At 50.5% G+C, this 60,948-nt stretch overlaps 4 protein-coding genes across 9 annotated transcripts; 3 read left to right on the top strand and 1 right to left on the bottom strand.

Annotated features, from left to right (window-relative positions):
* The first annotated feature begins 495 nt into the window (after nucleotides 1-495).
* On the top strand, nucleotides 496-19,257 carry SGK2 (serum/glucocorticoid regulated kinase 2). 4 transcript variants are annotated; one of them, XM_048322138.1, is made up of 15 exons: nucleotides 496-738; nucleotides 4,340-4,491; nucleotides 9,774-9,843; nucleotides 11,048-11,105; nucleotides 11,575-11,624; nucleotides 12,193-12,250; nucleotides 12,837-12,920; nucleotides 13,224-13,355; nucleotides 14,181-14,293; nucleotides 14,791-14,827; nucleotides 15,378-15,464; nucleotides 16,744-16,839; nucleotides 17,111-17,266; nucleotides 17,603-17,692; nucleotides 17,900-19,257. In XM_048322138.1, the coding sequence occupies exons 2-15, from the start codon at nucleotides 4,440-4,442 to the stop codon at nucleotides 18,053-18,055; spliced, it is 1,239 nt and encodes a 412-aa protein (XP_048178095.1). In that variant the 5' UTR covers nucleotides 496-738; nucleotides 4,340-4,439; the 3' UTR covers nucleotides 18,056-19,257. The 4 variants fall into 4 exon arrangements, with proteins under 4 accessions (XP_048178095.1, XP_048178096.1, XP_048178097.1 ...); XM_048322139.1 differs by lacking the exon at nucleotides 496-738 and having other exon boundaries at nucleotides 4,422-4,507; XM_048322140.1 differs by lacking the exons at nucleotides 496-738; nucleotides 4,340-4,491 and adding an exon at nucleotides 5,935-6,156.
* Nucleotides 19,258-19,833: 576 nt separating this feature from the next.
* IFT52 (intraflagellar transport 52) lies at nucleotides 19,834-28,805 on the top strand. Its single transcript, XM_048322152.1, has 13 exons — nucleotides 19,834-20,060; nucleotides 20,954-21,041; nucleotides 21,302-21,431; nucleotides 22,307-22,382; nucleotides 22,470-22,541; nucleotides 22,879-23,005; nucleotides 23,576-23,662; nucleotides 23,952-24,020; nucleotides 24,743-24,897; nucleotides 25,925-26,012; nucleotides 27,160-27,268; nucleotides 27,766-27,911; nucleotides 28,496-28,805. The coding sequence occupies exons 1-13, from the start codon at nucleotides 19,942-19,944 to the stop codon at nucleotides 28,541-28,543; spliced, it is 1,314 nt and encodes a 437-aa protein (XP_048178109.1). The 5' UTR covers nucleotides 19,834-19,941; the 3' UTR covers nucleotides 28,544-28,805.
* Nucleotides 28,806-30,871: 2,066 nt separating this feature from the next.
* Nucleotides 30,872-53,556, top strand: MYBL2 (MYB proto-oncogene like 2). 3 transcript variants are annotated; one of them, XM_048322192.1, is made up of 14 exons: nucleotides 30,872-30,981; nucleotides 35,546-35,639; nucleotides 36,749-36,820; nucleotides 37,173-37,265; nucleotides 38,877-39,097; nucleotides 39,256-39,412; nucleotides 40,159-40,428; nucleotides 41,645-42,031; nucleotides 43,370-43,509; nucleotides 43,810-43,909; nucleotides 44,492-44,605; nucleotides 45,117-45,233; nucleotides 45,398-45,544; nucleotides 47,539-48,261. In XM_048322192.1, the coding sequence occupies exons 3-14, from the start codon at nucleotides 36,764-36,766 to the stop codon at nucleotides 47,665-47,667; spliced, it is 1,932 nt and encodes a 643-aa protein (XP_048178149.1). In that variant the 5' UTR covers nucleotides 30,872-30,981; nucleotides 35,546-35,639; nucleotides 36,749-36,763; the 3' UTR covers nucleotides 47,668-48,261. The 3 variants fall into 3 exon arrangements, with proteins under 3 accessions (XP_048178149.1, XP_048178148.1, XP_048178147.1); XM_048322191.1 differs by lacking the exons at nucleotides 30,872-30,981; nucleotides 47,539-48,261 and adding exons at nucleotides 34,916-34,991; nucleotides 53,417-53,556; XM_048322190.1 differs by lacking the exon at nucleotides 30,872-30,981 and adding an exon at nucleotides 34,916-34,991.
* LOC125334955 lies at nucleotides 31,184-32,185 on the bottom strand. The gene has a single exon (XM_048322194.1). It carries the CDS (start codon nucleotides 32,179-32,181, stop codon nucleotides 31,450-31,452), a length of 732 nt encoding a protein of 243 aa, XP_048178151.1. The 5' UTR covers nucleotides 32,182-32,185; the 3' UTR covers nucleotides 31,184-31,449.
* Nucleotides 53,557-60,948: the final 7,392 nt, after the last annotated feature.

Raw genomic sequence — 60,948 nt, 5'->3', positions numbered from 1 at the left:
AGGAATGCAGCAAATTGGGGAGGGCATGGAGGCAGTAGATTTTGGCTCTAAGAGTGCTCCTCTGGGCTCAGTTCTGATGTGCCCATGGGGCTTGATCTTCTTGGCTGCTCAGGTGGGTGTTCCTGCATGTTAGTGACCCAGGATGGGGAGTGTGGAGCGAAGGGGGGGCACACAGGAGGCAGAAGGGAGGTTGTAGGACTGTCACACCTGTACAGATCAAGCATGTAAAAGTCCCTGGATTTCTTGCCCCTCAGTGCTGCCAGAGGACAAGGCTCCCCCTCACCCAGCTCCTTCCTGTCTGGCAAGGTCTGTGGGTTGCTGGAGGATTGGCAAGAGGTCATGTCCACAGCCGGGAGGTCTTGCTGGCGTTTGGGAGGTGACCCATGCTTCACTACCTCTGCTGGGACCTGGCATGTGACCCGGCACAGCCTCCGGCAAACAGAGCACTTTGTTCTGACCCTTTGCACTTCCCTGCCAGCGAGCTGCCCTCTAATCCCCCCAAGGAGGGATTTTCCTCTCCCACCCCGGCTCCCTGTGCCTTGGTCCCCTCGGAGAGCGGTCCAGGTTAATAATTTACTGCCTGCCACAAGCCACTCCTTCAGACTTTTTCTTCGACCTTCAGACTGCATTGCCAAAATAAAAACAACGGGAGGGAGCAGTACAAGCTGCTTCCCACAGCGAGAGTGTGGCAGTGCCCGCCAGCCCTGCTGCCGGATCCTGGGAGCCCTGTCTCTGCAGGTAATGCCCATTTGCTTTCTCTGGGATGATTGTGACTTTCCCTTCTTTTAATGAGTTCCTGAACCCCTTTGGGAGGAGCAGAGGGTTTTGTGAAGGACTCATCCCTTGCTGCCAAGAGCCCGGCTGGCCAGTGGAAGAGCTGCTCCTCAGGGCCAGCAGCTGGAAGTGGAGGGGGGTTGAGTTCCAGCACTGGGGTTGTTTCCCAGCTGTGGAGAAGTCCAGAGGGGAGATGACCAGCCTCCTTGCTCCCCCTGCAAATGCTGCAGTAGTTAGGAAGACTTATGGCACTAGCTCTGCTTCCCTCAGGAAAGTTCCATCAAAGGAACTTCCATCACCCTGCTTGTCCCTGCAGCCCCACATCAGCTCACTGGGTGAGCTCCTGTGGGGAGCACCCACAGGTGTTCCTGATCTGGGTGATTCCAGGAGCTGGCAGATCAGCAGAGACCGACTGTGTGTGTCCGCATGTTCCTGGGCCACCTGCACATGGAAAGGAGCCTTGGGCTCCACTGGGATTTGCAGCCAGCACCATAAGGGTGAAGTTTACACCGGAAATTTCAGGTTGTGAATTGGCTGTGGTCTCCTGGGCTGTGAGAGTCTCGGGGCCCGGCCTGGTGAAGCTCAGGGGTGCTGTGCCCAGCAGCCTTCTAAGAGGGCATTCCCAACCCCCTCGCTGGCAGGACAGGGACGGCTGTTCCTGCTCAGTTCCAGAGCAGGGGAACAGAGCTGGGCTTGGCAGATTTCAGGACAGCTCTGCTGCTCTTGTGCAGGGGCTCACAGGTCCTGGCAATGCCTTGAGCCCAGCTTGGACTGGGCTGCTCACTGGATCCAGTATGTATAACTCTGCTGGAGACACTCTCTGGCTGTGCCAGCACCAGTTGCTTCCCAGGATTTGCACGTGGATAAAAAGGGGTGAAAACATATATCCCATGCAGAGGAGCTGGAGTTGGCAGCTCTCAGGGGTGGAGCAGGCAGAGGGGAGGCATTCCCAGGGACACTGCACCCATAAGCTATCCTCACAAACCCAGTGCTGCGCCAGCAGTGAGGGCCTGGGTCCGGGCAGTGCAGCTCTCAGAGCCACTCCTGGACTGCTAAACCCTGCTCAATCCAGTCCTCTCTGCCCTTGTCCCCACCAGGCTGAGCACATTTGGGGTTTGAGTTGTGAGTGGTGGCCCTGTGTCACACTGAGCTGTGCTACAGGGGAAAAGAGGCATTCACCCCAAAAACCAGGTTTTGGTGTTTGTGTTTTTTGGGTTTGTGGTTGTTTTTTGTTTGTTTTTTTTTTAAAGACCTAAAACACGGGCTGCAATGTGTCCTGAAGTGCAGCTGGGAAGGAGAGGAGGGGACAGCAAGCAGGAGAGCTGAGCCTTCCCCAAGGACAAGGCTGGCCAGGAAGGGCCACTTACAGTCAGGCTGCTTCCAACCACGTGTTATTTATTCACTGAGACTGTGCCTACACTTGAAAAGCACTTGGGAGCAAAAAAAAGTCCAGCTAATTAATTTAATGGCAATAATAACCTCAGGAATTTATTCCTCAGAAGATGTAAAGGCTTTACAAGAGATCAGTAATCATTCTGCCATATTCATATTTACAAAAACAGAGGCATGAAAAGTGGCAAGAGTTGCTCAAACCCACCTTAGCTGTCCTTTGGAATAAAAACCTGATCCCCAGTGGTCTCCTCTTGTCTCCTTTCTCCATGGGGAAATATCCCAGCACCTATGTGAGATTCCTTGGCAAAATCAAAGGCAAAGCCTCAGGCAGAGCCCTGGTTTTTTGAAGCTGAAAGAAAAATGTAGAGAGGGAAAAAAAGGGAAATATTTTAAAGAACTGCAATGGTCACCAGTAATCTATTTAGTCTTTTATGGATCCTCCTAAAATGAACAAATAGCCTCTGGGCTTTTAAAGAACGTCCTATCCTATCCCACCCTGTCCTATTCTATCTTAGCTCTTACCCAGCAGAGATAACTGAGTAGCCAAATATTTTAGGTCAGCTTTCACTGCAGATCCACGGACTCTTGCTCTGTGCTTTCTAGAGAAGTATTTGATTTAGCCTTATCTGGACCTTCCCTGCAATTCCAGCTGCTCAGGACTGTGTGGCTCCACTTCAGTGATACTTTTATGATTATGGTTATGGATATTGCTAGATAGGGAGATTAGGATTATCTTTCCCTGTAAAATAACATATAAAATATTGTGTGTGTGAGAGAGAGGGTGCTTCTCTGTGTGTAGAGACAATGGGCTGGACCTGTTGTTCCCACTGGATGTGTCCTGTCCCAGAGAAGCTGCAAATGTGGCTTCCCTGGGATGGCTCTGCCTGGAGGGATCCAACTCAGCCACAGAAGGACCACGCAGCCCTTGACCCCTTATAGGGCTTGGGGAAGTGAAGGTAGCTTCCCTTCCTTGGTGGAAAAGAAAATGTTTCCAAGTACAGGCAGTGTGTGGAGGCTCTGAGCTGTGTCAGTGCAGCTGCAAAAATTCCCTTTCTGTGGCCAGGGCCTGCTCCCCCTATGGCCTGACAAGGTCCAGGCAGGAGGTGTGCACAGAAGGGGTTAAATTTCCCCAGAGCTGCTCCTCACCTTTGAACTCAGGTCCAGCCAGAGGTTTTCCTGGCACAGATGTGTTCTCTGGAGGGCAGGGAAACAGCAGCCAGACACAGAAGAGCAGCAACGCTGGAAAAACCCAGCCCTGAGATCAGCAGCTGCACCGGAATTGTTTAATTTTGCATAGGAGTTCGTGGGTGCTGGGCAGGGGAACGGGCCAAGGTCAGTGCTGGTGTAAGGGGGCACGGTCACCCTGCTGGCACCTGCAGGGACACGTGCCTGTGTGATGTGTGTGCCCTGCAAGGGCTCCCACACTCAGAAGTGCCTTCAGCACAGCATTAACCTGTCCAGCCATGGGCACGGCCGATGGTCAGTGAGGGACAAGAGCTGCTGCAGGAGGTGACCAGCTGTGGGCACACAGGACAGGGCCAGGGGAAAGTCTCACCTCTTACACGTGGGGAGGGCAGGAGGCTAACCCTGCTCACACCTACCTGTCCCACTCCTGTCATCATGGTGACAACTGCTCACCATGGTCACCTCTCCAGGGAGAGTCACAGGGCTCCACAGGCAAAGCCCTTTGCAGCTGCCCCAGGCATCTGGTGGTGTCTGATGCTGAATCTCCAGTGAGGATGGGCATTTTCTGGTGGGCTATGTGTCCGTGTGCTTCCAGGGAATGTTTTCTCCTGTGCCAGGGAGCCACCAGTGTCAGGGCAGTCACCCCGGGTACGGGTTTTAGCTCCTCAAAAGCATCTAAACCCCAAATCCTTTCCCAAGAGCAGAAATACATGAATTCAACAGCTTTGGGGTAAATTTCTTCTGCGGTACAGAAGCCAAACCACTCAGCTCTCTTCCATTCCCCGTCTGCCAGTCCCAAAGCACTTTGTCACCGGGGTGATGGCAGAGCCCCCGAGTGACCTCCACCAGACTGAATGCTGAGTGGGTGCTGCCCAAACGAGGGTCAGGAGCTGTCCCTGTGTCCCAGAGCCGTGCCTGGCTGGCAGGCAGCCAGTGCTGCACCCAGGGACTTGTTTCTGCTCTTACTCTGTGCCCTTCACCTTTGCAGACAGAGGAACATCTGCGTGCTCTGCTTCCCGAGGACATCCGGAGCCAGCAGCTGGATTCCTGCCCCAGCTGTGAGGAGAGGAGATTATTTCAGCTGTTTAATGTTCGTGGCCTGGATGGAGCCCTCCTCCACTGCCCTGGGCAAGACAAAGGGTAATGCTGCTGGATGGTAAGGTGTCACTAAGCCCTGGGGGTGGTGAGGGCATGGAGAAGACTTCCCCATGGAGGTCTCCCACTAGTGTTGGGCTGCAGAGCCTTCCCGGTGGGCTCCAGCTGGGCTCAGCCTGCCCAGCAAGGGCTGCAGGGAGCCTGGTTCCCATGGGACACACACAGGGGACTCGTGTGTGAGGGGAGGTGGCACCTTTGCATCGCACACCTGGTCCTGAGTGACACCCAGCCCCGGAGTGTCAGTGACCCTCACAGAGCAGGTAGGATGGATAAAACCGACCCAACATCATTTTACCATCACTATCTGTCATCAGATTAGGTGTTTTATGCATTTTAGCAGTTAAAATTTGCCTTACAGGATCCTTCTGCTTTCTCATCTTTAGATAGGAAGTGGGTTTTAATTAAAGATGCCTCTTCCTATGGAAATTAAAATCAAGTTGATAGCACCGAGATTTTCATTAAAGAAACAAAAGCAGAAGGCACTGACTAGAAAATGTAAGTTAACTGATGAAATTATTCTGAAATTTGACAATTTCAATGCAAGTGGAGGCAAAGCTGGAGAAAAGAAAAATATGTTAAGGGATATTCTTAAAAGATGTCAATGCTGATAGCCTGAGAATATTGGCTGAGCAAAAAATCAGGTTTTGACCTGAGAGAAGGCAACATTTCAAGCAAAATGCTGCTTCCCTTTCCTTGCTACACATGGCACCAAGCACATCAGATGTCCCAAGTGATCTCCCGCAGTAGCTGCAGTCTGGAGTGAGGGCCACCCATCCCATGGTGGCTGTTCTGCTTCCCACAAGGAATGCTGCCCACAGCATGGCTTTTACCTCCTTGCACCCACCACTGAAATTGCTCTGCAAGCTGGTTTCCTGCTGCTGCAGCTGCACACAGGGAGATTTTGTAGGAAATTACAATGGAAGCAAAAAGTGACTGCTTTATTTTTAACGAAGAGAGAGAAGACACCAGCCCTTCTCCCAGGTCCCTTTTGCTCAGAGCTTAGTCCCTGGTCTCTCAAATCACCAGGCTCCCTGTGTGTTTATGTTTGCAGCTAACAGTGCTGCAAAGCACCAGCCTGGCTGCCCTGGCTGCAGCCCTCCAGGATTCCTGAGGACAGTGGAAAAAGCAGCTCCTTCAGGGTTTGACCTAAACCAAATGCCAGTTTTGACCTTCCTCCAAACCACTGGATGGCAGACAAATTTCCAGCTGACTTGTAAAAAATTATTCAGAACACCTGAGCTGCCTGCCAGGCTGTAATCTGCTCCTAGCCACAACCTACACCCTTTCCTCCCCACCCAAAACTACCCCTCCCACCTAAATTCTCACTCCTAGGGTATAGCTAGCAGGTGTCTATTCATCTTTTGCAGCTGGGCAGCTTTTCCTGCTCTCTTTAAAGTGTTGCAGTGAGGCACTAGCAGTGGCACGATCACTTTGAGGGGTTGAGGGTGGTTGTGTTTAGGGGCTAAATGAACTGCTGCAGGAAACAAAGCTCTTCCCCTCTGGGTTTTAGGAAGGGGCTTTGGGCTCCTGGCCTAACAGGGTGGGCTGGTGCAAGGATGGGAAATGGGGGGAATGAGAGGTCTCTGCACTCACTGGTTGTGGGCTGCTTCCCGTGCTTCAGGACTCAGCCTCTGGCAGATGTGCTCCCAGGTATGTTTAGTGACTTGTTTTCATGGAATTATTTTTCTGCCAAGCGCTTCAAACTTTAGCCACCTGCTGTTTTCTTTAAGTTCTGCATACAGCTTTTCTCTAAAATTTCAAGGATTGGTTGTCTGTGGGCTCCAGCTTGCCCCGAGCCATGGCTGCTTGGCTGGGCTCCTGCTTTGGTTTGCAGTGTCCCAGGATCTGCAGGAGAAAATTGGACAAGCCAGGAGCTCTCCAGAGGGTGGCTAAGAAAGCTTCCTCAAATACAGAAGTGCTTTAAAGTCTTTCCTAACCTCTTCCTGGACTTACTGTAGTGCCTCAATGGGAATGAAAGTGCAGTTCAGTACTGGCTTGCAGCTATCTCTTAGATCTGTAGCTGGGGAAAACTTGAGCCTTTTTTTCCTCTCCCCAGTAAAAGCACGTGTTTGCGGGAATCCTCCTTCCCACCTCTCTCCCTGCTCTTCTCTGAGCTGAAACTGGGGCAGCTCCCCCTTAGGCTGAGAGCAGCCCCTGTGCTGGGTGAAAGCTGTGGGCTGCCTTCGGTGCCCCTCTCTCAATCCTGCCCTTCCAAACTCTGTGCTTCCTCCAAAGCATCACCTGCTGTCCCGGTGACAGCCCTGCCATGCCTCTCCATGCTGGCAGCCAGCCCTTCTGTTTAACCACAGCGGGAGAGGACGAGGGACTCGCTTGGAGGGGTTTGCAATGTAGGTTAGGTAGGGGAGGCTGCCGAGAGCGGTGACATCAGGGAGGAGGGTGGGAGGCAGCCCGCAGATGACGAGGCTGTGAGGTTGTATCTCCGTGCAGGGTACGCGTTGCATTAGTAATGTGTTTGTAGCAAATAACGCTGGGCTAGCATGGGAATGTGGGTCAGCACTGCCAGAACTGTGCAAGGAAGAGGGAGCTGCTCGTGCTGTGCTGGGAAGCAAACGTATGTTACTGAGGGATGTGTGGTGGGGGGAGATTTAGCTGCAGTAACTGCTCCAACTTGTAAGTAGCGGCTTTCTGTTGTGTGAGCGGGGACTTCGTTCCTGGGGGATGCCTCTGGCTGGGAGTTGGGGTGAAATTGTCTTTGAGGAGTGGGGAGCAGGGTGCAGGGGTTATTCCTGGTGTGTAATAGTCACATTATACTGGGAAACTCCTAGACTTGCTTGCCGATGCTCTCTGTGGCCCTGGCCGTGCCTGGAGCACCTGTGCTGCACCAGCAGGCACAAGGAGGGATGCAGCTGGGCATGTATAACCAAGGATTCCAGCGTATTTCTGTGACCTATTTCTGGTTCTGTTGTTCAGTGTGTGCGCTCAGGAAATCTTTGTGCTTCAGGGGGAGTAGGGTTTGTTAGTGATAAAGAAAAGCCTGCTCGACTGCTTGTGAGATTTAAACCACAAACTAACCTGTTTTTGAAGGTGGACTTGGGCTGGGGAAGGTGGCTCTGAAGCTGAATAGAAAGTGATATGGGATGCGGATATACACATCCTAAAAATGGGTATGGTACTTCAGTGCCAGAGACTTTAACCTCAGAGCAAGTCCCTTTAATGAAAAAGCTTTTCTGGAAAAGGCTGTCCTTGGTCAGCAGGGACTTGTTGAGTGGCTTCACTTCCAGCAAAGAGGCAGTGGAGCAGAACAGGGTTGGTGGAGGGAGGCATTAACGGGCTGCCAGGCTGGAAGGGGCCCTTGCCTAGCTGCAGGTTGCTAAAACAGGCTTGTCCAAGCCCCTTGGAGCAAGCCAGGAACTTGTCCTGCATCCTGTGCTGCTAGTAAATACCTCCAAAGCAGATGGATGTGTTTCCATGGCTTGCCCATGTGCTCTCCAAGATGTCCAAGCTGTGATATCTCCATCTGTGCCTGAGTCGTTATGTTCCCCCCAAGTCTGGGGTTGGAGCAGTGGCAGCACGCTGACCCTGGGGCCAAACCCAGGCTTGTGGGGGTTCAGATTTGGAGGAAATGGGCTGTATCACCTGATGGAGCTGCAGGCAGGGAGAAGGAGTGAGGTGTTCGGTTGGGCTGCTCTGGCAAGAGGCTCCTGAGCAGGGGTGGGAACCTTCACTCCTCTACGTACTGCTGCCATGTGCAGCTTGGGGCTTGTCCACACACACCTGTGTGCCCTGGCCATCTGCTGTGCCAACCTCCTTCCTGGCCCTGAGCCTTCAGTGAGTGTTGTCTGGTCAGAGACAGCAGCACTGATGTCCCCCTGCTGTGGCCATGATACCTGCCCAGCCTGCGGGACAGACGCAGCCCCGAGGCAGGTGTTGGATGCCCTTCAGCAGACCTCAGGGAGCCAGGGAAAGCCAGACTTTCCGGGAAAGGACTATGCCCAGTGGGAAGAGATGGGGTTTGATCTGTCTGGGTGCTGTCTGTGTGCTGTCCCCGCTGGTGGGTGCCAGCTGGGACAGGATCTTGGACCTGCTGCAGGGCAAAGTACGGACAAGGTCAGGGGCTCAGACCAGACTGAGGTTGTAAGTTTTCCCTCTGCATGGTTTGTGGATTTTGCTTTAAATTCCTGCTTTCCCTTTCTTATCCATTCAGAAACTCTAAACCCACAGCTTAATTTTTTGGCTGCTCATCAGAGCTGCCCCCAGATCTGCTGGTGGGGCCAGTTCAGTGGCTCTCAGGACTTCACAGGTCCCTCTGCCTGGCAGATCCAAATATCCATGCGGGAAGGGCTCTGTTATGGACTCGTTTGCCTCAAAACTCATTGTCCTACAAATTCTTTGCCCAGAGAGATGGCCTCTGGCAGTTGGTGCTGTCCATTCCCTGGTCTGTAGAAGAGCTATTCCAGGATATTTATGGACACAACTTGCTTGTGTCCACAAAGCCCCTTCTTTTTAAATTGAGGTAAACACATGTTTCTGTGAATGCTTTGATTCTTCCTTTCCCTTCAGTGGCAGAACTGAGTAAAACTGAGTCTTGAAATAATCTTGCTATCTACTGTCCTAAGCAAAACAAGGATCTCCTCTGTACAGGCTGCACTCCTTGGGCTTCCCTCTGGCTCAGCCTGTGCAGCAGCAGGGAGCAGGCTCAGGGCTGCCCCTCTGTGAAGGGAGAGGTGATGATGATGATGAGTGATGGCAACCGCCTGCACGGCTGAGCAGCAGGGATGCTCCACGGTGGGAATCCCAGCTTCTGGCACTGGCTATGTGTCCTTGGGCAAGTCACTCCTGTGCTGTGTGTGTGCTGGCTTACCTCCTGCAGGGCCTGAAAGGTTTCATTCATGTCCCTAATTACTCGCAGAGTCCTGGATGAAAGGGACAGTGGATGTGCCAAGTGTGTGATGTATCCCAGTACAACCTCATCCTTGTGAGCACTCTCCTTGTTCCCCCTGGGGACACAGGGGTGGCTCAGGAAGGCTTGTCATTGGTGCTTTAGCCTGAGTCCCCTTGGCCACCAGAGAAGGTGTCTGTTTTGTGGCACTCATCGCTGTCCTGTGAGCTATTGAGGGCTCCTGGTGAAGCTGGGAGGGAAGATGTCCTGGTTCCTATAATTTCCCGGTTATTTTGGTATGTGAGTGGAAGGGGGAGGAGGGTGGCTGTGGAGAGAAGAGCAAGGTCAGAGAAGAACAAATGTGCCTCTGTGCACTTGTGATCACGCTGCCAGCTAATCGGCTTCGGTGCTCCAACTTTCCTCACAGAACTCATCAAGCACGGCCGGGAGAGGATAGAACAAACCATCAAGGCCTCCGGCTCCAGGCTCTGCTTGTAGTGAGTATGAAACCCTCCCAGTGGGATGGGAGCCCTTTAACAGCTCAGCCCGATAACCCCTGCGCTGGCTGGGTGGCGGATGGTGCTGGCTGGCACCGGGCAGATGTGGGCAGTCCCTGGGGACAGCTGCCAGTATCCGCTGCTGCCCGGCAGCTCCTGCCATGCTCAGCCTGGCTGCACAGGAGGGGCTTCTTTGGAATGGCTGGGGGTCTGTGCCTGGTGCTGTGTGGGGGCAGCGAGTGGGAGCACCCACAGGTGAGATGTGGGGAGGCTGGTGGGGTCTTTGGACCCCCTTTTTGGGAGGGGTAGGGCAGAGAGTGGCTGTGGGGATGGGAGCCTTCAGAGCCTTCATGTGAGGGGGAGTCAAAGCTCTCTGGGGTAGGGGAGAAGGGAGCAGAGCTGTTTGTTTTGTGTTATCTCCTTAATTCTGGCCTTTGCAAGGAGCATGGGGGAACCCTTAAAACCAAAGGGAGGAATCCCTGAAGTAGGGTCCACCTATCCCCAGTGATGCTCAGGCAGGATGGATCTGAACCAACAAGTGTTCAAGTCCAGCTCTTCCAGCCCCAGCAAAAGCTGCACCAGGCAGACAAGAGCCCTGGTCTTTAATGCTTCTGCTCACCGAGCCTGTCCTGGCTGCCATGGCAGCTCTCCTGCAATGTCAACAGCCCTGAGCTGCCCTGGTCTGACCTGGCCTGGGGAGTGGCCTCTGGCTGCTGCCAGCCCCATGGACCATGGTGGTTGGACCCGGCTGGACTCTCCTGGCTGCCCTGTGGGGATACTCACTGGGCTGCGGTATCCCTGGGCAGTGGGGTGGGGGCTGCAGCTGCCTTGAGAGGGGTCTGGCCAGGAGAGCTGTGACTTCACCTGGCCTGGTGCTGTGTTGCTGCTGGGGCTGTGCTGGTCCTCATGTGCTGGTGCCCTGAGCACTTTGTGCTATTGCAAGTCAAGGGCAGACATTTCATGTGCTTGTGCACCCAGGAACCCTTTTCCCCTAACCTCCTGTCAGCACACACTGCTCCCTGCCTCCTCCAGAGTGTGGGCATCCCCATCCTTTGGGGATAGCAGTGCTGGGGAGCTCAGCTCAGCCCTCCTGTGATGGATGGGGTGCACTGGGGTCTGCACTGCTCCCTGGAAAGTTAATGGTGTGAAGCTGTTTCTCCCTTGGATTTTGTTTTCAACACTGACTACTTCTTCTTTTCCCAAGTGCTGAGAGAGTTGCTTTTTTAATGGATCGTTCCCGGAGCCCAGACAAAAGCACCCAGGTAAGATCATGGCTCTGAACAAGCAGATCCTCACCTTTGGGACAGAGGGGGGCTGGTGCTTTTAGATGAAAAACAAGGAGAGAGCCTGTGTTAGCCTGCTGGCAGTCTTACTGCTGCCTTGTCCTCTGGGTGATGCTGGGCGAAGAAAAACAGCAGAGAGGCCCTTTTGGACAAGGCACAATGTTCCCAGAGTCTGGGGAGGGGAAGATTCCTAGGGAGCAGGAAGAGGAGGAAGAGCATGTATGTGTATGTATCCTCTTGTCTTTGGGAAGAGGGAGGCTGCAGCTCTGTGGTGCTGGGTGTGCATAAGGCCATCCAAAGAGACCTGAAAGGTTTGCCGAAGTATCAGCTGGGTCTCTTGCTGATGGGTGTTTATCAATGGCTCTGTGTGAGGGACACTGTGTTGAGGAAGGGAAAACCCAACGTGCAGCATAGTCCTTTTGACTAAAATTCTTGTTATCTTCTCTAGCCTTCAACACCAACTGACAACATCAACCTTGGACCTTCTGCTAACCCCAAGTAAGCCTCTGCAAAGCCAGGTAGGGTGTGGAGCATGAAGAAATCTGCCTGGGGGATGCAGCAGGTCCCTGTGTCTGCAGAAGTCTCAATAATTACATTTCTTGGCCTCTAACACCATGTGTGTCACCAACACACCAGCTTTCAAGACTAAGCTGTAGCTGGCACTTATAATCATTTTCTCCTGGCCATATCTGTAGCCTCTTGTCCCTTTTCTTTTGAGAGGTGATAAGCGAAGGTCTTCCTCATCCCTGCTGGCTTCCTGACTACCTTTCTCTAGAAACAGGGATAAACTGTGTCCCCTGTAAGGCATCACTTTATCCTTACAGGTGCTTTCACTGCTGCTGCCTTCAGCCTGGGAACTGCTCTTGGTGCTCTGCAGGGCGCACTGACACCCACAGTGCGAATCCTGAGCTGGCTGGGAGCGAGGGTCACCCACCAGTGCCCTTTAATCCCTTTCACAAACTCACAAACACTCGTTTTTCCAAGCAGGAACTCTGCTTTGATGGTGGTGTCACTGTTGCATGTTTCTCTCCCAGAAACATTAACTTGTTTCATTCTTGCCCAACAGTGCCAAGCCAACAGACTTTGACTTCCTGAAGGTTATTGGCAAAGGAAGCTTTGGAAAAGTAAGTGGGCTTGTGCAGGTGGGCTGTAGATCTTTAGAGGCAGCTTGGAAGGAACATGTGTTGCTGAAGGAGTTTCTGGCTGTGTCCTTTGCTTGCACCTCTCTGGCTGTCTGGCCTGAGTGGGACTGAGATTAAATAAGACCTGAGACAGTTATTAATAGTCCATTCTTGCTTTAAGGTCCCGCAACCTCTCTAAGGACTGAAGAGTGAGGTGCTTTATGCTCAGGGGGTGATGGTAAGGAGCAGTGCTTGATTCAGAATAAGTTTCAGACTTGTTCAGCAAAAGATCTCCAGAGAAATCTGTACCTTGGAGACAGCCAGGATTCACTTTAAAGGGGACTGTCCCCAAATGTTCCAAAAGTATTTTCTATTGGGTGTCTAGGGGATATATGTGGAGATATTGTGTGTTTTTCTTCTGGCAATGAAAAAGTGCTGGGAATTGAGAGGGCTGGAGCTTGGTCTTTAAAACCCTGTATCTGGCCCTCTGAAGCCGTTCTGTGTATGATCACTCACAAGAGTGTTGAGCTAATGAGGAACCACTGACCAAGGTGAGACTGAAAGCTGTGACCAGGACCTTCTGTTGCAGGTTCTCCTGGCCAAACGCAAGTGTGACGGGACTTTTTATGCAGTGAAAGTGTTGCACAAGAAAACCATCCTCAAGAAAAAGGAGGTGTGTCTGCTCTCCTGGGCTACTTCTGCAAACAGTGCTCGGTGTATGGGCTCTCTGGGTAATGCAGTTGGGGTACCTGGTGTTCATGTAGGCAGTTCACGTGTTAAACACGGATTTCTCTGTGCCATGAGAACAAAAGAACACAGATTAATTGGGTCAGATAGGAGGGAGTTGTTCTCCTTTTGGAGAATGACCCTCGTGGGCTCCCAGCTTCCATCTGTTTTGAAAACAGCAGTGAGCCCCTAGGGCAGGCTGGGCTGGACCCTTGCCTGAGACCTTAATGCCTCATCTGCTTTTTGGTAGCAAAACCACATCATGGCAGAACGTAACGTGCTTCTGAAAAATGTCAAGCACCCCTTCCTCGTGGGACTCCACTACTCCTTCCAGACCTCGGAGAAGCTTTACTTTGTGCTTGACTATGTAAATGGAGGAGAGGTGAGTGCACTTACAGGCTTTGTTTTAATCGTTTTTGGTCCTTCACAAACATGCTGCTTCATTTAAAACTGTTTCTTGTCAGAAGATAATGATGTTGAGGGATGATGTTGTTTTGACTGCTGGCAAAGAGCAGCCAGGAATACCTGGCAGGATGCCTCACCTGTAAATCCAGTCAAGATCTTGCTGGCTATGACCTGGGTCAGATGATTCCCAAAGTAAAGATGCTGAGAAAAGCAGTGTTGGGGCATTTGAAAATGCTGGGGAGAATATGGTAAGTATTGGTGTTGGTGAGCTTTAGGGAAACTCACTTTTGGCCTAGCTCTGGATCCATGTCTAAAGCTCGTGTGTGATGCCACTGCAACTTTGTAGACTTTTTCTGTCCTGTAGAGGCTTACCTTTTTCAGCTGTCTTTCTGTGCTATCTGAAACTGGCTGGGAGACATTGTGAAAGCGGATATCCTGCCCAAGCTGAGTTCATGTTGGGGACCTTCACATGTTCAGCTCTCTGCATGTACCACTTCTCATGGCCATACTACCACTGAAATCATCTTGTGGGTTGTAGTAAGCTAGGAGCTTAATCAGGTCAGCGGATGATGGAGGATTTGAGAACTAACTATTAATTTTTGTGAATGAAGAGGAGGACAAATGAAGCAATTTCTAGAAAGGTGTTTGGATTGCTTAAATTTACTTGGCTTGGGCTTATTTCATGCTGTTCATGTGCTACCTGCTGCAAAATGCTTGTCACTTATATAGCTGGCTTTCACCCTTGCTCCAAATTAGCCTTCATTTATTTAGAGACATGATGCACCCTCTCACCTTCCCATAGCTCTTCTTCCACTTACAAAGGGAGCGCTGTTTCCGTGAGCCCCGGGCCCGATTCTACGCTGCAGAAGTCGCCAGTGCCATTGGGTACCTGCATTCCCTAAACATCATCTACAGGTAAGGCAGGGGCACCAAGCCTGCCCAACCAGGGGTGCAGTGCTGCGAGGGAATGGGATTCACTGGGGAAGTGAAAGGCAGGACTGGCATAGCTGAAGAATCTCCTACCCCAGACAAGACTGTGCTGCTGGCACTTTACCCTGCAAGAGGGTCTGCACAGGACCCAACAGGCAATAAGCCATTCTTTCCCCTTCCCAGTATCTGTCTGAGAGTATTAAGTTTAAAGATATAAAAGAAAACTGGCTCAATAAGTAAGAAATATCTCTCAGTAACAATTTATGCATGGAAATCCTGGCTAACGCTTGATCCTGATAGGCTGTGAAAGCAGCCTACCTATGTTTGCATGTATGTATACTGATGGGAATCTGCAATTTGGGAAGGTCTTGGCGGTCTGGATTGGGAGGTTTTGTTAGCTCCTGTTCTTAGCTGATGCTGTTTCAGATCCATGTTTTCTAAATATCTGGCCAAATCTGCTCAAACAGCACTTTGTCTTGCAGGGACTTAAAGCCTGAGAACATTCTCCTGGATTGCCAGGTATAGTCACAGCTTGGGCTGTCTTCCTGCTGCCTTTAAAAATGTCAAGACCACAAACAGAGGGCTGTGGCTCTGCAAGCTGGGCTATAGCTGATGGATGGCATGGGTTTTGTCTGTCTGCCCCACTGCACTTCTGTGGGAAGGATGACTGGGCCTGCCCTCTGAAGGACTGCATGGATTTGGGGCCCCTGGCTCATTCCCAGAAGCTGTGCGTAGGGATCAGGGGTGTGAAGAGCAGGTCACTGCTGCAACTCTGGTGGTGACTGTTACATAAATTGGCTCTGGGATAAAGCAGCAGAAAATCACCACAGTGCTGCATCTCTTCATGGCTATCTAGCTGTAGACAAATTTAAAAAAAAGAAATCTAGACTTTATTTCCTCTATAGGCTCCAGTGCCTGTGCTGTAGGATGAACACAAGGGGAGGGAGGGGGGGCAGATGAGCAGTGGGAAACTAAAACCCACATGAAATGTAATGCATAGGTGAATACTTGGAAATCCTGTCTCCTCTCCAGAAAGAGTGGGACAAGCTAAAATATCTCATTTCTTTAGGGACACATAGTATTGACAGACTTTGGACTCTGCAAAGAAGGAATGGAGCAAGAGGAGACAACTTCTACCTTTTGTGGCACTCCTGAGGTACTGCATATGCTGGGGCTTTGCTGTGACCTGAGGGCTGGAAGCCTTCAGACACTTGTTGCTCTGGGTCTCGGGTTTATGTGACACCTCAAAAAATTATGGGCTCTCTGAGGCTGTCAGCCTGAAGCTGGAGTTCAGATAAGGCCTTCCCTATTCAGCAGAGACAGCTCTACCTGTAACAACACAGCAATTTCTGAGTATTAATCAGTTATTGGGGCAAGGGTTCCTGCACTTGGAAATGGCCAGGCTTGTGAAAATAGCTGTGGAGGTGGAGACAACAGTGTCCCTGGGAGCCTGTGAGCAGGATGTTTACCAGTTCTGAGACCCCAGAGGTGCAGGACAAGGAGCCTGCTGGTACTGGCGTGCACAGGACCTTGCTGTGCTCTCCTGTGTGTCCTTGGTGCATGCAGGAGCTACAGAATGCCCTGCATGGAGGAGAGCACCAGGCTCCCTCTGGAATGTGATCACTGCTCAGAGGGGAGGAAATGCCTTTTCTCCAATGCGCTCCAGCTGGCGTTTGTAAAAACCTGTTTCCAGTCTGGCTTCTTGGAGGCTTTTTAACCTGCTCCTGACGGAGCCTGCTGGGGATTTTGGTAGCACTTCAGCTGTTCCCCAGACAGCTTGACAAAGGCTCTGTAAACATGACACCTTTCAGTGTTCAAACTCAGCAGAAGGGGGCAGGAATTTCCCCCCTTTTCCAGGGGTATGCCTCTTATGCCATAGCATAGCATGAACCAAGGAGGAATGTTTGAGCTTTGTTTTCTAGTTTTGCTCTGTGTGTTGGTGTTTTCCTGTTCTAGACAGAGCCTGATAGCACACAGAGATAATTCTGTGGCAGACTGTTCTGCAGAATGCTCAAATTCTTGCCTGTTGCTCCTTGGTGGTGGCTCTTGGTAGTTTTGCTGCTTTGGGCAGGCTTACCGGGGCTGGAAACAGCAGCTTTCACAAAACTGCAGGAGCTTTTTAGAGGTGTGATGTGTCAGGGTGGCACAGGTTGGTTGGTTGAACTGTGGTGGGTGGCAAGCCCTTGTACAAATCCTCTCTAGGAAGAGAACCTTCTGTTCTCTGGAAGGACACTTTGAGGGCTTTGGTAGGTGTCTTTCAACGCCTTTGCACCAAAGCAAATGGAGAGTTTATTAGATAATAATAGGAAATACATCTGCGTTATTCCTAATGTTTGCTCAACACATTAGGAATAATGTGCAGCCAGGTTTGGGGCTTATAAGGGTAAAGCCCTTCCTTTATAATTTGACTCAAATATTTCCTTCTGGCTTCCCAGTACCTGGCTCCTGAGGTGCTAAAGAAGCAGCCCTATGACAGGACAGTAGACTGGTGGTGCCTAGGAGCTGTCCTCTATGAAATGCTCTTTGGACTGGTAAGTTTGGAAATAGGTTGGTTTACTTTACATGGTGGAAACTTTATTTTCAAAAGCTGTGGTGTGAGGTTGGTCAGGTGTTCAGAAGGTACTTGATAGACAACTAAATCCTGAATCAACAACCTGGTTCAATCTTGCCTCTGCCCTTCTGAGCAGAGGTGTGGCAGGTCTGCCTCATCTACTCATGGCAGGACTCATTTTGACCTGCAATTTGTGGCTCCTTCTGGTAGCTCATGTTTTACCTGGCTGCTTCTCCTCTCTTTCAAATTAGCCTCCTTTTTACAGCCGGGATGTGTCTCAGATGTATGACAACATTCTGCACAAGCCACTACAGATCCAAGGAACCAAGACTGTGGCAGCTTGTGACATCCTCCAGGGACTTCTCCACAAGGACCAGAAGAGGAGGCTGGGTGCCAAAACAGACTTTGTAGGTGGCCTCCACTATGATCGGGAGGGAGGATGGGAAAATTTCTGTTCTGAGCATTTCTTTCATAACGGCACTGCCTTGGAAAAAGCTTCCCACACAGTCTGTCCCTTCAGCCTCCTACAAGGGACACATGGGGTTGACTTGGATTTCCCCAACGGGAAAGGGGTGGTGGCCAGCTAAGGACACCAATGGGTCATTTCCCTTCAAGGGATTCCTGGACCATGACCCTCTTGTATCAAGGATTCAAGATTCAAGTCTTGCTTCAAGCTGTGAGACCAGGTGCTGGAAAAGGAGGGTTGGTGGAAAACTAACTTCTCCTTCCTGCTTTCTGTACAGCTTGAGATAAAGAACCACGTATTCTTCAGCCCAATAAACTGGGATGATTTATATCACAAGAGGATTACTCCTCCATTCAACCCCAATGTGGTAAGTGGGTAATTCTGTCTGCTGTACCAAAGGGATCCTTTCCAGATCTCTCATGCTGGCACCGAGGGTTCTGAGGTGTGGGTTGGGACCTGCAGATGCAGTGGTGATCTCTCTTTTGGAAGAGCAGCTGTGTTGGACTGCCTGAACACAAGTGGCTGGTTTGGGTCTGCCCACTCCATGATTGTGTGTCTCTGCTCCTTGGCTTAGGCTGGTCCAGCTGATCTGCGACACTTTGATCCCGAGTTCACCCAAGAAGCCATCTCTGCCTCCATCACCCACACGCCTGACCTAGCAGCCAGCAGCTCCAGTGCCTCAGATGCATTTTTAGGATTTTCTTATGCACCAGCTGAAGAGGACATTTAAGTTTTACAAAGGTTTTGTGAAGCCATATTTTAAATGATTGGGTTTTATGTTTATTTTGTTTTCCTTTTCCTTTTGAGAGGATTGGTACCATCCTTTGCTCATGGTTTAAGGAAATTGGCACTAACACACTAACTGGCTGGGATGGGTCAGAGCTCTTAATTTTTGCTGTTTGGTGGATTTTCTCCCTAAAGGAATGTTTCCCTGCCAGGGAAAGTGGGACACTGATTATGATTTTCCCCGAGTGTCTTGTGCTACTTGGCAGAATTGTATTCACTCTGTGATTGTATTTATGGTTGAGGAATGTGCCATCATTCACATCAACAGCTATGGCCCTGTAACTGGACACATTTTTTTTTTATTTTTTGTGGAGCTATGCTCAGCTATGTCCAATATCTTTCCCCAAGCCTTCCACAGAGAAGGATACTCTTCACATCACCAAGAACAGTGGCTTCCTTCTTTTAAGTAAACTCTCTCTCTCAAGCTACTCATCCTGGACTGAGCTGGGCTGAGGGAAAAACTGTTCATCAGTTATTGCTCCAAAGGCAGCTGCAGATCTGTAAGTCCTGAACTGCACTGTGACCCTTCATGCCAGTCTGTCCCTCCTCAGAGGGAATGGATTATCTCTCAGGTCCAGGACTGGGATGCTACTGCTGCAACAACGAGGCTGTGATGGAGGAGCCACTCTGTAGGAGGAAAATCCCAGATCAAAGGTGTGGGGAAAGAGGCTGAGCTGCTTGGAAAAATAAAAGTTAACTTTATAGCTGAACTCTGGTTGGGGTTGGGGGGTGCTTTCACAGCATGTGCTTGACTTGTCCCAGGCACACCAACACTTCTGTGATGAGCACGGGGCAGTGCACAGCGAGGGGTAGCTGCGCTCCAGGCTCCAGCACTCACCTGAAAATGCCCATCACTGCTGTGGAACCGTTATTTATTCTGCCTTAATTTAAATGATGGTGTATTCATTGAATGTCACTTCCCACTTTTTTTTTTTTGTTAAGCTGTTCTGTGCTGTTGCTGTAGGGAGAAGAGGGGGCTTGGTGCAACACAGGGATAAACAAAGGCCTTTCTAAAAGTTGTGTGATGCTCGTGCTGTGGGGAACCTTGTGCTGGAGCAATTGTTTGGGTTTTTTATCAGGCTTTATCTTGTATATGCTGGAGTCATTGGGAATCCGACATGGTTTATATTAAAGTGCAAACACTGATGTTCTTCTATGGCTGTCTTGGATCTGAGGGGAGGAGGGTAGGGGGTGGTTGCACTGTTTAATTTAAAGAGAAATTCCCTAATTTAAGATGATCACAGAATCATGAAAGGGTTAAGGATCTTAAAGGCGAGGGCCAGGGACACCTTCCACTCTCCCAGGTCGCTCTAAACCCCGTCCAGCCTGCCCTTGGACACTGCCAGGGATGGGGCAGCCACAGCTTCTTCGGGCACCCCGTGCCAGGGCCTCCCCACCGTCACAGGGCAGAACCTGCAGCTGTCAGGATTGGGATTTTAGACACAAGTACAATCAAAGGCCCAGAAGCGTCAAGAGGGGCTTCAGCAGAGCGGGACCGCACCGCTGGCAGGCGCGGCCCGCGGCCACGGGCCCGCACTGACCGCGGCCGGGTGCACGCAGCCCTGTCCCCGCCCCGCCACACCCCCGCCCTCCGCAGTGGTACCGCCCCGCCCGTTTCCCTGGCGGGGAGTGGAGCGAACCACCGCGGTGACCTCGGCACTCGGTGGGGGGCGGGGGCAGGACACCCGCGCATGCGTGCGGCCGGAGCGTTGCTAGGGCGGAGCGCGCGTGGTGACGGCGGCACGGCGGGGCCGCGGTGGGGACCGGCGGGCGCAGCGCCGGCGCTTGTCCGCTGCCCCCCAGAGCCCTCCGGCAAGCCCGGGGGAGCCTATGGAGAGCGGCCCGCGCACTGCCATAGTGTTCAACGCCTCCAAGGGCGAGAGCTTCACGCCGGCCGGCGGCTACAAGGCCCTGCGGAAGAGGCTGCGCGGCAGCTGGAAGGTGCAGAGGTGAGGGGCGGCTCGCGGGGACACGCAGAGGCCCCGGCGGGGGTGTGCGGGCCGCGCTGGGTACCCGAGTGGCCTTGGGGATGTATCTCGTGAGCTGAGGTCGCTCTCTCGCGTTGATTGCGCCCTGTTGCATCTTCTGCCGCTGTGGGATGTTGTGCGTGGTTCTTTGGAGCTACAGCTGTCTCAGCTGTGGCGGAGATGCAGTGTAAGTTGTAAGGATGAAGCGCCTCATACAGATTTGTGAGTCTGTCTCGATCTGGAGTTTGGGACAAAAAGAAAACAGCCCCGGTGCAGGTGATACTGTTTATCTGGCCGCTGCAAGATGGCACGGCATGAACTGTTTGGGAGAGGCTCAGGCTGGATATCAGGGAAAGGTTCTTCCCCCAGAGGGTGCTGGGCACTGCCCAGGCTCCCCAGGGAATGGGCACGGCCCCGAGGCTGCCAGAGCTCCAGGAGCGTTTGGACAGCGCTGCCAGGGATGCCCAGGGGGGGGTTGTTGGGGTGTCTGTGCAGGGCCAGGAGCTGGGCTGGATGATCCTGTGGGTCTCTCCAGCTCAGCTTCTTCTATGAAATGTGCCCAGACCAAAAAGAAAAAGAAAAAAATAATAGGAAGCTCCTCAGGTGCAAAGTTCAATAGCAGCTGTGACAGTTTGCAGCAGCTCTGGAACTGCCACGGTGCCTTGTCAGAGGAGTGTCACTGTTTAGCTGGTTGACATTTATAAGGATTATTTTTGCTCAAGTTGTCAACTTTAAACCCAGATAAAAGGATGCGAACTGACTGAAGTGGTTTGCTTTGTGTTCATTTGCCAGTCCTTTAAAAAAAATAAAAGGAAAAAGTTGTGGTTCAGGGCTATATCCAAGAATCATGTGTGTCTTTATTAATCTATTCATAGCTTGAAAGATGAGATCACATCTGAGAGACTGTTTGGGGTGAAATTGTGGATTACAGCAGGACCAAGAGAGAAGTTCAGTGCTGATGAGGTAAAAAGTCAATAATTGTTTTCAAGTTAATTATGTTTTAAAATTTGCTGAAGTAGAAAAGGGCAAGACAGAAGAATTTGCTGTAATGCTGCTTTAAATGAATTAATATAAATTGAAATTTGATGTTTTTCTCATAGGATCAAGTTAAATGCAGGTAGTCAAAATCATTTACCTTCCCTCATCTCAATATAACTTCATGCAGTTTTGTGTGTAGTTTCTCATGTTTGGTTTTTTTTTTCTGGATCTGTGTTGTTTTCTAGTTTTCCGTTCTGAAGAAATTCCTGGAGGATGGTGGGGCCATCCTGGTGATGCTGAGAGAAGGTGGAGAGTCCCAGAATGGCACAAATATTAACTTTTTGTTAGAAGAATATGGGATCATTTTCAATAATGGTAATGGGGCTCACTGCTGCCTTTTATTCATCAATTTGCAGCAAAATTGAAAGAGCAAGGTTCAGCCTTTGTGGATACAAGCCAAGCAGATCTTTCTCACAAAGTATCTTTTGATCTAAAAGATGTTTTTTCTCTAAATCTGCATGCACGTGGCAGGGTAATACTGGAGCACAGCAAAGGCTTTCCATGGACAGAGTACCTGGACAACTCGGCCATCTCCATTCCTTTGCTGTAGCTGTTAGTTTTAATTTACTAGAAAAATTAATTCTAGTGAAATTTCTTGATTCAAAAGCCTTTAAGATATTTTCCACACATTTTAAAGGTTTGACTCACTTCATGCTCATCCTGAATAAGAAGTGGCACTTTTCTTTATCAGACCAACAAAATGTCATTCATTAGTTTTGTGCTGCCAATGGGGAAAAAACCCCCAACAACCCAAGGCAACTGTGTCTCAGTGTACATAAAATATTTTGGGTCTTTGGTGGCTTTTCTCAACTGTGCCTTTTTTTTGCATCAATCAGATTCGATTCATCAAGTGTTTGGAAGATGTATTAAAAAAAATCAGCCTGTAAAAGCTGATACAGGCTGTTTTAACTGGACCATCTTTTGCCTCTTCTGCTTTGCAGAAGATGGACATGTGCTTACTTTTTGTATTTTTATTTGAATTTGCAAAGGTATTCCTGTCCTAAATCTGTTTTGTCCAAAAGGAAACAGTAGTGAAGGCTGATTTCAATTCTTTTGGGATCCAAATGCCGGCTTTGTGCTGTTAGAAGCAAACACCCAGGGAATCCAAGAACTAAACTAATTTTTCTTTGCTAAATATAACACACTGATCAGCTAAGGTGTGACTTTCTGTATTTTTTTCTTGTTTCAAGATGCTGTAGTACGGAATGTGTATTACAAGTACCACCACCCAAAGGAAGCACTAATTTCTGATGGAGTTTTGAACAGGTAAGTATTTGGGGTACATGAATCCTCACAGTAAACTCTTGTCATCTGGATTGTTTTCAGCAAGGTTTGTTTTTCAATATCTCATAGGGGAATCAGTGAAGCTGCAAAGAAAACAGTGCTTGAGACAACAGATGAAGATGGAAGGGGCCATGACTCACAGTGAGTGTTTTCTGTGAGGAAACTGATGTGAAAATACGTAGAATGCCTCAGAACTGGCAGGTTTGTGATTAGCAGCAGTACACTGTGCTTATGGTGAGGTTTTCTAATGCATTTCTTATGTTCTTATGCTTCTTAGGTTATATCTGGAAAGGGGAATCTGTTTAGTAGAGCTTGGTAACCTCTGAAGGAGCAGGAGGGATAGGTTTGGAAAGGAATTACTGTTCTCATGACCAGATCTTTTTAGCCTCTAGTCTGTGGGTTTGATTTGGAGTTCTGTGACTCTGTCCAGCCTGCCTGATGCATGCAGGTGCTTATGGAGTTTCTGTATTTCCTGCAGAGCTCTCACCTTTGTTTATCCTTTTGGAGCCACACTGAATGTGATGAAGCCAGCAGTGGCAATTCTGTCCACAGGGTCCGTCTGCTTCCCTCTCAACAGGCCTATCCTGGCTTTCTATCAGCATGAGGTATGAGCTGCCTGGGGCACTCCCTGCATTCCCCCTGCCCCACACAAAAACTGTGAGTGGATGTTTTGGGGATACTTACAAACCCACCTCAATTTTTGATGCATCTGCAAACTCCAGATGAGCCCTGTGACTTCTTATTCTTTTTATAGTAAACTTCTTTGCATGGGGTTCAGAGGAGAGTTAATGAGCTGGTCAGCAAAGATTACCTATTTTTTGGTTGACTGGTGGATATCTTTAGTTCTTTAAAGTTTTGGGATTTTTTTCCACTGTTTTAGTAATAGTTTATTAAATAAAATTATCCTTAGCTTTGTAAGTACACCATATTGAATGAAGGAAGAGGCCTGTCGCCTCAGAACCAGTAGATTTTTCGTATATTGTCTTGCTCATCCAACCCTGTTAATTTACAGAAATAAATTCAGAAATCTAGTCATAGTCAATGGTTACAAGCACAGGATTGATATTAAGTTAACACAGTTTTTTACTATGTAGACAAGTAAAGCAGTGCAAAAACAATTACCTCTAAAACTGCTTTGGAAGGAATTTTTGTTATATTGTATTCTTTGTTGGTAGAGTAAAGGTGGAAAGATGGCAGCGCTGGGATCTTCCCACATGTTCAATGACCAGTATTTAGATAAAGAAGAAAATGGTAAGATCATGGTAAGTTGGAGTTTTTTGGGAGTTGTTTTTTTTTCTTTAAAAACACCCTAGTGGGTCTTCACAACGTTTGCAATGCACTCCAGGCTCATCTTCATTTTAGAGTAAGACAGCTATGAAATGGATTCAGTATAGGGATTCTAAGCCAATACTAATGGATATTCTTTGATTTATTATCTTATTTTTAATCTTTTTCATGGCATGTTATTTAATAGATTTAATACGAATATTTAAGCATAGTATGAGATTATTTGGATTCTCCTGAAATTAATTGAGTTTTGCCCTTCTCCAGGATGTGCTTTTCCAGTGGCTCACAACATCAGATATCCACTTAAACCAGATGGATATGGAGGACCCCGAGGTAAGAGAGATCCATCACGAGGAGGTAAAGAACAGTGTGATCTGGCAGCACCAGTTTTGGTGTACCATGTATTTAGCAGAGTGGTTAACAGCCAGATGGGTGCTGCTGTTGTTGCAGTACCTTTATTCATGGTCTAAGATTGAGTAGACAGATGGCTTAGGTGTAAAAGATAATGGTATCACTCAGCCTTAGATTGCTCTTCGTTATCAGATAGGATTTGTGAAAGTCTCTCTCAATTTGCCCATGTTTAAGAGATTTACTGCTCCAGTGTAATGAGTTTTTTCACTCTGAGCCCTCAGACAGGAGGAGCGTGCAGGAAGGAAAGGCAGATTTTCGGTATGTGAGTAGGGATCAACGTTTGTGTCAGCTTTAGTTGTATACAAATGCCATTTTTATTTGGAAATATCTTTATGTGGTAAAGTTGTATACTCTGTGTGCATAAAAGAACAACAGTTTTGCATGGTTGTTTAGTAAGCTGGCTGTTCTAATTTTAAAGAATTAACAGAAATCCAGATGAAACATCCATGTGTTGGGTAGCTTTACAGCTGAGAGAAGAGTTGGCACAATTACTGATCTAGTGAGCTGCACTGCAAAGGGCCATACCTGATAAAGAGTGAAGTAATAACTTGTAGGTGAGATTTTATGTGAGATAGAAACTAGAAAGAGGCTATGGGAATGGGTTGGCCGTTTCAAATGACAGGGATGTGTACCTGTGTGTTCAGATTTCAGACTACACCGTGCTCCCCGACACAGCCGCGCTCTCTGAGCAGCTGCGAGTCTGCCTGCAGGAAGGAGATGAGAACCCAAGAGACTTCACAAAGCTGTTTGATACATCCCTTTATCAGCTGGACACAACTGCCCTCCCTTCAGTTATCAAGTCAGCATCTGTAATTTTCTTATTATTTATTTATTCCATTCTGTGTTCTGCATTTTCTGTTTGTGTTCAACTGTGTCTCCTTAAGAGCAGGAAGGACTGAGCTGTGGGCAGCATTTTGAATATGGATATACCAGAGGATGGATTTGTACAGTGTGGCAATGATGTTTTCTCTTGCTGCTTGTCTTAGCTGTAGTTTCTGGCCTTCTTCTCTCCGTTTTTTTCTGACTACACGAGATTCATTGATCTAATGTTTTTAGAACTGTCTGCAGTGAAGTTGGGCACTTTCTGGAGTGATAGCTGAGAGCTGCTCATTTCCCCACTTGAAGTAATGAATTACTTGGCATTTACTGAAAGCTGCATTTCAGTCGCCTTTGCATTTCCCAATAATTGTGTTTTGAGGTTTATCAGCTGCTCAGTTTTCCCAGTTTGTGTCACTATCAGCTTTGTCCATCATAACTCCCCTGTTACCCAGATCATGTCTGAACACTTGAGTAGTGGCCGCTTAACACAGATTCCATGAAACTCCACTCTGCTGTGGACACTCTTCCTTCTTACTCTGTATTTCTTGTATTTTCACTAGTTGTGAATTCACAGTAGGATCTCCCTTCTGATCCCACCATAACAAATTTTTTTTTCAAAAATAAATTTTGGTTATTGACTTCCTTACAAACATTTTTGAAATCCCAGTTCTGCTTTTTTGTGCTGGATCACTTTTTGTTCATCCATGTTCATCCTGCTAAAAGTCAATTGAAGAATTGAGCTGTGATTTTTTTTTGATCATCTGATATATCCAGCTATCATTATCTTCCTCTGTCACAATTTTAATTTTCTCACTGTAGAAGTTGTTTATTACTGATCTGTAGTTCTCTGAGGTCCTTCTAATATGGACATCCCATTTTTTTTTGTGCTGTTACAGTGCAAAACTTTGATGCTGGTGTGTTCACAAAAATCCATCTCTGTAGCCTGCAAGTGGAAATAGATGTTGTATCATTTTTTCTCGCATACTTTGAATTTTTCTGTGCTGTAGAGCTTATGAAGAACTGAATGTGAAACATGAACCCCTTCGACTCATTCAGCCTGAATTTGAGAGTCCACTACCTGTCCTCCAGCCAGCTGTGAGTAATTTTGCTTGTACAGTACAGGGAGAACCCTTCTCCATGAAAGTTGAACTTGAGAATCTTGGAGGTCTTTTCCAACCTTAATGAGTCTCTGCTTCATTTGTTTCATGCAAAACCTCTGTGTGTCATTTCCATACTTCTGTAAAAAAAGCAGTGAGAAATACTGTAGTAATCATTAATCACTGGGGAGTTGAATACACTACAGGGACCATCTTTTAGAAAGAGCACTTATTTACACTTCTAATTTTTATTAAAAGAGCTTCAAAATGTAGTGTGTGGTACCAAAACAGAATCCTTGTGTGATAAGCTTTTGGTTGAGTAGCTGCTCCCAGTCCTGTGAGGTGCTGGCTCAGCCTTCCCTGTGAAAACAGGATGTGGTATTTCAGAAGACAGTGGTGGTGTAAGTACTGCACTGAGTGCTGCCAGGGAGGAGCCAGTCTGTCCTGCTCTGCTTCCATCTCCCAGACCCTCAGGAAAGGCAGAAAGTGGAGCACTGGTCTTTTACAGCAGGAGCTGATCAAACTTTTACCAGCAGAGATTTGGGCTGACAACAACAACACGAGCTGTGGTGGTGTCAGACTCATTTCAGAAAGCAGGAATCTCTGAGTATCTGAATTTTGCCATCATTGTTCCATCCTTCTTTACCCTGGCCATTGAGATTGCTGGGATCCTTATAGCTGCAGGATTGCAACTGAAAGTGGTGTCTCATGCACTGCTTTTTACAAACCCAAGTCCAACTTGTGACATAAATGGTGCCTGCATGAATCAGAAGATACTCTGACCAGAACTGATGTCAATATCTTTTCAGGGTGATCTGTTATGGCCAATTTAGTTCCTCAGCCCTCAGCCATCACCTGGGTCTCATGGAGCAAAACTGAAACTGCAAATAAGAATGTCTAGTTGTGATGCTGGGTGATAATTCTGGCACCCTTGTGACTAAACTCTTTTGGAATGTTCAGTTATTTTTACAAAGTAAGAATGGAATTTTCAAATGGTGCCCCTTTGTTCAGTGGGCTTTGGAGTTGCTTATGGCTTTTTAAAAGGTTTGTTCAAGTCCAGTAAAAGTTCAAAACTGTTGTCTTAGAGATCTGTAAAGTGTAAGAAAAATATGTGGCAATCAACCATGCTGCTTTTTCTCTTCAAGGTTTTTCCACCTGCTTTCAGAGAATTGCCTCCTCCCGCTCTGGAACTGTTTGACTTGGATGAAACTTTTTCCTCTGAGAAAGCACGTCTTGCAGAGCTCACAAACAAATGTAAGTGGAGCAGATTGTTTGCACATTTATATAAAAAGTCCAAATTTTTAGAGGAAAATTGTTATATTTAATTTTAAAGCATGGACCTCATTTGGGAAGATCTATTGCTCTCATCCTGATCCAAGAAATTGAAAAGCTTTGGAAATGGATAGTGTGACTTTATGTACCATGACATTATATTTTGTCTGTTACATGACATTTTATCCTGCTTCTGCCTGCTGTTTCCTATATTGTGCATAAATTGCTTTGGGCACTCTTGCTGATGAATTTCACATCCTTTTTATGCTTTGAAGTTAAAACGTTAGGATTATTCTAAACACCTAAGGAAGATGAGCAGGTACTGGCTGCAGGAATACATCATGGCTGGTCCACTGAGCTTGGTTATAGGACTGAACCTCCCCGAATGCCAACAGCAAATGGAGATTCAGAGCAGTTTTTGGCCAGCTGCTCCAGATGTGTGTGATACTCACCTGCCTTCCATCTGGGCTCTTGTTTAGGCACTGATGATGACCTGGAGTTTTACGTGCGGAAATGCGGCGATATCCTGGGCGTGACGAGTGAACTCCCAAAGGACAAGCAAGATGCCAAATATATCCTGGAGCACATCTTCTTCCAAGTGGTTGAGTTTAAGAAACTGAATCAGGTATTTTTATAAAAAGTACAATGAGTAGCTGTAGTAGCAGCAGTGAGGGTGGTGTGTCATTGTAGCAGCTACACTTGTCACAGGCGAGAGGTGCAGTGATGTAAGACATTAGTTGTGCAATAAATGAGACCAGTGAAGTGTGATCCAGAGTACTTACGACTGTTAATCTCTATAAAACATGTAGTGCTCAATTTATTAAGTCTCTCATTTATTTTAATTGAGGGATTAGTACATGCAAGTGTAGCTTGTAATTTCAACTAAATCCAGTTGATTGCTGGTGCCTGAGTGAGAGCAGTGAGGCCTCAGGAGTGCTCACAGCTCTGGCCAGTGCTGCAGTGCAGAGGTGACACCAGCACTGTTCCTCAGCAGCTGTACTGAAACACAGCTGTGCTGAAATAGTTCCTCATAGTAGATTTGATGCTTCAAAGTGTGTTTGGAGCATATTGGCAGAGCAGCAGTTTGTGCTAGCAAGAATTGCCTGTTTCACACATAATCTAGCTAAGCCAAAAATCTTACAGTTCTATCCTGTTGTTAAAACTCATTTTCCTTCTTTTTTTTTTTTCTTTCTCTTCCCTCACTTTAAGGAACACGACACTGACCCAAGTGAAGCTGGATTCCAGAACAGTACCTGAGACCTGGCTTTCCCCAGTTTGAGAAAGACCTTTTAGTGAAAATATATTTTTCCATTTTTAAAGCCTCTCCTTTCAGTATATTGATTAGGACTGTCTCAGTAGTTCACTGAATACTTGGATCATTTATATGTGGTAGTTCAGATAATTAATGCCTTCTGGGGAACTGCTTGTATTTCACAAGCACTTTCCAAAGAATTTCTTATTTTTCTACTTCTTTATTGAAAATGTAATTTTTTAATATATTAAAAAAATAATATACGAAGAAAATGTGTTTTGGGTCCTTCTTTCTGGCTCCAGCATTTATTTTCTTGTAGTTAAGTCTTACTGTTGGTTCTCCTGGTGTACATGAGGTCCTTAATTGCACTGTGAGAGGGGTTGTTATTTTGGTTTGTGAACTGAGGACAAAAAATAGAGCCATGATTCTAACAGGAGCTGCTGAAAATACATTTATCACCCTCGGGCAGCCTCCTTTTGTCTCTCTGCCAAAGAGAACTAAGGAGAGGTGAGTTTGCTATTGTAGAAGAAGAAATACTTTCCTAAGGGGAGGATTTGAAATTAAGCAGTAATGACATTGTTGCAGATCACTGCCTCATATCAGACTGGAACTACGTAATTTAAAAAAGAGAGGACAGCACATGGATGAAAACCTTAAGATTTAATGGATCATTATTAAGAAACTTTGATACTGCACAGAAACTCAGGAATATTTTTACTTCCAGTTATTTGATATCTAGCCCACTCCCTGAGGTGGTGAGTTCAGTAATGTGCAGGAGTGGAAATTCAGGTTAAATTCATTGACCGTGAAATGTTGAAGCTCAGTGCACAGCAAAAATAGAGACAAGGAGATCAGTGGTGAGAAGAAAACATTTGTCAACATCATCAACACCACATCTCTATTGCAAGGACTTTTTTTATATTAATGTGGTGAAATTGCATTATAAAGCCTTTGTTTGGCTGTCAATCTGACACTCAAATTGTTAAACATAAATTCTTCCCCCACTCAGGCCTTCCATGACTTCTGTGCTTTACCTTGCTCTTCCATGGTTTTTAAAATCAAAGCTGTTTTTTGGGAGAAATCTGTTCATCTTTTATCCCCCAAAAACATCTTTTTATTTTACATTTCTTCATGCTTCACATATCCTCTTGGCACAGGTTTTTCTAAAGGAGGTGCCCCAAAGCCCCTGCCACGTTCCTGCCCCGTTGAGATGCGCTAATATAAATGTTAGCAGAAGTGGTTGTCTCTTCTGCTACAGACATTCCCTTTTCTCAGCAGAATGTTGGAAATTTTTCATTTCTTCCTCTGTTTGCCTTTAAGTCACCCAGAGCACTTTGTACATTCCAGCTACAGATTTACACAACAAGCTTAATCTCTTCTCCTGTGTGGTATCAATACCAATCAGCCAGCACAGACTGCAGCTGAACCAAGTCCCCGAGTGCTCCTCTTGCTAATTATAGCTCTGGTTTGTACTCGTCTGGGGTGTTTATACTTCAAACTGTAAATAGTTTCTGTTTTCCACCCCTGTTTTGGAGTTGTTTTGTCACCTGTTCCTGATGTTGTAATATGGTTTAGAGAAAAGCCAGGTGAGCAGCCAGGGGATACAAACAGCCCTTTGTTTTCTGAGTGTCTCTGAGGCCTCTCTGACAGCTGAACAACCAATTTTTCACTGAATGAATGTTTTTTTACTAGGGTGGAATACATGTAGCTAGCATCTCTCTTTCAAAGCTGTTCCTTTAGCCCTCTGGAAGTATTTAAACTTAAAGTCATGGCAGTGTGATACATGTAAAATTTGTGGCTGACCGACAATTTTGAAGGAGTACAAGTAGGTGAGTGCTTTGAAGAAGTGAGGCGAGGCCAGGAGGCAGGTTAGGCACATAGCTAGTGAAGGAGTTTATATATTAATGAAATTATTGCTGCGATTCACAAAAGTGAGTTACAAGCAACTTTTGCTGCTTTCCCTTTTTGTCTGTCCTCTCATACAACATTGGTTATTCAGCAAACCATAAATGTCCTTTTTTATGTGGTTTTAACAAGTCCTTCTCCCTTTCTTTGCTGTAAGCAGCGACAGGAGAGGAAAATCAGGATTGTGGGAGTGGGGTGAGATCTAACGGGAGAGCATGAAAATCTGTAAGAGGGGTGAGTGCGATAGTCCGGCTCCTTTCCTTCTCTCATGACCAGCGCTTGGACAGGGCAGAGGAGGCCTTCCCTGCGTGGTGGCAGGTGCTGGATTCCCGCGGGCGGGTGACAGGACAGGGTGCCCGGGGCTGCTCCCCGCTGCCAGGCTGTGCTTTCCCGCTGCGCCAGGAGAGGGATCCGAGCCCCGGCGCGCCTCCGCCCGCGCTCCCGGCGGGCAGCGCCGGCCCCGCAGCCATGGCCCCGGCTCTGCAGCCGCATGCCGCTGCCCCTTCTCCGCACGGACCTCTCCCGACCCCTCTGCCAGGTAACGCGGGCGGGCGGGGCGGGGGGCTCGGGCACGGCCACCTTGGAGGATCCTGCGCCGGGCGGTGCCGAAGGGGGCTGCACCCTGTGAGGTTGTACCGGAGGCCGGCCCTGGGTGTTTAGGGGGCTCAACCTCAGGTCGGGAATGCAGCGAGAGTCGGAGACCAGCACCAGAGAGACATTTATATCTTTATTGTGTTAATACAAAAGAGAGGGATCGAGGAGGAGGGGGAGGAGCCGCCAAGGCTGCGGCTCTCGGGGGTGCCATCACCAGCCCAAACATCCCCCACCAGCAGTGCCGAGTCAGTCACCCCGGGGGGGGGGGGGGGGGGGAGATTTAACTTGTCACCAGGTGCCGCCGTCACCACTCAAGCCGCTGGCTCCGTCCTCTGTGCGGCAGCGTGGATCTCTGCTCCTTGCAGCAGGGTGCAGGCACCCAGCAGATCCAGCTGGAGCCAGGGCAGCAGCATCACAGAGTCCGGTGCAGAAACACAGGGACGGTGTCAGGATCGCTCAGCTGGGTCTGCAGGGTGGCAGAGCTGTGGATCAGTGTAGGGTGCTTCTTGAAGGCACCAGGGCAAGCCAGAGGAATCACCACAGGGGTCTCCAGGGATGACGTGGCTGGTTTGGAGCATCCCAGTAACCATAACTCCTCAGTGCTTACGTCAAGGGATGTGCTGGTATCCATAAAGGATTTTACTGTGGAGATGTCCCACCTAGGTGTTGGCACTTTCCCAAGGGCTGAGAGATCTCCAACCAGCCCAGGGCCCTTGAAGAGCAGGCTCTCCAGTGGTTTGCAAGGTGTCGAGGTCTTCTGTGACACATTCATCAGGCGGCCGTCTCTGCTGGGGTGCTCCCATGGCAAACCAGACACCTCAAAAGTGGCGTGGCCATGGTGGGCCTTGCAGAAGCAGATGAGACCGAGGTCAGAGATGCTCTGGGTCAGGCTGTGCAGCTCAGTCTTCACACAGCTGCTCAGAGACTCTACCTGCTTGACAACACACAGAGAACTGCCACTTGCTGTGCTGTCCAAGTCCATGGGAAGCTCCCCGGTGTCCAGTTTGGAAGCACTGCTAGAGTCCATGTAATAACTCAGAACAGGAAAAGAATGGCTATGGTTGGAGGACCCGGCCAAGAACCCATTTTCTAGGATTTCCTTTCTGGTCAGGATGCTGGCGCTGTGTCTCCGGGTGGACAGCATGGTGCAGAATCCAACAGCTGTCTGGCTTATAGAGACAGATCAGGGTGATCCTGTCAGAATAAACACATTACTGTTCACTAAGGAATTACAGACTTACAGTAGCATGGACCACTCTTGCCAAAATCCTGTCTCAGTCTTGCAAGGAGCTGAGCAGGATCCAGGACAAGTAAGAGAGCATCCATTTTTTAGAGTCAGAAATAGCACACCACAGTGTGTTTGTTGCTCAGAGGTCGTTGGGGAGCCTCCCTGGAGCTGTATTTAGTTGACCTCAGCCTGTTTATCACTACTCTTAGCTCCATACAGGGGATCGAGCGACATTTTATCCCACTCCTGAAGTCAGAGGACCACTAACCCCAGCTAGAATTGAGCCTCTTTGAGAGGGAGGCACCAAAACCAAGCTCAGGCTTGGATGGGAGAGGTTGAGGGGCAGCTCTCACCTTAGTCTCACTTGTGATAACCCTCACCATCAGCTGACTTCCAGCACCATTCCAAGCAACGAGGGCAGGCCTAGGAAAGGGATAGCTATGCTCCAAACCCATCTTTACCCTGAATGCACATTAAGCAGTGATAAATAGCTCCTAAATTTAGTACAAAGGGCCCGTATGCTCAGTCTATAAGAAAAGTCTTCTTTAAGAGACTAAAAACCTTTTCTCCTAGTGTGTGAGAAATAAAAAAGAGATTAAGAAAACAGAGTAAATAGCACTACTTACCTTCAGCTTCTATAAATATCCCTCAAAGTTCCTGACCCTTTCCTGCTAGTGGTACTTACAGGAGTTTTATACTTCTGGTAATCAATTAACAGGCTGGTTTCCCAATTAAGCTGGTTTGGGAGAGGGAGGGGCTTCTGTTTGCCTCTTTTTAAGCACAGGGGCAGTGATGGTGGGCCATGGCTGAGTGATGGAGGTACTCTGAGTTCTGTGAGGGCTGGGTTGTGTTTGTCCTGTCAGTGGTCCTTATTAAGGTGGCACCTTTTTTTAAGTTTTGCCTTGTTTTGTGAGATGTTGGTTAGGAATATCCACATACACAGACCTAGTGGATGATGTGGATAGTATATGTTGAAGTGTTTGGATAATGCTCTCAGGCATGGGATTGTTGGGGTTGTTCTGGCTGGGGCCAGGAGTTGGACTTGGATGATCTTTGGGGGTTCCTTCTAACCCGGAATATTCTGTAGCTTGTGTGGCACTCCTGCCCTTTACCCAGGGCTGCTGCTGTGGCTGGAGGGGGGCACAGCTCGGTGTAGGGGTGGATGTAGGGAGTCCCAAGGGTGGAAATGGAGGGTCCTGGGGTGGGGGGTGAATGGAGGGTATCCTGGGGTGGCATGAGGGGTCCCAGTAGCTTCAGGTTGGTGGAGGGGGTGGATGTGGAGCTTCTGGGGGGGCCCTGGGTCCATGTGGAGGGGGATGCAGAGGTCCTGAGGATGGAAACGAGATGGGTCAGTGCAGGGGTGGATGCAGGAATGTCCTGGGTCAGTGTGGGGGATGCCGGTGGTTTCGGGTCAGGGCAGGGGTGGATGCGGAAGAATCCCGGGGTCAGTGCGGGGGTGGATAGGAAGGGTTGCGGGGGTCCCGGATCGGGCGCGGGGATGGATGCGGGGAATTGTGGGGGTCCCGGAGGGTGCCGGAGGCGGTGCGAGGCTGGATGCGGGGAATTGTGGGGGTCCCGGAGGGTGCCGGAGGCGGTGCGAGGCTGGATGCGGGGTGCCCTCAGTGTCGCGGGTCGGTGCGGGGCTGGATGCGGGGTTCCCTGAGGGTGTGGGGCTGGGTGCGGGGTGCCCTCAGGGTCGCGGGTTGGTGCGGGGCTGGGTGCGGGGGTCGCGGAGTTTCCTGAGGGTGCCGGGGTCGGTGCGGGGCTGGGTGCGGGGATCGCGGGGTTCCCTGAGGGTACCGGGGGCGGTGCGGGGCTGGGTGCGGGGATCGCGGGGTTCCCTGAGGGTGCCAGGGTCGGTGCGGGGCTGGGTGCGGGGATCGCGGGGTTCCCTGAGGGTGCCGGGGTCGGTGCGGGGCTGGGTGCGGGGATCGCGGGGTTCCCTGAGGGTGCCGGGGTCGGTGCGGGGCTGGGTGCGGGGATCGCGGGGTTCCCTGAGGGTGCCGGGGTCGGTGCGGGGCTGGGTGCGGGGATCGCGGGGTTCCCTGAGGGTGCCGGGGGCGGTGCGGGGCTGGGTGCGGGGATCGCGGGGTTCCCTGAGGGTGCCGGGGTCGGTGCGGGGCTGGGTGCGGGGATCGCGGGGTTCCCTGAGGGTGCCGGGGGCGGTGCGGGGCTGGGTGCGGGGATCGCGGGGTTCCCTGAGGGTGCCGGGGTCGGTGCGGGGCTGGGTGCGGGGATCGCGGGGTTCCCTGAGGGTGCCGGGGTCGGTGCGGGGCTGGGTGCGGGGATCGCGGGGTTCCCTGAGGGTGCCGGGGTTGGTGCGGGGCTGGGTGCGGGGATCGCGGGGTTCCCTGAGGGTGCCGGGGGCGGTGTGGGGCTGGGTGCGGGGATCGCGGGGTTCCCTGAGGGTGCCGGGGTTGGTGCGGGGCTGGGTGCGGGGATCGCGGGGTTCCCTGAGGGTGCCGGGGGCGGTGCGGGGCTGGGTGCGGGGATCGCGGGGTTCCCTGAGGGTGCCGGGGGCGGGGCGGACGGGCGCCCTCCCGCGCGCGCCTCTTTGTGCGGGCGGGAGGCGCTGCGCGCATGCGCGGCCCGGCCCCGCGCGGGGGGGCGCCGTTGGCGCGAGATAGGAAAGTGCCGCCAGCGCCGCCGCTCCGGACCCGCGCCCGGCCCGGCCCGAGCCCCATCCCGGCCCCATCCCGCACCGCCATGGCTCGCCGCGCCCGCGGGTGAGTGCCGACCCCGCCGTGCCGGGGCTCCCCGTGCCCGCTCCCAACCCCGGCAGGCTCCTCCCGGCCGCCCCGTTCCCGCTCGCCGGCCGGACAGCGCGATGCGGGACGCAGGGCGGCGGCCCCGCGGTACCCGCGGCATCCGCTCGGGAGCGGGGGGTGAGCGGGAGCCCTGCGGCTGCTGCCCCGCACCGCTCCCCGCGCCCCTTTGCGCCAGCGATCCGGGCGCTGCTGAGCTGTACCGGGGAAATGAGGCCGGTGCCCAGATGCAAAGTCCGCCCCGAGGGACAGCAGGGGCAGAAATGGAAAGAAACGCTCTTTTCCCTGCTCTGGGCAGAATAAAACTTGCCAGCAGACGCTGGAGCCCAAAGTTGAGGATCTCCTTTCAGTCTGGGGTGGCTGGGTGGGTGTCGGTGAGGTTGGAGCTCGGTCTGGAAGAGAGATCTGGAGCTCTGCTCTATAATGGTGCAGGTTGCTCTTGAGCTCTGCTCTGTATGGTGGAGGTTGTTCCCTCTCCTGCATGGAAGTTATAATCTTCCTTTATTCACTTCTAGTGAGGACCAGGATGAGCTGCATTACCAGGATACAGACTTGGATGTGCCGGAGCAGCGGGATGGCAGGTGCAAAGTCAAGTGGACACAAGAAGAGGTGAGTGAGAGCCTGAAATTTGCTGAGAAAGGTGCTTTGGGGTGGTGCCGCTGACATGGCACCTTGGGCTTGAGTGACTCCACCCCAGTCCTCACCTGCCAGCCACGACCTCACCTCCTGCTGTCCTGCTACTGGAGAGGACCATGTGTCTTTTGTACTGAGCTCAGGCCTGAATGAGGCTCAGAGGTTCAGGGGAGTTTGAAATGTAGCCTGAAGAGCAAGCACTCAAACATTTTTAACTTAAGCATGTGAGTACTGAGTGAAACACCACTGCCTGTAACACTCCTGTGAGCACAGAGGGGTCCAGACGATGGCTGATGCCTCCAACAAGCTGAAATGTGCAGTGGAAATGTACTCCTTTTTCTGGAGTATTGACACTTGGGATCATGGCTTAGTCATCCTGGCTAAGAGCCTGGAATTTACTGGGATATTCTCTTCCTTCCTCCTAGTTTCACTATTGGTTTGTGCAGTGTGAAAACTACAGCTGGGGTCAGAACACCAAGTAAGGTGGTCTGTGGGGAGGGATCAAAGCCTTGGGCTCATGTTGGGCAGGGAATAATTTAATTATTGAGCCAGCCAGAGCTCACAGACAAGGACCCCTCTAACAGGCTTTGTGTGAGCTGTAGGAGTCTGCACACCCAGGCTATAGCAGGGATCACTAAAGAGATGCTGTAGAGCCCTGTAGCACTGAAAGACAGAAGAGTGCCAGGGCTAGTGGTGATATACTTCAATCAGTCAGCTGTCCTGGCCAGCCAAAAGCAGTGGCTGAGCTGGGAGATGGACTGTCTGGTCAGGGATGTACTGGGGCTGGATAAGCAGGCCCTTGGCCACAGAGTTTGAATCAGACTAGAGGAACAGGGCTGAGCTCTTACTTTGTACTTAATGTATGAGCTTGTCCTAGTACAGAGCTCAGAAGCAGTCTGTGCCATGTGGGCTCCATGTACTGGAGAGCTGCTAAAGGCTGATGTGAGCTGCCTTCCTCCCCTGAACACAAAATGCCAACAAAACCTTGACAGTTCAAAATATCCAACTTGTTCTTTTAATGTCATCAGCCCTGTGGCAGGTGTTGCCTCAGTGTATCTGAAAGTGGATGTCTTTGTCCTTTGCAGGATGAGCAGCTGAAGATGTTAGTGAGCCATTATGGGCAGAATGACTGGAAGTTCCTGGCCAGTCACTTTCCTGTAAGTGACCTCGTGCCCAGCTGGGAATGCCATGTCTGCATGTTGCTGCTTCTCCTCGTGCTGGCTCCCTGTGTCTGTGCAGTGGGACTCTGCTCTGACTTCACAGCTCCAGGCTGTGAAACCAGGAGGAGACCTTCTTGCACAGAGGGCTTTCTGGGGCGAGTCTGTTGGAGTTGGGGTGAGAAACTGAGGTTCCTGTCCCTGTGTCCAGTGCCCTGGGCCCCCATATGTATTCTCCACGTGCTTCTGCAGGTGTTCTGTGGGACAGCCTGTGTGTATGGGGACTGCTGCTGCTTTTGGAGCTTTTTGAGTCCCTGGTCTAACACAGGGCTGTTCCCATTCCTGTTCCCAGAACCGCAGTGACCAGCAGTGTCAGTACCGGTGGCTGAGAGTGTTGAATCCAGACCTGGTTAAGGGTCCTTGGACCAAAGAAGAGGACCAAAAGGTAAGTGAGGGCTGAGAGGATCAAAGTGTTGGGCTGTCTCTGTCTGCAGAGAGGATGGAGATGTCAGAGCCATCCTCAGACGTTGTAAACTGTGTGTAATTGTTCCCCATGGGGGATACCTGTGAGAGCAGCTCTGTCTGCCCTGCCCTGAGCAGCCCAGGCAGCCATGGTTGGGATGTGATGTGATCTAGGCTTCTCCAGGTAAACACCTTCTCCCTTTCACACAGTGCTGCTACAGTAGGCTGCCAAGGGAGAGAGAGCTGAAAAGGGAATTAATTCATCTGCCTGCTGGCAGGTCTCCACCTGGCCTGGCCAGGTTGGGTCTGAGAGAAAATAAAACTGGCATTTCCTGTGCCACAGTAGGTAGGCTGGAGTGGATGTCTGAGGTTGGCTGGGTGAATCATGACTTCTGTGAGCCTGTTTCTCTGCTGATTCCAGAGTCAGCTGAGAGAGGCCAGCTCAGACAGACTCATCATCTTGATGTACTTCAGAAAAGCTGGAATGAAATTCAAATTTTACCAAGGTTTTCTGGTACAGAACATCCTGGTTTGGCAGATTCTCTGTAAGACTTCTGCTCCCCCAGTTCTTTCCCTTTTGGTCTCATTACATTATGTCAAGCCCTAAGGAAGCTTCTCCTGATGTTGTTCCCTGCTCTTACAGCAGAGCAGTTGTTGCCTGCTTTCCCCTGCCCTTTGTGTTGTCCCAACTCTGCCAGCCTGCCCATCCTGGCCAGGCTGGGCTCCAACTCACTCCTCATTTCTTTGGCCCAGCTCCTTGGCCTCAGTTTGGCATCTTGGGTCCATTTTTCTGTGCTCAAAAGGCAGGAGTCTACAGCGGGGACATTTGTTACCTCTCTACCTGCACCTTTCTGCTCAGCACAGCTGGCCAGGGTAGAAGTGTTCTTTGAGAACTCTTCAGCCAGGATTTTGATGGGCTGAACATTGCAGGGAGTGTTTCATCCTGACTGTGCCCTGGATATTGTAGGAGCCCAGAATGGATTCAGTGCCCAGAAGCATTTGTGTTGGGGCTCAGGTAGAAGTGACCGAGCCCTGGGCGAAGGGGAAGAGGCAAAGTGGATGGTTCTTAAATGAATTTGGCTCTTTCCCTGTTTGTCCTGGTGCTGTCAGGGCGTGGAGCTGCAGCCCTGTCTGTTCTAGGTGTACCACATTGTGAAAGGGAGCAGCAGCCCAGTGCACAGCTGATGGGGACTGTTGTCACACAGCCAGGCCCTTGGCAGCAGGGAGGGCAGAGGAGCCTTGAAGCAGGTGGGACTTGGCCCTTGCTCAGAAATGGGAACGTGTTTCTATATCTGGGCCCCTGCCAGTCTCCACCCCATCTTCTGGGAGGGGTCATCTGCATTCACAGGCGCTCTGTGGCAAAATATCTGTGTGGAAACAGCCTCTTAGAGAAATTTGGCTGAATCATTGCTCTCATGAGGGTTGGAACACCTGGTTGCCCTGCTGGGTCCCTCCAGCTCTTCCTCCAAAGGGGCCTTTCTTTGTCTGTCCTTGCCTGGTCCCAGGAGAGGTGAAGAGCAGAGCCTGAAGATGACTGTACTGACCTTCCTCTCCTTTTTTCCATTTCCTTATTTCCCTCCCACTCTCTCCAAAGGTAATTGAACTGGTTAAAAAATATGGCACCAAACAGTGGACCCTGATAGCCAAGCACCTGAAAGGGCGGTTAGGGAAGCAGTGCCGGGAACGCTGGCATAACCACCTGAACCCTGAGGTGAAGAAGTCCTCGTGGACAGAGGAGGAGGATCGCATCATTTTTGAGGCCCACAAGGTCCTGGGGAATCGCTGGGCAGAGATTGCCAAGCTGCTGCCTGGGAGGTAGGACCCCTTTACTCGCTGCTGCCTTCCCTGCTGGGTGGCCCCTGGAGATCCGTGTGTTAGGCTCTCAGGATGGGGCTGGGGCGTGTGTTGGAGCTGCCAGCTGTGCTTTAAAGCTGCTGTAAGTGATGATTTGTTCCCTTCTGCTTTCTCTGCAGGACTGACAATGCTGTGAAGAATCACTGGAACTCCACCATCAAGCGGAAAGTGGACACAGGAGGTTTTCTCAACGAAACCAAGGAGTCCAAGTCATTGTACCTCCTTGTGGAGGTGGATAACAAGGAGAGGCAAAGTCAGACGACAGCTGAGAGCCAGGTACTGCACCAGCACACTTGCAGCAGGCAGCTGGGTCAGTCTCCTGCCCTGCTAATGCATTTTGGAGCTGTTCGTCCCCCCCTCTGCTGCCTCACACTTTTCCACAGCCTGGTGTCTGCCCAGACAGTCTGTGCCTTCCCCAGCCTCCCGGATCTCTCCCTTCAGGAGCTAGAGGTGTGATGGGAGCCTGAGTGTGTTATCCAGGCAGAGGACAGCAGTCTGCTAGAGCTGTTACCTTGCCAATCCCAGCAACAAGCCTGTCTTGGACATGGAATATTCTTTTGGCTTCGTTGTGCTGTGGCTGGTGGGAGAAGGAGGCTGCTGCAGACAGTGTGTATGTGGGAGCAGGGTGCAGAGATACTGTGTTCCTTTCTTCTTAACAAGGAAGCAGGAAAGTACACCCAGTGATTGTTTTCATGAAGAAAGCATATAGTTTTTGAAGGCAGGCTCCTGGAAAATAGGAAGCATAGAACTAGTGCTACATGCTCAGCCTAAGTACAACTTCCTCCTGGGACACTGGAAAATGACATCTTTGATTAAGCAGTCCTGTGCTTATTATGTTGTGTGGACTCCTGCTCATTGTATGGGACAGAACAGTGAGGGAGAATGGGGATGTGAAACAAACCTGGTGGCAGGTAGGAGAGTGGGCAGAGCTGAATGTGTCTAGGTGCTCTCTGTCCCCAGGACTTGACACTGTTCCCTTGCTTTCTGCTGATATCTGGACTTTCTTTGTTGTATGTGCCAAGAATGTTCTGCCAAACTGGCCAGTGGATGTCTCTGAAATAAAGGAAGAAGAAGTCAGTGATGAGGAAGTGACGGGTGTACAGGAGTTGCCCTTGGAGCTGCCAGCTGCAGGAGTGGCAGAGCAGAACGTGGAGGGGACCCCAGATGATGCAGTACCTGAGGATGGCACTTCATTGGTCGAGTCACCGTACAAATGGGTCGTTGAAGCTACCAACTATTTGTACCCAAGCTGTGCCCCAGCCTTCAGTGAAGCTCTGGACATGATTGAATCTGTAAGTAACAGACCCTTGTTCCTCCAGTTATTGTAGGGAGACCGACCCTCACCCTTTTTGTTTGACTGAACTTACTGGGTCCCCTTGATCATCACTCTGAGGAGAGCTGGGTCTGTCATTGCCTTGCAGCTTCCTCCTCTCTCTCTTCTGGGGCTGGATTAGACCTTTCCAGCTCTGCCAGTATTGCTGTGGGCTTGTGTAGATTTTCCTAGGTGGGTGTCCTTGTGCGTGGGCTCTGCCTGTGTGGGAGGCTCTAAGTGCTGGCAAACCTGATTTCAAGCCCTTCTTTGCCAGCCAGAGTGTCCCCAGCTCTCCTTTTCGTAATAGTTCAGGCCCATGCTCATTGGCTTTCCTTTCTGTCCTGTCATGGGGTGGGATAGGACAGGACAGACTGGGAATAAGCCAAGCCCATTGTACTATGCAGGAGAGACCCCTTCATGCTGGCACAATGCCACCATTTGCTTTCAGTGGAGGTAGCTTCACTGAAATTAGTTATTTTCAGCCAGTCAAGCGGTGCTGAGGTCCCCTGGGTGACAGAGGTACACCAGGATGGGAGGCTGGCTAAAACCAGCAGGGCTCTTTGCTGCCATCAGAAGGAAGTTGCCTCTGCAGCCCCCAGCCTGCCTGAGGCACTTAAAATCCGTGAAGGAGTCACTTTGCCTGTGTATAGGCAGACAGTGTGTGCCTGAGGCTCAGCACTGCATCTGTGGGCCCTTGTATGGTACTGGGTGTTGGTGGGGTGGAGCTGTGAAGCAGCTCATTTCTGAACTATCTGGTTAGTTTTAGTCTGCTTTCAGCTGTGCAGGTTGCACCCAAGCCCTGTGCCCAGCTTTACAGGTGTGCCCAGGACTGTGGGTCGCTCTTGGGTGATAGTTGCTTCATTCAGTCCCAGCCCTCTGTCCAGCTGCTTTTTCTGTCCGTTCTCTGAGGGGGTGCAGCTGTTCGTGCAGCTGTGCTGTGAAACAAACAGGGAAACCAGCCTTGCATTAATAGAAAAATCTGCCCCATGCACAAGCAGCAGCTTTCAGCTGGGTCAGATGCCTGATCTGGCTCCAGCTGTGCCCATGGCAGAGGAGAGAAGGGCTTGAGCTGTCCCTGGCCAGGCTCCTTCCAAAGCTTGGTGCCATCTCACACCCCTACTTATTTCACCTCCCAGCTCAGTCTGGCTGCTCAGCTTCCACCCTGGGCTGCTGCTGACACTTTCCCTTTTGTGCAGGACCCAGATGGGTGGTGTGACCTGACCCAGTTCGACCTGCCCGAGGAGCCCTCAGCCGGTGGCAGCAGCGGCAGCGCCAGCCCGGCCAGGCCAGTGCCCGGCGAGGTGGCCCTGGCCCTGCCCAGCGTCACTGAGTACCGCCTGGACGGCCACACCATCTCTGACCTGAGCAGGAGCAGCAAGGGAGAACTCATCCCCATCTCCCCACACGCCGAGGGCAGCTTTGGCACCCCGCCCTCGGTGCTGAAGAGGCAGAAGAAGAGGAAGATCTCCCTCTCGCCTGTCACAGAGAACATCACCAGCACCAGCATGTCCTTCCTGGAGTCCTGCAACAGCATGACGCCCAAGGGCACCCCTGTAAAGACACTGCCCTTCTCTCCATCTCAGGTATCTTCTCGCCCTAATGTCATACATTCCCATCAGCTCTGCCCCCTTTGTGTTCCTCTTGCCTTGAATGAGGCAGTGCCAGTGTGCAGAGCGTGTTCCTGTGCTAAAAGAAGGCTCAGAGCTGGTTTCTGGCACTGCTTCTCTTCAGTGCTGCCCTTCCTGAGGGAGCAGCAGCCTGTGTCTCCATATGGGAGTGCTTGCAGTTTTAAGGAAGTCCAGCTATCCTGTGTGAGGGGCAGGGCACCTGCCCAGTGTGAGGAAGGAGCCCCCTGTGATGGAGAGCACACTGCTGCTGTCCCCAGGGCATTGCTGTCCCCAGGGCATTGCTGGCCCAGCTGTGGGCAGCAGAGTGGCAACACTGAAGACTTGCTTTCCCTGTCTGTTTGCAGTTCAGTCACACAGACAAGGGCAGCAAACACCTTGTGCAGATCTGTGTTGCTGTGCTTATGAAAACGCTCCTGGCCTTGTCTTTGTTGCAAAAGGGACTCAGGGTCTTTCAGCCTTTGTTGTGACTCCTGCAGTGTCCCCACACGTGGTCTCTGTGGTGGTCAGACCCACGAGGGTCCAGCTGTGCCTTCCAGGCCTTTATTTCTGCTGTTTCTGCAGCAGAAAACGTGGGAGGGCACCACAGGACAGTCCAAAATGCAGGTTTAGGTGGATCTTGAGGGAAAGGCCAGCAGGAAGGAAGCAATCAGAATGGGACCCATAATGTACAGCTCTGCAGAGTGTGAAAGGCAGGAGTGTCTGGAGTGAATCTGAGAAGGCAAAGTGCATGTCCTACCTCAAGCTGAGCTTCAGCCATCAGTGAATGTCACAAACACAATTTTTCTCTCCCAAGAGGTTCTTGGGTACAAACTGTGTTCTTTATGGGGGCAGAGCTGTTGCTTACTGGCTCTAGGGAAGTAAAATCCTAGCAGAGCTAACACAGTTCATTGTTTTCTCACAGTTTAGGCTGAAGACAGCTCAATGCAAGACCTGTTAACTTGCACACTTTGTGTTATGTGGACTTCCCTCATGTTTGCCAGCCTGAGGTTGGAATAGACTGGGTGAGCTGGGATTACCAGTGCAAGGAGAGACTTCTCTCCTACTCTGTAGCTGGTAGCTGTGAAAGTTGTATCAGCTCATCCCTTATGGGAAGTGAATAATCTCTATGGGTGAGAGGCACCTTCTGGGCACTTTCATGTGTGTGTCCATGCACAGAACTGAGTCTGTAACCCATCCTGGGCTGGGAGAAATGTTCCTGCCTCAGGGTTTCCCTCATATTTAGGAAAAAGTAATGGCTTGTGATGTGATGCTTGAGACTGAGTGTCTTCAATTTTTCTTCCCTGTGCTGTGCAGTTCTTGAACTTTTGGACCAAACAGGATACACTAGAACTGGAGAACCCTTCCCTGACCTCCACGCCCGTGTGCAGCCAGAAGGTGATTGTCACCACCCCGCTGCACAGGGACAAGACCCCTCTGCTCCAGAAGAACTTAGCGTAAGTCCTTTCCTCATCCCTGAGCAGTGTCCCTTTCCACACAGCAGTCTGCTCCAGTTCAGACACAGCTCTCAGTACTTCTCATGGCATTACTGAGAGAGGGGCAAGGCAGGCTGGGGATTTCCTTAAATCAGTGTTTTCCCCCACAAAACAGCTCTTCTCTGAGCTGCAGGGAGTGAGTGTCCAGGCTGGCTGGGGGCACAGCTAAGTGACCTCTGTTGTGCTCAGCTGCTGGGTGGGCTGTGGCCTTGTGTGGGTTCCAGCCTGTCTGATCCCTTTTCTTTCCCGCTCTGCTTCCAGGTTTGTCACACCAGATCAGACATATGTGGTGGACAACACACCCCACACTCCCACACCTTTCAAAAATGCCCTGGAGAAATATGGACCAATTAGACCTCTGGTAATTATTGAGCAGGGTGTGGGGCTGATGAATGCAAATGAGACATGGAGGGGAGAGGTTTGTGCAGGGCTGTGAGCAAACTTTTATCTGTGCCAGAACAAAGGGTGGTGTGGTAGTGCCAGGCTGAGAGGGGAGGGGTGAAGGGGACATTGTCACAGTGATCCTTTCACTGTAAGGAGCTACAGGACTTTCAGCTCCTCAGTAAACCAGCTAAAAGTGCCAAAAGCTGCCCTTGAGTCGGGCTGCAGTGCTTGGCTACTGACGACCTTGAGGAAAAGCAGGGAAATGATCTGCCTAGGCCTCCCTGAGGAGCTGGATCTCCCAGGCATTGTGTGCACACCGGTCTCCTGATGGCACGTGTGGGGTTCAGCTGATAAGTCTCTCACACCTGGAGATCCTGTAAATCCATCAGGCTAGCAGAAAGCTTGTCATATCTTTTCCAGATGGGAAGCAAATAGGTTGTTGTGTTTGTGCTCCCACTGTGGGCTCTCCTGACCCCATTGTCCCTTCAGGGAAACACTTGTGACCCTGCCTAGCACAGAGTTTTTGACTGCCTTGTGCTCTCTCTGCCTTCCACCCCAGCCCCAGACTCCTCACTTGGAAGAAGATTTGAAGGAGGTGCTCCGAAGTGAAGCTGGCATTGAACTCATCATTGAGGATGATGTGAAGCCTGAGAAACAAAAGAGGAAACAAGGGGTGAGCTGGCTGTGCATCCAGTGCCAGCTGCTATCTGCTGTGTACTCTTAAGAAGTGTTCTGGCTGGTTTTAGTCATCCTGCTTTTGGTGCCAAAATGTTTTTAGCCTTGTGGCTGCTCTCTTAACAACAGGTGCCTGAGGTTAAGGCCTGCTTAAAATACTGCCAGGAGTGTCCTGGTTTATGCTGAGCTCAGGGCTTGCTGGCATGCTTGGAGCACCTGGGGCAAGTTGGGCTCCCAGAAGGCTCTGAGCTGGTATAAGAAGTCTCAGTTTCCTGGTGGCCTTTCCTTCCTACTAAAGCTCTTTCTCTAAGCTGCTGGCTCAAGGTGCCAGGAGGGGGGCACTGGAAGCTGCTGTGCCCTGTAGTGGGGAAGGCTGCACACACCTCCTTCCTGAGGTGCTGGTGCCATGCAGAACTGGGGTGATGTGGCCTTGGTGTGCACCCTGGGCCCTCAGGAGGGCACTTTCCTGGGTAGGTTCATGGTGACACTGGTTTTCCTACGTCCTCCAGTTGCGCAGGAGTCCCATCAAGAAGGTGCGGAAGTCTCTGGCCCTGGATATTGTGGATGAAGACATGACACAGAACCTGCCTGCCCTCCCCAAGACTGTGTGTTTCAAAAGAGCCCAGGTGAGGGCTTGTGTGCTCAGAGCAGGGGCAGAGCTGGCTCTGCTCTGGCAAAACTGTGCAAAGCAGCAGAAGCAGCCTGGAGCTGCCTTTGAACAGTCCATGTGAATGTGTATGAAGGGCTGGATTTCTCCTTCCCTTACGCTCTCCTTTTTCTCCTGGTGCAGCCTGTGAATTTCCTGTCACGGTCCCTGAACCTCTCCTCCTCGAGCAGGAAGAATGACAGTGGTTTGCTCAACAGAGCCTTTGTGCAAGTGCAGCCAGAGAAAATGTCCTACAGGAAAATGCCCAGCCACTTCAGGCCACCAGCGCCGGTAAGCCCTGCAGCCACTGCCCTCCCAGGCAGGAGTTAATCTGGCACACTGCCCTTGTCCCTTGAGGAGTAAGAGATGGAGCTCTGAACTCCTGCAAGGGCGTCCCTACACTGCCAGCGCTGTCTTTGCACTCAGGCTGGGAGATGCTGAGCCAGAGGTGTCATTCTACATTCCTACAAAACACAGCTGTGGCCTGCTCAGCATGTTTGGCCCTGGATTTCCCCATGGGAATTCGCACCCATCAAGGAATTTGGATGATTGCTCTGGCAGTAAAGTAAACCTTCTTTTTTCCAGTGAGCACCCCTTGGGTGGACAGGAGGAAGCTCACCTTTTTTGCTTGTCAGGGCAGAGCAACTCTGAAGTGCTGTATAAAGGTTAAGCAGGAAGGTATTTCCCACCCCTGTGTTTTTTAGGGTGCTTCTGGGTTGTGGGGAAGGCTGAGTGCCTTAGGCAGCATGGGCTGGCTTTTTCCTGCTTTATCCTGACCCCGTGGCAGTGCAGAGCTCTGGTGTGGCACCTTGTACCTCTTGCTGAGGTTGGTGCCGTTACAGCAGCTCTGTTCCTCAGCTCTGGAACTGGGTTGTGCTGGAGTCACAGCAGCCCACAAAGGCCCTCTGGGGCATAAACAGATCTCTCTGCAATCGTCACAGCTTGCATGCAGGATGCATTTGTGGAGAGGTATCCCTGCTTTGCTGGGCAGTGTAGCTCAGACATAGGGATTGGGACTATAATTTTGTAGGTGTTTGTAGGGTGAGTCATCGGATGTCTCTTCGAGCTTCAGTGAGGATGGAAACATGTGCTGTCCTTGTTGGGGGGCTTAGACTGCAACTGGGGCCTTGTGTGAGGGTGTTTTCCCATCCCAGGAAGAGCCCAGGTGCAGTGTTGTCCCCAGGAAACTGCAGTGAGCAGCATCTGTCCCTGTCTTGTGAGAGCTCTTTATTCTGACAAATAAATACTCCTCAGCCAGAGTAATTCCTTCCCCTTCCCCAAATAAACCCTGCTTAAACACTTCAATTTTTCCTCCTGTCCTCGCCAGGGTCGTACTGCTCCGAGAGCTAACAGCTCCCTATAAATAAACTTTGGGAGTGACTCGGGGGTGCCAGTGAGGCAGCTTGTGTGGTGATGGAGTACAGGTGTGCAGTGAAATCCCATTGCCCACAGGCAGCAGGGCTGGCTGTGCTGCTGCTGGGCTCTGGGGATTTATTGTGCTGCTCTGGTGCTGCTGGCAGGCGGTTCTTTATTAAGGAGGCTCATCCAGCTCTGGGCTGAGCCTCAGTGGGCCCAAAGCTGCTCTGTGGCTGTGTGGGATGTTGCTGCTGTGGCAAATGCTGGAGCCCTGGTTCCCTGCAGTGCATGTGGACAGGCACTTCGAGCTCAGGGCACTGCCTGTCTCCTGGCTGCATTTACCAGAGGATTCTCTGGGGCTTTCCTGGAGTGCAGAAACACCTCGTAGGTGCCCTCAGTCTCTGTGTGCAGAGACTGAAGCACAGCTGGTTTTTGGCTCTTCCTTTGTGCTGTGGGGCCCTGTTGAAGCTGAAGGCGCTAAATTGCTGTTAAGGATGGCATTTGCTCAAAATAGGCCTGGGGCCAAGCAGCTCCTGTAGGAATTGAACTGGTGGGCAATAAACTCTAAAGCTGTGCTTGAATTCCTTCTATCCTTCTGGAATCCCTTCAGGGCAGTGAGTTTTAATAGGTTTGTGCTTTGGGGTTTTTGTCTTGAGGCAAGTTAAGGGAAAGCCCTAAAAGGGCATGTGGATTGCCTTGAAATGGAGCACTCACCTGGGAAACTGCTGAACCTGAACCCCAGAAATTGCCACCTCAGCTGTGAGGAGCAACTGGTGGTGTGCAAGTGCCTCCTGGTTGCCAGATGGGTTCTGAAGTTTTATTTCCCTTGTTAGTTTTGTTTATTTTTGCAGTCTTTCAGAACACGGTGTCGACAAGATTGGTCCTCTCCCTTGACTGTGTTGTACACATCCTTTCTTTTCCCTCTACAGATGAGCAGGGCTTGGAAAGCAGTGGCCTGTGGTGGAACCCAAGACCAACTCTTCATGCAGGAGAAAGCTCGACAGTTTTTGGGCACATTGAAACAGAGTCACACATCAAGGACCTTAATCTTATCATGAAGGATTGTTCAGCTTTTTAATTTTATTTTTTAAACTTTTTAATAAGTGGAGGGGGAACCACAGGGAAAAATATCTTTGGCCAGGTCTTAGTACGTGGGTGTGGATTTTTTTTCCCCCTTCGGTTCCCAGGTAGATCTATACTGTTATAAATTGGGCTAACTGCTGGCTAGTGTGTGGAATGCAAGCTTTGGGATCATTATGGAAAGGCAAATCAGGGAGGCTTGGACAGCTGACAGCAAGACCTCTCTCTGCAAGACCTGAATTCTGGAAAAGTGGAAGCAGCAGCCATGTTCCACCTTGGAGCTGGAGACCGGCCTCACAGCATCCCTGGATTCCTGCTGCTGCTCTGCTACCTCAGGAACAGCTTTGTGAAGGTTCCTGCGAGCCTTTAGCCTCCCTCCCGGCTTTCCCCAGGGGATGGAGTGTCCCCCTGGGCTGGAGGAGGAGGGAGGGTGTGGTGCAGTGGGGTGACCTGTGCCTGGAGCCCCTTGCTCCCCATGGGCCTGCTTTGTCCTGCCATGGCTCCAGCGGGGCCTCTCCCACAACTGTGGGAACCTAAAATGCTCCCTCTTCCAATAAATGATGGTGCTCACATCCCTTGGACTCTGCCTCTGCCTCACAGCCCTCGGGGAAGGCAGAGAAGTGCTGGGTTTTGTGTGGGCTCTTTGCTCTCCTGGCAAGTTGTTGAATTCCTGTTGAAATTCCCTTCTCAGCACGGGGGAGAAGGGACGTTCCCCCAGCACACACTCTTGATAGTTTCATCAGCTGTTCAGAAGTTTGGGCTACTTTATGGGCAGGTGCCACAGTGTGTTTGAGCTCGGGGTGGCTGGGATCCCTGCAGAGGTGCAGGGGTGGATGGAGGCTGGAGAAAGAGCAGCAGAAGTGTGTGATGTAGCAGAGCCTTGCTGTTCCCTTTCCTGTGAACGCTAAAGTTGCATCCACGTAGCTGTTCCAGTGTGGGAACAGTAGCACTGCCCTGTTTTGAGGCAGCCAAGGATGAAATGTGGTGATCTTAGCAACATATTGACTTTGCAATTGGGAAGGTGTTGGAAAAACTGAGGAGCAGCTCAGCAGCACAGGAAGAGCTTTTTGGGTGAGCTGTGCTGTGCTTTCCTTGGCCAAAGCTGTCCTGGCAGGTCTGCCTCTGGCTGGGGGTGTGCACACAGCAAAGATGTACCCACCCCAGGGTGGAAAACCAGAGCTGGGCTGCACAAACCTCGTTTCAGGTTGTGGCTTATGCTGGAAATAGAGTCAAACAATCCTTACTGACAAACTTGTTAATAAAACCTTGGATCCTGGGAAATGAGGGAGGTTTAGAAACCCAGCTTATTTTTCATTTTTACAAGCTTGGGGCCAGAGCAAATCCATGAAGTAATTTTTATTTCTGTTTCTCAGTGTTGCAGCGTTTGCTTTGGAAAGATGGCTGGGAGCACTTGTCTGGAAGCCTGGCTTTAGCTGCTCCCATTCTGGTGTTATTTTAAGAGAAATTGTCATAAACCTATCCCTGTCTGCTCGGCCTTTGGTGGGCTCAGCTGGTCCTGCACTGTGTGGCTGTACAAACCCAAGCCTGGAATTGCAATTCCTTCCTGGAGCTGACACGAGCTGGGAGCTCTGAGCAGGCAGGGGCTGCTGGAGGATAAATCATGGTGTGAGCCTGGCACCTCTGTTTGAGAGCTGTGCCCAAATTAAAGGAGGAGGAGGCTGAGAATATTAACTGCTTCTCTGAGGCTGCAAATCCTGGCAGTTCTGCATTGCAGAACATTCGTGGGGAAAGATTGAGGGGCAGAAAAATACCAAGGCCTAGCATAGTTAGTGGGTAAAAAGACAATTAGCTTTTAATTTAAAAATGATGCTCTTTCTAGTGTGGAGGTTGCCAGCCTGGCTTGATTGTCCTGGGGCCCAGGAATAGACATTGTTCTACAGGTGGGGTAAAAAAGGTTGCACTGGCTTTGTTTTTCCTGTTAGTTTGGATGCTCTGCTTTCTTCCAGTAAAAGTTTCATAGAGGTTGAACTTCTTGCTGGCTGTGGAGTTCCTGGACTGGAGCTGGAGACCCTGAGAGGGAGTTTTGGTGGAGACCCCTCTCAGTCCAAGGCTCCCTGTCCCTGGCTGATGTCCCTGTGAAGCCTCACACAGCCTTCTCAGGCTGCCCAACCTTCATTCACAAAGGGAAATCTGGATGTTTAATTTAGATTTAAATGAAAAACCAGGATGAAAGTGTTCCAGGAGCATTGGCTGTGTGTGGGAGGAATCCACTCCCATGGCCCAACTTCCTGCACAAACCCCATGTTGCTGCTTGATTTTAAAGTTTATCTTTCGCTATTTTGCATTCCACAACAGAGCAGATAACTCCCTGTTTGAGTCCAGACATGGAAAAAGGATTGATTCTTACCAGGAATGGGAAGGGAATAGCGCAGCTGGAGCTCCTGGGTCATGGCAGTGCCCTGACTGCTAACAGGATGTTGTTTCCAGCTGGGATAGGCCTTAAAGAAGCTGGGGAAAGCAAAAATAATAGGGCAAGGAGATGAAAAAAGGACATCCATGGTTTTTTATTGGCAAGTCTGGCTTTGAAATGGAGGCTGGTGGGGCTGAGGAGCGCTGAGCTCACACAGCTCCATGGTCAGCAGTGTGGGAGCTGCTGTGCTGTGTGTCCCTCCAAGGGCTCTCAGCTGCTGGGCTCCTTCCTGCTGCTTGAAGGGATTTCACAGCTTTTTTATCTCGTTTTCACAGCTAATTCTGCTAAAGCCTGTGCAAACAGCAGGTTGCTCGCAGGGGCCCGTGGCTCCACACCCTTGGGGAGAGAGATCTGACCGTGGAGGAATACAAACGGTGAACAGTGTAATTCCTCGTATTTTGGGCATTTCTTGCATCTGAAGGAAAAACAAGAAAAAGACAGCTGATGGGGCTCAGCTGGGGAACAGGGTACAAGGCCAGCCTTGGCAAAGCAAGGGCTCTGTGGGCATGGGATCCACGGTTTGTGCTCCAGGGCTTTGGTGTTCCCCAGGTGTTGGCAGCTGCGGCAGGACGTGCTGCTGACCTGGCTGCAATTCCTGCTGCAAGCCAGCCTTGCCCTGCTGCCCTTTGGTAGTTCCTCATTAACAGGTGTGGTGGCACAGAGCAGAGGAAATTCTCTGTTAGAGGGTCATTAGTAGCTAAATATTAGTTGGTTACACCTCAGTGCAGGGAAGAACCCTGTGAGGAGTGCAAGGGGATGCTGAGGTTGATGTGGGGTGTCCCGGGTTTCTGCTTTGCCAAAAAATGCTTTGATCCCGGGGATTACTGACCAGCAGAGTGCCTCCTCTCCTGCCTTTGCTTATGGTATTCATTGAGTAGTAGCTCAGCAATAACCTTGTAAAATTTCCCATGTGCTTGTTTTGACACTCTAACCTGTGGGCTTAGAGGTTTGGGAAATTAAAAGGATGATTTTAGCTGAGCAGCTCCTGGGTTTTGCAAGAGATGGAGACCACTTGTGCTAACAGCTGGCTGCAGATGGATGGGAAAACAACTGAGCTTTGGAAACCTAAAATCCTGCCTGCCCCTGTTTCTGGAGTGAGAAAACTGCAGTTCTTCATCTCTGCCTGAACAGAATAATCAAATATTAAAATATGGTACTAGGTCAGGGGAAAGTATTTTGCTGTGGAAACCAAAGGGTTCAGGGTGAGGAAATAAATGTTCTCACTGGAAAAATGTTAGGAATCAGAAATTTCAGGGAGTTAAAACCCCTGCTGGGAAAAGACTTGGCAAAACTACCCAGGGGGCAAGCACAGGCTCATCTCCCCTGGCCATGGGCAGGCTCTGGCCTGTACAAGAGTAGCTGGCAGTGGCCAAAATCACCACCTGGGTCGTGTGTGACCTGGTGACCTAATAGCTTGTGAGAGGCAAATCTAATACTTTATAGTGGGTTTGTGTTTGTAAATGCATTAGCTTTGGTTTTGTTTTGTTTTCCCAAGACACTAAATAGATGCTGTAGGACATAAATTGATGTTGCATTCCTAATCCCTCCTAGAGTTTTTCAAAATTTGTTCAGTTTTGGAAATCTCACCCAAAGCTTTGACTTTGAGCAAGGCAGCCGGCCCAGGGAATGGGATGCTTTGTACAACAGTGATGTCTTTAAAGGTGGGATTTGGGGTTTTTAGGGGGTTTTTTGGTGCCACTGTGCTGTGCCCAGTCCTGAGTTCAGCCAGGGGCACTGGGCTGCTGAAAGTGCCTAAGTCAGTCGATTAGGGAAGGGAGAGCCCAGTGTCTGGCTGTGGAAATAAAGCCAGTTATCTGTAATTGTACAGCAGGTAACAGGTGCCAAAATTGCTGTCAGATCTGCAGAAAAGGACCAGATAAGAGGAAAAAAATAAAAAATAATAACTTTAGATTAAATTCTATTGATGTACTCATCTATTCCCAGGGTCAGTGTAAATCGAGGTTTGAATTAAGCCAAAACAGCCCAGTTAATGTCTAAATCTGCCATTTCTCAGGCCCTGCAGAAGCAGACAAACACAAAATCAATATTTGCTCTAACTGTTGCTAAGTTTTCTTTACAGATTAATTTCTGCCTAATAATCCCTGCAGCTCTATGGAGCCCTCTCTGCTGTGGTTTCTATCCTGCCCTGGGGTTTCCTCCCAGCCCATCATCCTGGGCTGTTGCGGCCAAGGGGATGTGTGAGGACCCTGCCTGACCCCTCCTGCAAAGCCCACCCTGCTCTGCCTTCAGGGGAGCACCCAGCATCCTTCCATCGCAAGGAAGGAAATCCTTTCCCCCTCTCTGGATGCCAGGAACCTTTTTTCCAAGTCCCACGCCGTGGAAATCGAGCTGGATTAACACCCAGCTCTACACTTTGGACCCGTGTCGAGCCAGGAGATCGTTTTGTCCCTTTAATTAGAGTTATTTCTGGTTTGCAGGATTATTCTCCGCTCCTGCCACTAAGCGGGAGTGTTGCCACGCCGTGGAGCAGCTGGATGAGCCCGAAGCAGCGCGTCCTTTCCTCCTGGAGCGGCTGGGAAAGGCAGGAGTGAAGCAGGGATCGCCACAGCAACACCCAGGGCAGGGCAAACAACCTCCTGTTCGGGATCAAAGGGGGAGCGACACAAACTTCAGACCCATCTTGGGCAATAAGCGCAAACATCAGCTTTTGTCACCACACGGCTTTGGCGTGGGCTAAGAGGCACCGGTTGATCCACGAGGCCCCAGGAGGATGGAAACTGGTGAAGAGTAGGGAGGGCATGATGAGGATGTAGGTGGGTGGAAGGACTCTTGGCAGTCTGATGAAATGAGCTTCCCTGCTACGGGAAGAAGCGGATCAAGAAGAGGAGAAATGCCCCAAAACTGCCAGTGGAAAGGGTCCCTCCCTGCCTGCAGAAGAGAGTTAAAAATGGGGCTGAGGGGCTCATTGGGGTAGGGCAGTTCAGGATCTCTGCTTCTGGTGGCTTTCATGTGGGCTGATGCTTGTGTCATCCCTGATGTGCTCCAGCTGACCTCAAGGTCATTCCCCTGCCCTGTGAGAGACATAAAAGGTGTGTGCAGTTCAGACCTTTCCCTCCTTAGAACCCCAGTCCCTCTGCCTATGAACTGCAGATAACCCCCTTCCATCTTTTTTTTATCCCTCCCTGCACAGGGTTTTGGCATCTACATCCACAGGTGCCAAACACTCTTGTTTATGGCTTACTGTGGTTAGAATTGTGAGTTTTCTTTAAAAATACATTCTCCTTTCAGTTTCTTACTTCACTTCAAATGTCATCCTTTTTCTCTTCTTTTTTCAGGGCCACCCAGGGATTTTATTCACAGAATTGGAATGAGCTGCAGAAGGGATAAAGATCATTCATGGGAACCTTGAAAGAATTGTCTGAGCTCTATGAAACGAAGCTTAAAAATAAAACAGGGAGGTGAAGCACAGGCTCCAGCATGAACTCCTTATAAATACTGGTCCATGAAATCAAGAGCTCTTCCCAGTGTGCTGGATGGGCCTGCATGGGGAGGAGCTGCTGTATCCATTTCAGGAGTGGGTAAATAGGAGCACAGCCCTAGAGCAGGGACACGCAGCAGGCTGGAAAACCTTCCAGCTCTTGGTTTGTGCTGCTTCCTCCTGAGTAAAGGGACAGGTGAGCTCTGCTGGGTGTGGGTTCAGAGCTGTGGCACTGGCAGGAAACGCTGCTCCTGGGGAAGGAGAGGGGAGGAGGAACAGGAGGAAAAAGCTGTAATCCTTTGCTGCCTTCAGGCACAGCTCATGGTGCTTTTGGTGCTGGTGTCAAAGGAAGGGCCCTGCTTTGCCTCCCACCTCATGGGGACCCCCTGGCCAAAGCCCTGGGGCTGATCATTCCTGGCCCTCAGCCTCTGTCCAGACTGATGTTTATGGCTCTTGTATCCTCCCACCACATCAACAAAATTCTTACAAAGCACTTTCCTCCAGACAGCTATTTGCCAGGTCAAACCCAGCCAGACGCCACCAAAGCTGTGAAATCCTGAGGAGGAAGGCCTGATCTGGTGTTGTGCTGGCTCTCTGTGCCCAGGCAGAGGCTGTGACCCGAGGGAGGATGGCTTGTTGAGCTGTAAATGCCTGGGAGATGCTCTCTGGGTGCTCTCTGTCAGCTGTCCCCATGCAGCTGCCCCGGTTTTGGGGTCAGGAAGGGGATTCACACATAGTATTTATGTCAAAAAAAGCCACTCTGAAGCATAATGTTTGTGTATTTCTTCCTGTTGCCTTCCCTGGGTAAGTGACCTCGAGAGGTGTCTTTGAAGATAAAATGAAGGGAGGTGAGCATTTTTCTGTTTGATAAAAGGCTGTGCTGTGTCTGTCGTGGGTGTTTTGAGCATTCTGTGGCTGGCTGGAGACCTGCTGAATTTCCTCTGTTATCAGGACAAGCCACATTGAAATGCAAAACCTTCTCCATCTCCCTCATATCTTTTCAAGATTCCAGTTGGGGGTTTCACTGGTGCCCATCTGACTCTGGCCTGACCGTTCTCCTCTCCTGCCCCTGTGGGCACAGCACTGGGCCAGGGATGATTCCAGGACATCAGATCAACTTTGGGAGATGGAGAAGGAGCCAGGTCAGGGTGGGAAGCTGGTGAGAGCACAGTGGGAGGGTGCAGTAAGGACAAAGGGCTCCAGCTCTCCATTGGATGGGAAGGCAAAGCTGCTGTTTCTAAGAAAAACTGTTTCTTCTTCCTTCTTCTAGGAAAAAAAAAAAAAAAAAGCCATTTTAGGTATTGCTGATAAGGAATCAACTAAATTCCTCCTTTCTGGGTCCCCGTCTCTGCAGGAGATCACTCAGCTATTCAGCTACAGCTTAGCACACGGGGCTTTTGAAAACATCTTGCTGCAAGTGCCTGGAAAATGCTATCATTTAAATCCATAATAGCTCTGTTAGGAAACATGCCCCAGGCATCCACATCAGCTCGTGGTGGTGCAGTGTGTGTGTCTGGTAGCGCTTCCCATCGCCCAAACCATAAATAATGGGAATCCAACACAGCACCAGCCTGCCTGGGCTTGGAAGCAGCTCAGGCCACGGGCCAAAACGTGCTCCAGCGTGCCCAGGGGGGCTCCCAGCCAAGGCTGGGGCTGTGTCACAGAGCCTGGTGTCCTCCCAGATGAGCTGAGTGTCCTCCCATCTGCTGCTGCCAGTGGTTTGCTCATCCAGTGCCCCACTGGGGTGTCTCTGTTGGGTGATGGGAGAGGCAAAGAGAAGTGGGAAGGCGCCAGTGCGTCTTTTCCTCAGGAAAAAGTAAATTTCTGGAAACAAACCTGGTAGGAAACAGCTGGGTGCCATCAGCTCTGTGACACCCAGACATGTTCGTGGCAGGAGGTGTCAGCAAACCCTGCTTATGCTGAGCTTTTGGTGGCGGTACTGAGGTTAAAGAGGGAGCTCTGTTAGCCCCTCTGCTGATGCCTCTGTCTGTTCTTCTCATAAAATATGGATCTGGGAGATCTGGAAAGCTCTGCTGCAGTTACTGAAATGCTTTTACATCATGTATTGCTCGCTGCTGCCCACACGCTCTTCTGAATAATCATAAGTTTCTTCTATAATTATGTTTATTACATGCTTGCTATGGTGACACACTATCCTGCACTGTCGAGTTCCAAGCTGGAATTCTGCTCTGGCTGAGCAGCTGATTCCTGGGGTGCTGCTGGGGGGTATGGGAGGGAAATCCTTCCATAGCCTTTCTGTCAGGCTCCCCCTGCCCAAGACAGCATCACAGCAGGTAGCACAGAGATTAATAACATGATCATCTTTCTTGTGTGCTTTGGCAAGCAAGCTAATTAATAATGATGGGTCAACAGTTTTTAGGATTTTAGGATTAGCACCAGGTTTAGAGGAGGATCATGTGCATGTCTGAGCTGCAGTGTGCAGATGTGGGCAGGTGTGTGGCAGAAATGATGTATGACCCACATATTAAAGTAGTTTTTTTGTCTTTAAAAAAAGAAGTTTATGGACTTAATCCTCTTCCTCCACCACCTGCCCTAGTTTATTCAATCCCTCTTAGGATAAAAATAAGACTTTAGTGTTATCAGGTAACTGACGGCTTTGGGGTGAGATGGCCCAGCCCCCAAAGCCTCGCGTTATTTTATGAACTGCCTGCCTTATGTGCTGCAGGGGTGAGTTACAGCTGCGGAGCTGGGACATCTCATGTCTCAGCAGTCTGACAGAGGCTCTTCGCTGCTTCTCTCACCTCAGTTTTCCTCCACCCCCGAGGAAGCAGCCCCAGGGCAATGAGCAATGTATGATGGGGGGGATGCACTTAGCAGAGCCCTCTGAGGAGCTCCAGGCAGTGAGTGTGGGTTCCCTGCCTGCCCTCCTGGAGCCCAGCTTCCTGCTGGGAGCCCGCCAGCCCAGATACACAGTGCCACGGATAACAACAGGGTAATCAGCCCATAAGCTGCTAATTAAAATATAAGTGTACTGCAGTGAGAAGGGGCTTATGTGCTGGACCTTGAAACGCTCTGTTTGCACAGCTGATGAGGCAGTCAATGCTCTGCAGCAGCTCTGTGCTGCATGGACAGAAGTCTGAGGGCCCCCCACTGCTGCAGGCTCCCCAACCTGCTGGTCCTTGTGTGTCCTGCTTCTCCCTGGCTCATCCCAGCAGCTGCAGCAGAGCTAGGGATAAGGTCTTGGTTCAGATTATGCCGAAATGGTGTCTAAAGGTGCTGGTTGGTGTGCTTGGGGATGAGTGGGATGACCCATCTGCTGTGGGGAGCAGTGATGGGGTGTGACCCCGTGGGAACAAGGGGGTGGGCAGGGATCTGCAGCCTCTGGTGCCCCTGGTGACTCCTCCCTGCTGTGAGCTGAGGATTTGCTCAGCCCCACATGCCCGTGGAGGTGTTGGGGGGCTTTGGGTTAATCGCTGTTTGCCACAGTGCTTTGAGATCACCCGGAGAGATGCAGTCTCAGGTGCTTTGTGTAATGAGCCAGACCCTGACAGAGCCTTCTCTCCCTGCTGCCTGTCCGTGGGGCGTGAGCAGATCCAACATTTACTCAGGTGGCCGAGTCAAACACGGTCAGTACCTGCTACACACTGCACACAAATTAGGGCTGAGCTACAACAGTTAATTCCTCTTACAATGAGCACGGAAAGTTAAACAGAGAGGACAGGAATGAGGTGGTTCTATTTTACAGAGACTATTCCTAGGGAAGCTTCTCACCACCTTCTCCGGGCAGGTGCTGCCTTGCAGACCATGGCTGTTGCTTTGACTCCAGATTTAAAAATGTCCAGCCATTTTCTCCTATTTTTTCCCATCTGCAGACAGCTGTACCTGATCTAAGTGCCTCTTTCCCTCAACCTTTGATAACGAAGCAAAGCCTGAGTGGTAGAAGTTGTTGGTGCTGAGATGAATGTGGTCACAGGAGCCCAGGGTGCTACTGAAGCTTGGTGTGAGTTTTGGATCTGGGCTGGTCTGGAGCTGAGTGATCCCCAGGGCTGGTGTAGGGTTGTTTTGTGTGATGCTTAGTGCAGTTCTCACAACAACCCTATAGGGCAGAGAAATAATGTGATATGGGGGAGTTGAGTGTGGGGGTCTGTGCTGGGGGTGCTGGATCCCCCCTCTTGAGCTCTAATGGAGCAACACACCCATGCCTCTATAACTGGACAGAAATTAAGAGTAGGGAAACCCCTGGGGAGGCAAACTTGCTTTTCTGGGGAACATCATCTCCACAGCCAGGCACTGAGAAGCACAGGGTTCCTGGGCTTGGAGGGGGCAGCAATTGCCTTTCCTATCCTTGTTTTCTGAGAAAAGCAGCACTGGCATGTGGGAAGAGGTGCCCCAGCTTTGTTTTTATTTGCTGAAGAAGGGATCTTCCAGCAGCTGCATACTTAATGGCTTTCTAGGGCCATTCATTAACCTGACGAGTCGACCAGCAAACCCAGAGCAATGATTCTACCTGCTTGCCATGACGTCTCTTTTTACCCCAATAAACCTTCCCACTCCTTCTAGCTCAGCTGATGAATCTGCCCTGAGATGCAGGGAAGGGTATCTCCAGAACAATGAATCCATGTCAAGAGATTTGTGAGCAGCCAGCCAAACAATTCCAGACAGAGACACAAGAAAGAACATCATTCCCGAAAGCACTGCATTATTGATTAAGCATTTGTGATCCGTAAAACACAGTAAAATCATGGGGCTGGCTGCAGAATGAATTCCACCAAAAAAAAAGGTCGTCTTTTACTGTCTCTGGTCCTCAAGGACGAGGGTAAAGTAAGTTTAGTACCAAGCAGGAATTCATTTGTGTAATAATGGTTTTTGATGACTCGCAAAGGTTATTTTATGATTAGCCATCTAATTATAAAATGGCCAACAATTTCATCTTATCCAAATCTGCATCAGCTAAATTATGAAATGCCCTTGTTTTATGCAAATTCTGGAAATATTGCTTCCTTAACCTCCCAACCCTGCTGTCTGTCACTGCTTGTGTGGAGCATAAATCTCAGGGCAGTGCCAGAGCTGGATTCAGCTGCAAATAAACCAGGGTGGATTGATTCCACGGGGATACCCAGCAGTGGTGAACGATGGTGGAGGTGCAGCATGGGGCAGATGGGGGTGTGTAACCCCATGGCATGGTCCCAGCTGGGCTGCCCTGCCTGGGGAGCTGCTACAGCTGGCACAGGGAGCTCGGAGAGTGTTCCTAGAGGAGGAAGGGTTGATCAATCACCCGAGGGGCTGGAGATGTGAGATGTCCTCGCTCTCAGGATCTGCATGCTCCATCCTTCCTGGTCCTCCGCACCACAGAATGGTTTGGGTTAGAAGGGGCCTGAAAGATCCTCTTGTTCCAACCCCACTGCTGTGGGCAGGGACACTTCTCTTAGCCCAGGTTGCTCAGGGCCCCATCCAGCCTGACCTTGAACATTTCCAGGGATGGGGCAGCCACAGCTTCTCTGCTGAGAACACCCCCTGGTTTCTCTCTGCTTTAATTTCTCTTGGTCAGTTGGTGTCAGGAATATTTTCCTCTGGGGTCTGAGGAGCATTGCTGGAAGGTCCTACAGTATTGGGCCATGAAGTACAAATTCCTCCCGTTCTTGTTCTCTCACAGCACTGCAGGGAGCAAGGGCAGGGGAAACTGAGACACAGGTTTGCTGTCCTTTGAGGTGGGCACATCTGAGACTTGGGTGCAGATGGGCAGGGGACTGATCAGAGCTGCTCTACAAACTGTGTGTGTGTATTTTGTGGCTTCTTTGCTTGGAAGAGATGCTGACTCCTCACGCCTGACCTTTGTGAAGAAGGGATGATAGGAAAACCTTTTATATATTTTTTCCAATTTCATAAATGACAAAGCAAAGGGATTTGTTGTTTCAGGCAATCAGTTATAATTCTCAAAACCAGAACGTTTTGGCTACTCCTGCAGAGGACTCTTCTTCCAAAGAGTGCAACTTTTACCACAGCACCAGAGAGGGAAATACTGAAATAAAACAGTCTGAGCCTGGTGATTGGTGCAGAAAAGGACAGAAAACCCCCATGTGTTCTCCATTCCTCAAATCAGGTGTTTGGGGATCTTTTGGCCACTCTTCGCCTCCCTGTTTAAACAAAGCTTTAATGATGGGTTTGTGCCTGTGTCTCTGGGACAAGCCAGGCCTGAGCGAGCTCCTAAGGAGGAGATGGTGAGAGCAGAGGAACTGCAGCAGGAATTAGGAGCTTGTCTGGGAGACCCTGGAGGGTTTTGAAAGACTTTGGTATGATCCTTGTGAGATCAGCTCATGATCCTGGTAGGGCCCCTGGGAAAGCTGGGGATCTGCCATGGCAGAGATGAGGAACCTCTGTGCTGCAGGCAGGGAGAGCAGCAAAGGAGAAGGAAAAACATCAGGAGAGGGGGAGGAAAGGAGGATTGTGAAGATTAGGTCCAATTAGTTACATGCTCTTTAAACATCAGATCCTATTAAACACTCCTGGGTTAGAACCAGGCCCTATTATATGGTTGCAGCTTCCAGACAAAGTCCCGTTAAGTGGAGCTGCTTTGAAATCCAGGGCCTCAGACACAGCCATTATGGAGATCAGGCCCATTAAATATATTCAGTTTGAAGATTAGGTCTGGTTATACACAGGCAGTTCAAAGCCGGCCTCTAATTAGGCAGAGGCGGTTGGGGAACGGGGGCTTGAGGGGAGAGGGGGACCTGTGGAGCAGCTCCCTGTTCCTCCCTGGTGGGAAGGAGCCTCTGGCCAGCCATGGGCAGGGTTCTGTTGGTCCTGCCTGTCCATGCTGAATTACCCCAAATGGATTTTCCAGCAGGAAAGGAGCGAGGGTGGTCTTCAGGCTGATGGAGATGGAGGCTTGAGGCTTCAGAGGTGAACAACAGGGGGCTAAGGGAATATTGCTGGCTGGATCAGGGGCTTGAGAAATCAGGGGAATAACCCTGTGCCCCCCTCAGCTTTCTCTGATTTTGAGATGCGTCCGGCTATAACATCTGAACTCTTTTTTTCTGGAGCGGTGGTGTGTCATGGACATGGGGAGGTAAGCCCTGGATAGCCACAAAGGGCTTGGCTGTCCAGCAAGCTGTGGATTGCATGGAAATATGGGCACTCACCTGTCTTCTAGGACCAACAGAACTGTGCATGGCTTGGCTGGGCTCTGCGGTTTGGGTGCTGGAGGGCTCCACTCTCAGCACGAGCCTGCCTTTCCTGCTGGCTGTGAAGGCAGTTTTCCTGCAGGATTGCACAGTTCCTCTGGATTCCTTGTGTGGATGCTTGCCTTGTTAATGGGAATGGCTCAGAAACACATCTCAGGTGAGATGATGGCGACAGAGATGGCATCCAGTCCAAAGCCCCTGCCCCAAGGCAGCGCTCCCTTCCCTGGGCTCCCGACCCCACCAGTGC

The sequence above is a fragment of the Corvus hawaiiensis genome, chromosome 17, assembly GCF_020740725.1.
Source record: "Corvus hawaiiensis isolate bCorHaw1 chromosome 17, bCorHaw1.pri.cur, whole genome shotgun sequence".
NCBI classification, from domain to species: Eukaryota; Metazoa; Chordata; class Aves; order Passeriformes; family Corvidae; genus Corvus; species Corvus hawaiiensis.
This window is presented reverse-complemented; position numbering and strand designations above follow the sequence as displayed.

Excerpts from the sequence above, each read along its gene's own strand:
- SGK2 (XM_048322140.1), top strand. The coding sequence starts at position 5,973 with ATGAACTGCTGCAGGAAACAAAGCTCTTCCCCTCTGGGTTTTAGGAAG. Across the intron at positions 11,106-11,574 it reads GCCCAGACAAAAGCACCCAG|CCTTCAACACCAACTGACAA; the intron begins GTAAGATCATGG and ends TATCTTCTCTAG. Across the intron at positions 11,625-12,192 it reads GGACCTTCTGCTAACCCCAA|TGCCAAGCCAACAGACTTTG; the intron begins GTAAGCCTCTGC and ends CTTGCCCAACAG.
- IFT52 (XM_048322152.1), top strand. The coding sequence starts at position 19,942 with ATGGAGAGCGGCCCGCGCACTGCCATAGTGTTCAACGCCTCCAAGGGC. Across the intron at positions 22,383-22,469 it reads TCTGATGGAGTTTTGAACAG|GGGAATCAGTGAAGCTGCAA; the intron begins GTAAGTATTTGG and ends AATATCTCATAG. Across the intron at positions 27,269-27,765 it reads TGCAGAGCTCACAAACAAAT|GCACTGATGATGACCTGGAG; the intron begins GTAAGTGGAGCA and ends GCTCTTGTTTAG.
- LOC125334955 (XM_048322194.1), bottom strand. The coding sequence starts at position 32,181 with ATGCTGTCCACCCGGAGACACAGCGCCAGCATCCTGACCAGAAAGGAA.
- MYBL2 (XM_048322190.1), top strand. The coding sequence starts at position 34,972 with ATGGCTCGCCGCGCCCGCGG. Across the intron at positions 43,910-44,491 it reads ATGGACCAATTAGACCTCTG|CCCCAGACTCCTCACTTGGA; the intron begins GTAATTATTGAG and ends CTTCCACCCCAG. Across the intron at positions 45,234-45,397 it reads TGTGTTTCAAAAGAGCCCAG|CCTGTGAATTTCCTGTCACG; the intron begins GTGAGGGCTTGT and ends CTCCTGGTGCAG.